Genomic DNA, 72,089 nt, shown 5'->3' on the forward strand with positions numbered 1-72,089 from the left:
ATATTAGGCATCTATGATGTAGTGTAAGAGTTCTTGTTTTTGTTTTTGTTTTTTTTTAATATTAAATCACATCGTTGATTGGTTTTGAATTTTTTTAGCTTATCGACGGTTTTATAAACTAAAAAACCAACTGTGAATGACTGTATTTCAGTCATGCTGCTTTTTGAAATTCTTGTGTTATTATGATATGACTCATTAAAAAACTATTTGCTAATTAACTAACATAAACAGTTTTCTAAACTTATCCAAGTAAATTATTAATATAAATCGAGTATACAAATTTGAACTTATATAATTAAGAGTCTATGCTCAATAGATGGTTCATTTAATTAATATTTCACAAGCACACAATCACATAACGTTCTTAAAAGTTAATTTCACAAAACGAGCACCAAAACTTTTCATAAGAAGAAAAAAACCACAAATATTATTGTTTTCATAAAAATTAAATTAAATATAAGATTATTTTCGAATATAGAAAAAAGAAAGCAAAATATTTATAAATATACTAAAAACTTTTCGGTTAGCAAAAATTTGAAAACGGACCCAGGAATTCAGAATGATGAGAAAAAGTCGTGTGTTTTGTGAACGGCTCCAAACGAGCTCTCGGAGGCCAAATTTTTGTGGACAAACTTTTAGGCAAACGAAAATTTGATTTGAAAACGGACCTAGAACGATAAAAAAGAGCATAGACGGTTTTGAGAACGGAACTCTTTACTGTTTGTATACAGAATGGACTTTGATATCTTGTTATAGTTTATAAATATATTGACCGGTTTTATCATTTAAAATAAATTTTCTTAAATATAATTAATCAAAATACGCATTGCAACAATGAAACGGAGTGCTTGAGACGGCGGGTCGTGTCCCTTGGGCTGGACGGTGGAGTCCAAATCCCGGCAAATTAGTAAATTATTCTTTTTCTTGGTTACGATGGAAGCGGGAATTTTCTTCCCCGTCACTCCAATTCTATGGAGTTCCAATTTCAAGCGCACTCACTGTCCCGTTCGTCGATCTTTCCCGCGTATCATAAGGGTTTCTTCTTCGACTTCACAGGGAAGTTACAGAGGCCCGAAGCCTTCAAGGGATTGGGTGGCCGATTGGGTCTCCAAGAACGACGATGCCGTTCGGAGTTTGCCCATTTATGTCGGAGGAATTTCTCTCTTGCTCGTCCTCTTTAATCGCACCGTTTCTGGCATTGCTCCCGTCGCCGATGCCAGCAGGTTCGTTCATGTTAAATTAATCTATCGAATGCTGTTTATTTCGACTAGTTAATTTGTACTGCTTATTCGGGAATATTATAAACGCATCACTATAATTAGTAGTGAATTAAGAGAAGAAATCATTAATTCGTTGAGGCAAGGATGAAAATTCCAATCTTCGATAACTTAGTTCATAATTGGTGCTTTCCTATTTTGATGGCATTATTCTGCAACCAACATTCGCTTTCAGCTCGCTCTTTACGTAATTAGTTGTTCTATTTGTATCAATTTCGGCAGTTCACAGTCAAGAGCTGATCTATTAACTCTAGGATTAGCCGTTACGAATGTCTTGGCTGGTTTAGTGTGGCTGTCAATCAAGCCGAAATCTATAACACCGGTGAGGGGTTTACGATAAGATTTTCATACTCAATAACCTGTCCTCTCTCACTGTAACAATCAGCTCAGGAGCTGCCTGTTCTACTTCTTTTCTCATTTGTTTCTCCTACTTTCATTTTCCATGTCAGGTAAATCCACAAGGAGTAGCATGTGAGAGGATATGCTCCAGTCTCCCTGATATTGTAAAATCCGAGTTGTTATGGTAAATACTCTATAGAATTTTCTTCTATGACATTGTAAAACTGTGCAGTTAGGATCATTGAAAATCACTTTTTGATAGGATGCTTCGGTTGGCTTGGTTAATGGAGATTGATGAGTGAAACTTGATAATGTGCTTGAGGATTGACTTTTTATCTATTAGTTTCCCTATTATCTTTTGGAATTGTATTAGCCATATGTAATTTTGTTTCCCCTCGTTGTCCCACGATCATGAAAATGTCCAGTGACAGAAAGCTATCTTCATATGCCATGTATCAAATAAATTACTTTTGGTATTTGACGCTAAGGATTCTTACAGGAAAAAGGAAAAATCCTGGAGTAGGTGGTTAATGGTTACTTCTTGCTGCCATTTCTTAGGGTATGGACGTCTCTGTCAGAAGTGACATGCTGCAGGTCTCTGGTTGTTGTCTACGATGGTAAGTGTATATTTCAAGTTGGTTTTGCTGCGGAATCAGCTGAGGGTGATGGTGAAGCCGAACATGTTGAAGCTGGTAAATTGATGCAGGGATCACTCTATACGGGAAATCTCAAATCTCAAGCTCGTGAGTAGTCAATGACCTATGCACAGAGACCATCACACAATGTACTACTTGCTTCGTGCAGTAAATATCTGCAACTATTCGTTTTTGAGAAACTGTCCTTCCTATTTTTGCAGAGAGCTACTTGGCCAATCTCTCTCTTTATCCAGGGAAGTCGGAGCTGCCATTTCTTCCCTCAAATACTCAGGTACTTTGCTTAATACTGTTCAGGTTGTTGTTAGACTTCTTCCTTTTTCCTTTTCTTTTTTATCTTTCCAGAACGAATAACTGGTAGACAGTTTTCTGCAGTACTTCATTCTTTGGTTTTCGTCACTCTTACACAAATAATATATCTAGTAGACATATAAACTAATAAACCCATCTTCGTTACTCTATGCATGACTTAATATGGTGTATTGTAAATGAACGCTTGTGTTTGAAGCATCATTTGGTGCACTTGAAGAATAATTTGGTTGTTAATATATGAAATTAGCAACTGTCTATTGCATTTCAACATAATCTCTTCCAGAAATTTGGAAGATCTTTTCCCTGCCTACTGGCTAAATAAAGCCTCTTCTCTTGTTCACTGAAACCAGACTCTGCTACTTGGCAAAGTAAGGAGGAATGTGATAAAATTTTCACTTTGATTTGTAATTTTTAAGGTTATATCAGTTAAATATGATTTAATTCTTAACTTGTTTATTTATGGGCTTCCTTATTTGGAAGGCAAACTTGGAATTTTGTCAAGAGTCTTAAAAGACTGCTGCTGGTCTGCAGAACTGTTTCTAAAAACTAATCTTGTTATTGAACTCCCCTTGCTCAGTAGCCTGTGTTGGTGAAGGTGGAATTTTTTTATTTTTTATTTTTTATTTCCTTTTTAGAAGTGGAAGAGATCAACTAAAGATAATAAATCATGAAAACAGAGTGGAAAAATAGCTTTATAAAAATGGTTGCGTAATTGTATTTTACTACCTTTTCTTTTTCAAAAAGAAGGAAAACATGTATTAGACTCGACTTGTATGCCTCCAGCATCTCTCTCTCTCTCATATCCTTAGATGGTCTTTGCTATTGTAAGAATTCCAACGAGCTACTTTTTCGCCTTCAACTTCATCAGCACACTTCACATCACTGCTGATTTGGGGGGTATTTAAAATAATCCATTTTGACTCAGTTTATAATACTACATATATGGTATACATACAAATGAATAGAGAAGAAGGTGAACTTGTTACCGTGTGTTTGTGCACACTACATCTTACTCATGTACAGGCACATTCAAAGTAAATTGAAACCACTGCTTTCTAAGACAAACCTGCTATTCTAGGCTGTAATCTTGCAACCACTTGGGGAGAAGGGTATTGCTATAATTGGTGGCAACACTATTAGGGGTTTCACGACCTCTGATCAGGTACTCGTTCTGAAGCCTATTGGCTCTTTTTTAATGACTTGTCAATATTCGTGGATTTTGTATCTCTCAACGGGGCACAAACATTGCACATATTAGCTGTATATTGTCTTTCTTTCTGTGGCATAATTACAATTTGCTGCTTGAAAATTGAAATGTTGACAGGCATGGATTTCATTGGTTGGGGAGAAGCTGGATGCTACTCTGTTGAAATATTCAAATAATTTCCAACCAACGGCAAAATTGAGCTCAAAGGGGAACTGAAACAAACACAATATGGTTATTAGATTGTACATTGTATTGATTTCCACTATTATTTAAACCATAGGGTTGGAGAAGAAATAACATTGATGCTCGGAAAGGCAGGGGAAGTAACCCAACTCAACTAAGTAGTTGACTCATCTGTATATTCGATACATCATTAATGCAAAAGGTTCTTTTTCAATTGTTGACTCTAGATGAATTCACTAATTGAAGGTAATTTAATGCATTTTCTTTGTCTGTGGTAATGCTGAGTGCATTTTTCATAAGATGTGTGACATAGCAGACAGATGATTTATTCAAATTTGAAGTATGAATCATAAAGAATTTCATTCCAACATCTGAAAAGTGTGAGTTAAAAACCTGTAACTAAACCAATATCATGGCCATGGAGTAAAAAAAATTAATCAGATAAACATTCTTTTTGTAGCAAAAAAATTCAGTTGCTTGCTGTATGATTACTGTGTACAGTTCACTAAGCTGCAGGTTGCCAAGAGTTGTTAACCAGAAGCTTTCTCCCACGGTAGGTACCCTGTCAAAGGATCAGAGAACAAAGTCTGGACAAAATCTCTCAGTCCAGTGTCCCAAACTTCACAGAACTGTAACCTCCAATTAGGTGGTTCAATTGCCTCTGTTCCAAGCCCTGGTGCTCTATCCTTCGACCCTTCATTCTGTGCCTCCTGCCAATCAACAACATAGGTAGCTACTCTTCTGAAAAATTTAGCTCGAAAAGTTTCCCACACTTGATACTTGTAATGGTTTATGACAGCATTGCTTTTTGGAACGTCAAAGAACCCAAATCCTCGTTTCAACCTAAAGTGGTGAACGATATTGAGAAGTGTTATGTCAAGCATGTCTGGCCGGACAAACGATTTATGTCTCTCAGGACTCTGGAGCCGGCAAGTGTACCCCATTGTTACTCCCTGTGGTGGATGTGAAGTTAAACCCGATGGTCCAAAGCTATGGCAGGCCGTTCTAATTTCTGCAATGGATGTTGAATTGGAAGTTGAAGCAGATGACTCGGCAATGAGAGAATGAAGAGCATTGCGGCCGGCAGTATGGTATTCTCGCTGATGGCGATACTTTGAGGGGAAGTAGAAAAACTCATCAACATCAAAGAAACCGACCCACTTGCATTCGTCTCTAGCTCTCAAAGCACAGTGTGAGAAACCTGCTTCCTGGGTTTTAAGCCATGGCCAGGTTAGCCTACTGATATTATAATCTTCCAGGTTGAGCTCTCTAATGACTTCTTCAATGTTATCATCACTATTGTTGTCATAGATGAACCAGCGCCCCACTCCAAGCCAGGCGTGGTACATAATCCACTCACGAAGTGCTGCTGCTTGGTTCCACACCATTGTGCACACACAAAGCTCATGTTTTTCCTGATTTCTTTGCAGGTCATTCAGCTTGGAGTTGAAGAGTCTGGCCACTGAGGGCAGAGTCACCTGAAGATGGCTTTTAGTATTGACACTGCCACGGCTCACTGTAACTCGAATTCCCTTTTCCTTGTCTAAACTGCTAAGAACACCAGCCGGCAAGGAGCACCTGATAATTTCTTGAGCTGCAGTTACTGCTTTTGTGGTAAGCACATATTCTCCGTTATTGTTGGAATTCCCCAGTCTAAAGTGGCAGCTGAATTCAGCCGGATTTGATTCCTTGTGTGGTCGGAGATTTAGTCCCTTGGCAAACACCACAACCGTATCACCGTCAATTGCTGCCTCATAAACTACCCTCTCCCATGAGGCAGCTGGGTGCCTATTTTTAACCAACCAATGGTCATCAGCTTCCCCACCGCCCCTCCTCAAGTCCACGGCGGAGGCTGAGTAATTCAGTGGCGGTAGTGGACATCTAGCAATCGATCGAAACGCATCGTACTTATCCGTGGACAGAACTGACTGTTTGAGAGTCTCATGGTTCAAACCTCTAGCAACAGATTTGTGGTATAAACAATCCAATCTCTCATCTCGGCCGAATTCGCCGGTGACCATCAAAAGCAAATGGTCTGGAAACAGAACACGGCTTTCGATTCTCAACGGCGAATACTTGCTGCTCAAAGAATTATCAAGTGTGGACTTGCTAGCAGAGGTGGACAACCGGGAAAGAGTGGTGGAAGAGGCATCGAGAACTGGCCGGAAAGACGCCGCCGCAATCGAGAACCACTTACTTGATGAAAGAAACAAGAGAAAAGCAAAAAAGGAGAGGCAAAGAAACAGAGATCTTCGAGTAAAGAAGTGTACATGCGAGCTCGACCTCCCAAAACGCTTCCTTTTCCGCCGCTGCTGTTCCCAATCCATTAATCCCAACCAGAATCCAAAATTGACTCCGAACCCAAATCAGAAAAAGGCTCAGATCCGGTCAGATGTAAGCAGAATCTGAGTTCGTCGATGAAGCTTTTCCGATAACGTGTATCTTTCTGTTTGTCGGAGGTGCCTGTAATTACTGGGAAACGGAGTTTATTAGCTAAAACTAAAAGATAGAAGCTGCTTGATTGCTTACTGCTGGTAGATGATACTTTATTCACAAAGAGGAAGCGTGAACATCACTCTCTCTCTCTCTCTCTCTCTCTCTCTCTCTCTTGTCTTCTCCTGCTCCCGGACCAGACCAGACCATCGAATTTTCTTTTTTCTTTTTCCAAAGAAATTTTATGTTTTTGAAGCTTTTAAAAAAATACCCCTTTTGCTATTTTAATTCTCGTTTTGGCCCATACCATTACCACCACCTCACATGCCGGCTTTTATGCTTTTTTTTTTCCCACTCTCTCTCTCTCTCTCTCACAATCCCTTTTGTCAAACAAGCCGTGTTTTTGTTCAGAAGAGTAAATGGTTAGCTGGAAAATAGACTTTAGCCTCCTACTCACTTCTTAATGAGGTTTTAACTCCTTAATTATGTTTTCAATTACTTAGCCTCTATTGGGTAGAAATTCTGTATTCTGTTTTGTCTTTTCAGATTTACTTGAGTTTGACAAATGTGTATAAATGTATAGTATCAAATAAATTTTAAACCATGGTTTAAATTCGAATCTGATTTTTGAATTTATTACCAAATATATATTTGAAAAACATGAAATACAACTCTGTTTCATCGAATCTCTTGTTATTAAATTTATGTTTTTTAAATTCTTTTATCAAACAGATCCTTAATTCTTATCATTTGCATAGAAATCCTTGGGTATAGACGCATTTCTCGGAAACTTCGAATGAAATAAACAAAACAGATTCTCTGGTTGGGTCGATTTTATTGAATACATTAGTGGTATTTTGTTTGAGATTGTAATTACTGTTTAAGGAATCTTTAATTCAGTATTATTGAGCCGTCTGCCAAGTTTGCGTCATTAATGCATTAAATGGGAAAGAAAATACACGTGGAAGGGGGCGAGTTGGCTGACGGAGTCACCGCTTCCTATTATTTATGAACTCTATTCTAAAACTAATGTCTAAGGTTTTGTATTCATATTATTTTCACATGCCGACCATTTACTATGAAAAAAAAAAATGTTTCCTGAATTTGTACTAAAACAATTAATAATAATTCTCGGATTCAAAATCTTTCAATAATTGTTGTTTTTAATGGTCTGTATTATTTTTTATGTCGTGCCCATATGTCCTTTTAGGGTATTGGTAATTAAGTAAAGAATACGCCTTTAATTCCTGCAAGTAGAGGGAGACATTGTGGGAGTGAGAGGTTATTAAATTTTGGTTAAATTATAAATTTTGTTTTCAGAAACTTTTTTTTTAATATAATACAAGGAAGGCGGATGTAAAAAATAAAGATAAAAACAAATTTGTAAGATGCAGAATCCACCCATGAATGATGATCTTCAATTCAGATTTCTGAGAATCCAAATCAACGAGTGTGAAAAGTTAAATAATGAAGTGATGGAGTTATTCCTACGAATTACTAGAAGGAGGCCTATCTAGATGGAACCACCGTGATGAAAATCAAGAATGAAGTCATGAAAACTTAAACCTCATTTGCACATATAGCTTTTTCAACCAAGAGATTCTAAAGGATTACAAATCAGTTTTGAACCAAATAAGATAAATGTCAACTTTGAGAGTTCTAGAAATTCTCTCAAACATGACAATAGTTTCGACGAACTGAACGAAATCTGACAAAAGAAAATGGTTCTCCAAAACAAGTAGAACCTCACCATTTGAATCGCAATAGCCCTAACATCCATCTCCTTCATAACTATCACATCATAATTTAGGTGAAGAGAGCTAAGAGGAAGCCTGACTAATGCCAAACTTTCTTGGTAATTCGAGGAGGAGCCCGCATCATACTATCTTCAGTCTCAAATAAAATTACTATAATTTTGAAGTGTCTTTGTTATTTAATGCTTGAAGACATATTTTGGTTTAGTGACTAATGGATTGAGTTAGTGTCAATTCATTGATAGTAAGATAGATTATGATTGAAGTATGTGTAACCAAATATTTAGGCTAGACAAATCAAATGAATGTTGATGTATTAAGCCTAGAATAGACTAAAACGTTATCTAGTCTTCTACTATATATCACATCCACACCAACTTAATTAAGATTTTGTTTATGAGCATACTATGCTAGCCTTTCATTATTGATGCTAAAAATATGGATTAAATATAAACAAACATCACTTTCTTCGGTAGGATTGGTATGACAACATTGGAGGAAGGCGAGTAGGATTTATTTAAATTAATAAAAAAAAATTCTATTGTCGGTCCAATTAAGCAAATTAATGCACTTTTTGCTAGTAAGGTTAAACAATACTTTCAAACAAATAAATTTACTTTGAGTTAAATAAGAAATTAAAAAATTAACAAAAATACTTTAAAACATCCTATCCTATTTGATTTTGATAACAAGATTGGTAATGAATATATAAAGTTAAGAGTTGTTAATCAAAATAAACCAAAATGAACAATTAATTTTAAGAATGAAAAATTACGATTAATTTTAAGCAATTAAATCTAGTAGCAAATTAATTTCAAAATTAAAGTAGTATGGGAATAGAGAAATTGACACTGGAGATTTTATAATGGTTCGTCACAATCAGGCCCACATCCACTTTCCAAGCTCTTCTTGGATATGTTACTACAAACTTGACCACATTGCTAAAGTCAAACTGCTACAATGTTCTTTTTCCGGGAGCAAGAATGAACTCAATCGTTTCCATGATTGAGGATCAAACCGTTATAACAATTTTTTTTTTTTTTTTTTGGATCAAGAGCAACCCTTACAAAAGTTTGGAAAAATTAAAGAACACTCTTACAACTCTCTTAATAGAATGGATTTACAAATGTTAAACTCACACCAAATCAATCCTTATAATACATAAATCTCTCTCAAGAATAAGATGAAAAAAAATAAAATTGAAACTTGGAGAAAACAACAATCGAGGCTTAATGAATTGTGGATGATTATAGAAAGATGTGAAATCGTTGTTGAAAATTGGAGAAGAATGTGTTTGATGGAAGTTGGTGAAAATCAAATTTAATTTAGGCCATTAGATCTTGGAAATGAAAAATCGATGGTAGAGGTTTTTTTCCTTAAAACAACCAGTAGACACAAACAAAAAATAATATTATAATATATATCTTTTTTTTTAAAAATCACTTCTTTCAAAACCCAAAAAAAAGTAGAAGCCGACCATGTATCAAAAACTAGCGGTTAGACAGAAACATAAAATAATATTAAATTCATTTTCCTTTTAAAATCAATCTAAAAATCAAAAGTCCATCATGTGTCATTTCTCATATGTTCCAAGTAGCACCTTTTTTGTTAAATTTATTTCGGTCGTATCTTCTTCGTTTGAGATTCGATTTAAGTGATTCATATTGAGTTGGAATTGCTAATTCGAGCTCTACACAATGAATACTTTAAAGTACTTAAATTGTTAGTAAATTAGTTCATATTTCTTATCATCAAAATATTAGTTAATTAATTAATTTGAGATTAAGAGCCAAAAAGCCAGCAATCTCTGTCTTTTTTATGATGACAAACTACTAAAAAAAATGAAATCAAAAGTAGATAAACACATAATTTGCATTTCTTATCCTATCAACATGCCTTCTAAAACAACCAACAACATTTTAGATTAAAGACACATCACATAGAATCGATCAAGTTTAAGCAAATAATTTAAATGCTAATTTCACAAATTTCTCTCCCTTTTGAAATTAATTAAACTCTTCCTTAATAAGGGACAAAAAGACATTTAACACAAAATTCAACTTGAAGGTAGAAATATCAAATAAAATTTCAAATGAACCATAATTTTACTTCAAAGATAATTACTCTCCCTAAAAGGATAAATAATAATATGCATAAGAAGGATACAATATAGCAATATGGGAAACAATTTCATTCAAACATGAAATTCGTATACAGAAGTATATAACTTTCCCTAAAATCAAACATTGTCCTTTAAATTTAAAAAAAAAAAAAAAAAAAAAATCAATAAATAGCAAAGAGAAATTTAAGTAATTGAGATACCAACATATAAATTATTATAAAATAAACATAAATGGTTGAAAAATAAATTATATCAAATAACAACAAATCAACTTTATCACCTATTATGCCATATAAAAATAAAATTATAATAATTATAGGCAAGATAGCATACACAAGAAGAATTACTCTAGTTTTGAGCAAAAATTTCAAGGGATTTAAGGAACCAATTCTATAAATACCCCTATGAGAAAGGATTTAACCACTCTTTAAAACATCCTCGAAACACATTCTTTTCAACATAGGACATATAACATACTCATAATTTATTTTCATTCAACCATGTAAACTATAGAATATGCATAACTCATGCTCAAAAAATATTTAATAAAATTTTAATCTATTCCATCCAAAAGCATAAACATGATATATCAATCATCAAAATAACGACGATCTTTTGCAAGACTATTTTTTGCTCAAAACTTTCTAAAAAAAATACAAGGATAGAGCAAACATCTAATTGGCCGGAAAGCTAAATATTAAGCAATAAAGACAAATGTCAAATAAATGGATATATATAGATTTCTCGTGGCATTAAATCTAAATATCAATATAATTCGCAATATCTCAATTCCAGTCTTTCAAAACCAATAATAAATATCTCAATATACGATTCAAAAAATAAAAGTTACCAAATAAGTCATTTTCTTTCTTGGATTCAAACAAGCCATAAAAGTTGCTCCAATTTAAATAATTTCTCATTTGAAAACTGAGCATCAATTGCTTCTTGAATCATTCCTACAAGAAAAGCTCAACCAAAAGATTTTGATACTCATTTTTTGGGTCATTCATTGTTAGCAAGCAAAGACTTTTGAACTCATCTAAAATTAGCTCTAAAATTACTAGCATTCATCTCTCTCAAATAACAAGCATGATATTTATGACCAATTGTACCACAAGAATAACAATTCACATTAGGCAAGAATTTCTTTCTAACACAAAGATATTGCATTTTATTTCTATTCAATAAATTTTTTTAAGAGGATTTTTCAATTTAAAATAATTTGGTCTAATATGACCTTTTAATTCCACAATAAATGACATGTAGGCACAAACTTTGATTTCACATGCATAGTTTTATAAGTCTACTATTTTAGGAATTTGTCTGATTGGAGATTTAGGAACATAGCTACACAAGATGGAATTCATGTCTTCCCTGATGTCGGGGTAAATAGATAAATTGTCCCCTTAAAGGTTGATTTTAGGGCTTGAACAATGTGGTGTCATACCATTTCTTGGCCTGAGAGGGGTTTCGTCATAGTTGGACTATGACTTATTATTCATTAGAGAGATTAGTGATACTTAAGAAGTTAGATGTAACTACAGGGGCAAAACGGTAATTTTGGCCCAGTTGTACTTACGAACAATTTGTGAAGGGTCATACATTGTTGACTGGTTATATTTAATAAACACAAAAATATATCTGTAGTGCGAAGAGTGCAGTTGTTGTTCTTTAATGGAATGGCCGATAGTTAATGGATATTGAATACTTTAATTAAAGGAGTTTAATTAATTATTCAAGTACTATTGGAGCTTCAATTTATAGATTCATAAGGTCCCTCTATAGCTCAATAAGGATTATTGAGAATCAATTTTGGATTAATTTGAATTGTTCAAATTAATTAAGGGAATTTATTATTTGTGATATAATTAATTTAACTCAATTATATGTTATATAATCAATATAACGTATTTGATACATATAATATAAAGTTTATTTTGAGAGGAATTAAATATTTGAATATGATTCAAATATTAATTATATGGATGCGATTCAGATAATTAATTTTAATATAAATATGATTTATATTAAATACTACAAATGATTGAGAGAATTCAAACCATAGGTTATATTGTATTTGATACAATGTAAACTATAGGTTATATGTTAGATTGAATATAACATATATATATATATATATATATATATATATAAGTAGTTATTGTATAATTATATATATATTAAATAAATGGAAATATGTTTTATTTTATTTTATTTTAAATTTTTTAAATTTAAAATGGAGGGAGTTATTATAACTCTCTCCCCTAAATCTCTAAAACTCTCTCATATGTGTGGAGAGTCGTTTTAGTTTCTCACTTTTTTTCTTCTTCAACATAGAAGGTTTGTGTAAGTGGAACAATTACAAAAGATCTATCATAATTCTTCACAGAAATTTTTTCTCTGAGAAATTTCTCCTTTCAAATTTTTTGAATTCCTCTTCCCAAAATTTTCAGAGCCCACACACTCCTGATATTCTCACCCTACTCTATGGAGAATATAGAGGAAATAATTGTGGTGGTGTCCTCTTTATCATTTGTTTGTTCGAGGGTTTGAGATTGTTTGTGACTGAAGAGAAGGAAATTCGTGAAGGCAGTAAATTCTTCAAGGGTGAGATTTTTTAACCCTAAATTTCTTTTTTCTTCTCTCAGCATGCTGTAAATTTTTGTGTTAATACATAATTTTTTTTTTGTTCTGTAAAATTCTTTATTTTGTGAAATCTAAAAAATTGAGATGATTTCTGCTTCCGCAATGGAACTTCGTCATTCCTTCACTATCAAATAGTTTTGGAATATAATATCTAAATACTCTCTACCTCGTTCAGATCAAAATGTTTTAATTGTTTTATTTAATGCATTTTCAACTTCAACCTTAAATTCTCTAAACTTTTTAAAAGCTTCAGACTCATGTTGCATTAAATAAAATATTCATACCTAGAATAATCATCAATAAAAGTGATGAAATATTCAAACTCTTCTCTTGTCTTAACATATATTAGACCACAAAGGTCTGAATGTACAAAATCTAAGGGTTCTTTGGCCTTGTGATATTTTTCAGTAAAAGATCATTTAGTCATTTTGCCTTCAATGCATGACTCACATACAGGTAAAAAATTCTTTTCTAACTCACTTAGAAGTTTATTCTTGACTAATCTCTCAATTCTATTGAGATTTATGTGTCTAGGTGCCAAAGATTGATATTGTCATTAGGATAAATTTTAAGTTTTTTATTCTAAGTTATCACAGTTTTAAACAATTTGATATTTATGAGGGCTTTAGTTGCTAACGATCTTAACATATAAAGATTATCTTCGAGATTTGTAGAACAAATATATACATCATTTTTGTAAACAATCACTTTATTTACATCAAAGATTCTAATAGACATTTTATAGAAATAAGGTTCATTTTTAAACTTGGAACCATATATACCTTATCTAGTATAATATATGATTTCTGTAAACGAAGTCGAAGACCTCCCATTGTCGTAGCTGAGACGACATGCCCAGTTTCTACACGCATTGTCATCTCCCCAGCCTTCAGTTGCCACTAGGAACTAATTCCCTGAAATGAAAAACAAACATGGTTAGTGACGGCCTGAATCTATTATCCAGGTTGAATCATCATTCTCCACTAAACAAATCTACAAAACAAGTAAATCATACTTACCTTGCTTGACATTCTTCTTTTCTGCCAAGTATTTGGGATAATTTATTTTCCAGTGTCCCTCCTGGTTGCAATGGAAACGAATTCCTTTTGAAGCCTTAGCCTTCTTGCCCTTCTGGGTAGCAGGTGGTGGGTTAGCTTTTCTCTTTTCACCTTTATTCTTCTTCTACTTTTTGGTGCCAAAAGAAGAAGGCACATACTTAGTTCCAGAGGACAATCCCCTATAGAACTTCTTAGAGGGCAAGGCAACATTTATCTCACCCTTATGTTCCTTAGATTTCATTAAGGATTGGAAAATTTGTAGCTCATTGAGTAAGGTAGTCATGTTATAGTCAATCATGTTCATAACAACATTGCTATGGAACTGCAAGAAACTTTCAGTAAAGATTCCAGGATGAAGTTAACCTGATTGACTTCATCAATGACAGACTCATTCATCCCCGCCAACCTGACTGAATTCATCGATGACAGACTCTTTCATCTCTGCCACGTTGAAGTGGACCATCATGTTGAGAACGTGTTTTTTAACAGATGCCCCCTCTTACATACGGGCATTAAAGATGTTTTTCAAGCATCATGTCTGAGTTGTATGAACGGTTGTCCGAACATCCCTCGTAGGGATTCCACGATCTCATGGGCAGTGATCATGGGCGCATGCTTCTTGGCTAAGACTTCAGAAAGGCTTGCCAAGATATACGTTTGGGCCTTTTCATTTACCCATACCCAATGCTCATATGCCTCTCGAACGTTTCAAGTGGTGTTTTGAGTTGGTACAGGAGGACAACATTCCATAGGATAAATCTCACATCATCAATGATTAATATTGTGTTAATTGTGTTTTCCCATGTAGCGTAGTTTTCGCCGGTAAGTTTATCGGTGGTAAGTAAATTTAGTGTTGCGGAAGTCATTATTGAATTTTGCTTAAACATACAATCTATTTATATTAGTATTCAAGCATTATCCATTAGAAAAAACCAATCAAATTTAGCAAAATAATTTAATGTACCCTATGTGACATATATTTTGCAATGATGTTTCAGTGAGGTAGGGTAAAAGCCATCGTGGGATGATCAAATACCTCTTCACTGAAATGAGACAATCTCAACCAATATAAAGAACAACTCCTTGTTATTGTAAATATCAGTCACCATTGTTCGTCTAGAAACTATTAACTAGCTTAACATTTTCTTGTAAGTGTAACACTCATTTTAGATTCTAGAGTTCCACCCTAATGAGCCAATCGTAGAAAAAAAACCAATTAAGGCAAAAACTAAAGTAATCCTATCCATTTATGGAGTTTGAGTAAAAAATCATGCAAATGTTATCCATGGGGGACACAAGCAAAGATGCCTTGAGGTCGAGTATGAAAATTTACTATAAACTAATGAGAAAAACCGTGGGATGTGTTGACACACGTCCCACTCCCACTTACTATAAGCACTCTCTCCATCCACATTGATATTGACCTATACAAACACCACCTATAGGGCAACACAAATAGATGTGCCTCGAGACCGAGTATAGATCTTACGGTGTGAACTTTGAAAAAGAAACGTGAAAAAGAAAAATGAAGTATCATATACCCTATTTTCCTCCCACCAAGTGTTTTACTTGAGGTTGTTTAACTTAAGAAAATATGACTACTTATTTTTACTAAGTGATTGTTTTAAATTTGCCCAAAAGTAACACTTACTTTGGATAGTTAAACAACTTTGATTAATATTTATTAAACACTTTAACAAACTTTAATCAACAATTGCATGCTTGTAACAAATCTATCTAATTCATTTTTCCAGGTTAGTTCCCAGGTAGAGATGTTCCATTTCCATCAACTTAAATATCTAAACCTAGACAGAATTAGTCTTAGGTAAAAGGTTCCTTATAGACATGTTTGCTACAAATTTAATCTTTTAATTAAAATCAATTTAATCCTATTAAATTGATTAAAAAATTGAACTTATTTCTAATCTCATTAGAAATATGATCTTAGGTCTATGTGAATCAAGTTTTAAAACTATTTAAAAAAATGATTTTAACCTAAGTTTGCATGTAATTTTGAATTATTGATTTTAATTTCTAATTTCATTTAATTATAATAATTATAAAACGAAATGAAATAAACTAAAACCAATCATTGCATGTGAAAGCATACTTAGGTAAATTATAACAATTATAAAATAATCTAAGGTAATTTCATGCTTCATGCAATCCCATTTCATTACTAAACATACATAACACTTATATGCTAAAGTAATAAAATAATTAATGGTATATATCCATCCATACATTCAAACTATATATTATAACGCTTATAATATAAATAATGTTTGGCTACGTTATTAATACATGCAAACATCTATTGTAACACTTATATTATATGATGCGAGCATGCTATAAAATTAAATCATGTAACTATATATTATAACATTTATAATATAAATGATGCATGAATAATGCATAACTTATGGTGGGATTTTGCTATATGGCATACATTATGACATATATAAATAAAATTAAACCATACATCAAATGAATTATTTAAATAACAATTATTGGACCGGGATTGGACTTCTAAGCAATTAATTAAATTAAGATAACACTTATATTATTTTAATCAATTAAAAATAACTAACTATTACATAAAAAAAAGAGCCAAATTGATTCAAAACAGGTGAACCGCGCCCTAAACAGCACGAATCGGACTGTCCAACACTCGAATCGCCCATGAACCGCTTGAACCAAGCGAACTGGGTTCGAACCAGATGAATCTCGAACCAAACCGCATATGAGCCGGAAAAAAATTTCCGTCTCAGAGCGTTGTAACGTTACATGAAATTTTTCCGTTCATCGTTCGCAGTGTTGCAACGCTACTGTACAGTAGCCACTGTACAGTTACGAATTTTGTCGATCCTTCTCCGAATTGAGCCTCGTTTTCTTCAGAAAATCACTGGAATGATCACGAATGACTCAAAATTTCAAATTATAGACTCTATCGTAATTTATGCCAAAAAAATAAATGACCCTTACAAACCAATTTGTAAAATAAAGCGATAAATCTAAAAGGTCTAATCCCCCAAATATCCAAAAATTGCCAACCATTCACATTCAATACAAATTCATCAATATGAACAATATTATAGAATGCAATCCACCAAATCTGTAAAAGCAATTCTGAAAAATTAAAAATTGGGACAAAAAACCACCATATGGTACCAATTGAAGGAATAGTAAAGTTCCACTACGGAAATAGGAATTGTTCCTAATTTCAATTTTTTACAGAATCAAGAATTTTATAGAACCAGAATATAATTATGCATTAACACAAAATTTTATAGCATGCATGAAAGAGGAGGAATAAAGGATTAGGAAAGGTTAGAAATTATATAAACCTTGAAGAATAATTTTTTGCATGATTCCTCTTCTCCAAATTGAACACGAACAAGAAATCACAGTAATTGTTAGTGAAAATTGAGTTTTAAAAAGAAAAATGGCTTATGAGAATCCCATATTGGTTAAGTTGAGAAGTGAATTTTCCTTCATATACTCCTATTTTAGACCTTAGGTTTGAGCTCCAGGGGTATCTATATCTTAGAGGAAGTGAGGAGATAGATCAATGTGAGTACGATAGAAATCCCATGTGTTGAGTTTTTCGTTGGTGATGGTGCATTTTCGATCAAGACCTTTTTTTTTTTTGTTGTTTTATCATGGGGACGACATGATAATACCGTTGACCTGCTTGCACATATGGGCAGAGCCACGAAACGTCTTAAAGAGAGTGAGATCCCTGACTCAACCTATAACGAGTTTTCTTTTTGCAGGTTCCGTATTTCTAACGACTGTCGATTCCTGACTGTTTACTGCTATCGAGTTTCATCGTCAGAGGGTAGCCGGTTCCAACAATTACCAAATCAATATTTGGTTGGACACCATCATAAAGGGGATGAGAAATACGTGATGTTTGGGCTATGTGATTTTGGAAGAGATAGAGATTTTGAGAGAAAAAGTTTTCTTTGAGTTTTTGTGGAATCCAGAGAGAGCATAATTCACTTTTGTGAATGTCTGTGAAGAAGATGATGACCACACAAAAACCACCCACCACATGATTAAAAAGTTGAAGAAAATAAGGGGAGAGAGTTATAATTTCTCCCAAATTAATATTTTAAAAAAATGATTTAACAAAACAAAAATAAAAATTTAATACATATTTTATATGATAACTAGCTTATCATATAATATACATTAAACCATATGTTATATCGTATATAACACAACCTATACTTTTAATATTGTATCAAATACAATATAATCTATAATTTTATTTCTCTCAATAATGCATGTTATTTAATATAAATCACATTTATACTAAACTCAATTATATGAATCTCATCCATATAATTAGTATTTGAATCATATTCAAATATTTAATTTCTTTCAAAATAAACTTTATATCATAATTTATCAAATACATTATATTAATTATTATATCACATATAATTAATTTTCTCAATTAATTTGAACAATTCAAATTAATCCAAAATTAATTCTCAATAATCCTAGTTGAGCTACAGAGGGGACCTTATGGATTTGTAGATTGAAGCTTCAATGGTAATTGAATAATTAGTTAAACTCATTTAATTAAATTAAATTAAATTATTCGATATCCATCAACTGCTGGTCACTCCACTGACAGTTGCACTTTCGCATTACAGATATATTTATGTGTTCATTGGATATAACCAGTTAACAATGTGACGACCCTTCACAAATCGTTCGTAAGTACAGTTGGTCCAAAATTACCGTTTTGCCACATTGTTCAAGCCCTAAAATCAACCCTTAATTGAGCAATTTATCTACTTACCTCGACATTATGGAATGAGTGAATTCTGTCTTGTGTAGTTGTGTTCTCAACTCCCCAATCAAATGAATCCTCAAAACAGTAGATTTTTTGAGTCGACGATTTGGTCACTCTCATTCATACAAATCAAATGACCACCTTCATAGGCAGGAATTCATATCTCTTTAGAATTAAGGTCACGTCACCTATGGTCATCTTGGTGAAATGTAAGTCTCTATTATCGACATTGTTATATAATAAGAATAATCATTTCGTGGTCCGGTCTTATACAAACTCTTTTATATAAAACACCACCGCTCATATATCTCTATATGAATGATCAACATCAGATCATTTGTAGCACTTTACAACAATTGTAACATCTACAAAATGGGTTGTGTTTGTAGTATCAAATCACCACAAGCACACCATTGTGGTCGTCCATTGAAGAAGCAACTACCAATTGTTTCTCAGTGAGGACCATATTGACAGGTTTTTAGATTTTGGGAATCGTTTCTAAGATTTTGACAATGCTATTTGTTTTTTAGTTTTTTGTTGAGAATATAATTATTTTTTTTATTATTATTATTATTTTTTTTTTGCTTTTAGAAGTTTAGATAGAGTGTATTTGCACTTCTGAGTTGTTTTTGAAACATTGTCTATTTGTACTCAATTTGTTAGTCTTTGGGGTAGTTTGGTCATCTATCAATTTTTATTTTCTATTATCTAAATTCATTTTGCTATTTACAATTTTGAAACCTTCTTGTCATTTTTTTTAAAAGAAAATTTAAAATTTTCAACCTCTCTTGTCAACCCTAAAGTTTTTGTCATTATTTAGAATTCAAATCGAATAGATTAGTGGGTTAGGCTGTAACAATCCCTAAGGCAATTGGAAAACAAAACCAAAGTCCAAATAATTACAGTGCTAATCTCAGTTTCTTTTGAAACTTCTGCCATATTCAATCTTGGGTTTACATTTTTTTTTAATCAAAATGTTTACTTTCCCAAAAAGAAAATAAAACAAATAATGAGTAATTTTGCCAAATCTGGATGGAACAAGAGGATTAAAAATCTCACAACTATTTGACAATAATTTCACAACTATTTGTCAATAAAAATAGTAACCCGTGTAAGATCAAGAAAACAACTTTCCTAGCATGTTACCTACCCGCAACTATTTAGATATGTTTAGGTTAAGAAATGTTTATTTGTATTCTATAGACTTAAAAACTTTGTGTTAGTTAAATACGAGATTATCTCAAAATTAATTGACAATTGAGTTTTCAATGTGAGTAATAATTTTCATGAAAAGGTGGAAAAACAAGGAGATAAACTTAAAAATAGAAAAAAAATAGTCTTCAAATTTATTATTTTTTTGCTTTAAAACTCTCTTATTGGGAATGGCTTGAAATCATCTTCCACCTAACTCCATGAATGGGAAAGTTGATAAACTCCCAAAGATGCAGACAAGAACAATAATTCTTAACAAACAGCGAGAAGAAGAGGAAAGGAAAAAAAAAATAGAGAGAGAGAGAGAGAGCTTTGTTTCGAGTGTGATGGAGAATTAGGTCATTGAAAAAGTTTTTTTTTTTAATGAATATAATTTCTTGTTTGAATGATTAAATGGATATCAATTACTTAAGTTGAAATTTAATAAAGATATTTGGGTATATTCTTTAGGCTTAATCAACTTGTCGTCTTCACACAACCACCATTAAATTAGCTTTGTTTTACATAATGATATTAACCAGCAAATCTGGACAAATTAAACAGCTCAGATTTTGTAACAGTAACCTTTAAATTGCTTTCAACTTGGAAAAGTTCAATTAGAATTTCAAAGACCAACAAAACTGATCATTATACCATGTGGTATTGGTCTTATTGGTCTATATTATAATGTAAGTTAATTCTGTGGTATTTATCTACAAGATTATCCGCAACCACCGAGCCCATACAGGTCCAATATATTGGGCCGAATTTGGGTTACAATGACCCATCACAAACGTTATTTGGGTCCACCTCTAAAACCCAAATTTTAAGAGATAATTACAGAGCCTAGTTAAAAATATAGCAAAATTTACGTTAAGTTCTTCGATATTATAAAAAATAGATTATAAGGGTGTGTTTGGTGTGTGATAAAAGTAGAGAGTTGAGTTGAGTTGGTAATTATTATCTAGAGTTAAATTATCTTGGGAGTTAAATTGTCTGTATTTATTTGCAGAGTTGAGTTGAGTAAGTAATTATTTTTTGTGTTTGTTATGTAAAGTTGAGTTGGGAATCTGATACAGTTTTTTTTGTGAATGAGATTAGTTCTATTTTTTTCTGTTTGTTTTTTATTTCATTCTTTTATTTTTTTTAGTTTTATGTTTTGCTATTCTTGATTAATTTTCAAATATACACGTATTTTCTCAAATCATTTATGACATAAATTGGACAATCTCAATTTTTTTCTCAATTTGTAAAACATGATAGATTATTTTTCATATATTCGTTTAAAAACGGTAATAATTCTAATTATCTTCGATCTGTAAAACATACCAACAAAATACATTTCATATTGTTGCTCAATTAATTGGTATATTGTATATTATATGTATATATTGAAGGTAATTATCCCAATTACTAATTGGTATATTGTATGTATATATATTGAACTTGCTAACTTAATATTATTATTTCACATTATGGATAATATATTTGGAATTGAAATTGTACATAGCATAATTACTTTTCATTTGATTATGATGGTGAAAATGTGATGTAGTACAGTAATATTTTTCATAAGATTACAAAAATAATATGAAACGACCGAACATATGGCCGTTTCCAAAAAAAAAATCACAAAACATATGTCCGATACTTATAATATAACACAGTAAGGGCCTCAGATAGAACATAACATAAGATAAGATCGGTCTTTGAAAGAAATCCAACAAAAACAATAAACCAAATCATCATATTAAATTTTTGTAAAGTGGCGTTCCAAATATTTGACGATGAAAAAAAATAAAAATAAAAAATCAGATATGGGGAGAATTCAAATGGCTAAGATGAGGGAAGAGAGAAGAAAATGAAAATATGTTTTTAGGGTTAGTTTTGAGTGGGTTAAAAAGTAGCTTTAATAACCCACAGTTTATGGGCTTAACAAACATAGGTAATAAATACCCACCCAACCCAACAACTTATACTCACTTATCAAACACCCTCTAAGTATATCAACAATATAGTGATAGAATTTACTTTATTTTTAATTTTTTAAAATGTTGTTATACTTTTAATTATTGTCCCTAAAAATGCTACCAATTATAATTGGGATAACTCATATCAACACAAAACCTTTAAACAAAATATACACTTTTTAGGTAAATGTTTACATAGATAAAAATGTCAAACTCTTTACAAAAATAGCTAAAAAAACAGTGATAGACTTCTATCCGAAATTGATAGACGCTAATAGACTTTTATCAACCTCTATTAATGATAGACTTCTATCAACCTCTATTAATGATAGACTTCTATCAGCTTCTATCACCGATAGACACATAATAGACACGGATAGACTTCAATCTCTATCAGTCTCTATAAAAAAAAATTAAAATTTTGTTATTTTAGCTAAACATTTCTCTTATTTCACTATTTTTTTTAAATCCCTCTACTTTTTAAAAATATTACTAAAAGTCATTTAAATATATAGAGAGAAAATATACTGGAAGTTTTTCGAAAATTTACTTTAAAAAATGGAAAATATATTATATTATATCGAAAATATCTTTTTTTAAAACATCTTTTGAAAAAATATATATTTCTTGATTAAAGTTAATGGCTTTCACTCTATATATAAATAAAACGTTAATTTATATGTATGTATGTATGCATGCATGCATGCAGTATTTTATTAGAGGTATTTATTCTGTGAAAAGTTGTTACAGACCTTTAAAAAAATCTATATGTTCATCCACAGTCATTAAAAGCTTTTGAAAATGCATCATTTATAATAATAAAACCTAATTTTCACCAATATTAAGAATATTTAGAGAGATTAAATTAATTTGATTTTGTATTAGTTTAATTTTTTAGCACTCCCTTTGTGTCTATGTGTACCCCGTGGGAGTGTCACCGTCTCGTGATTTTAGCCATGGTGGATTGATACACATAACTCACCTAAAGATGAGTTGTAACTTATAACAATCTGGCATATAAAGATTATTCATTTATGCTATAGGTAACGATAATTCTACCACATCGACTTCATTTAAAATTTTACGTCAAAATGGATAAACATACATCATGCCAATACAAAAAGATTTAATTGTTAATGTATGATAATTAGAATGCATGTCAGATTACGCGACGCCCCTTAAGAATAGGTACATAATACGCACTTTTGTTCTGCTTGAATTATGTAAATAGTAAATTGCATTACTCACAAGGTCAAAATGTAAATGGAATATAGATTAATAGCCTAAAAAAGTTGTATAGATTTTGATGTCTCAATCTGATGACTTGTTTAGTTCAAAACTAGCTACGTATATACTTTTTTATGAGTTTAGGTCTTTAAAGTTAATTTATTGACATATAGGATATATTTACTATCAAGAAATATGTGGTTTGAATTCTCTCACTTTTATCTATACTAGAGTTGTTCAAAAAACCCAATGATCCGAAAAAATCGACCAACCCAACCCAATCCGCGCGGTTTGGGTTGGGTTATCAATTCATTTGGGTTGGGTTGGATTCAAATAAATAAAATTCTATGGGTTGGGTTAGTTCATAGGTTTACCTAATATAACCAAAACTAACCCAAATTTATTATTAACTTTAAAATATATGTCTTTTGTTACTTATAATACAATTATTTATATATATTGATTTTAATTTTATCTAATTCCAATATTTTTTAAATAATTTATTATTTAACAACTTTTAAAAATAGTTTCTTTGCACCTTAGAAAGAAAATTTTTCACTGTATAAATTGAGTGGTTAATTTTAATTCAATATATAAAAATAATTAAATTTTGAGTTGGGTTGGGTACTCAAATAGTTCATTTTTTAATAAGAGTTATTTGGTTTGAAGAAATTTACAATTCGAACAATTGAGTTAGGTCTAAAAAGTCTACCAAACCCAACCCATGAACACAATGAGGAGAATCTTTAACTCCCCATTTTGCCCTTAATTTTTAGAAATATTTATATTTTACTCTCAACTCTTACTCAAGGGTAATTCTTAAATCAATCGAATTAAAACGCACCTTCTCACCCAAGCATCTCTTAAGAATAACTATCCGTGCATTCGAAATATGCCCTCAACTCCTATTTAAGTAGGCCAACAATCAAATTCACAAATCAATCTCTACATATTTGACAGAGAAAAAAGTAATTCACAAATCAATCTCTACACATTTGATAAACAAAGAAAAAAGTATCATCAAAGAAAACATCTCATGTATTTATATGAGATCTATATTTAAAGGGACGAGAGAATTGAAAGCTAAGAGGAATTCAAGAAGAGTTTCGAGACATACAACAATTAGAAGTTTATTTATAGAGTTGCATGACATGCAACAACGAGAGATTTGTTTATATTTTATATTGCCTTTCAAGTTTTTGTTTTAAAATTAATGCATTTAGACCCAAACAAAAATAGTTAATCAGCTGTGTGAAGAAAAGCAAAGATCGGAGAAAGAAAAGAATTGGCTGTTTTTTTTTTCCCCCTTTTTTTAGAAGTAAATGATGAACGATTCACTTTGATCATGCAAATTGAAAGACAGATTTTTAATCAGATTTTTTTTTCTAATTTAGATATTTTTTTATTATTTTTTTTAGAGAATCTTTAAAAAGATTTCATTATACAGATTATTAAATAAGGTATTTGTTTATTTTTTCTCTCCCTTTCTTTCTTTAATATTTATTTGTATAAAATCAAATTCAGGGAGATTTACTTGAATATGTTTGTTATGTTTTATATCTAAATACTTACATTTTATTTTGGTATACATTTATTTTTAATCCTTAAGTTTTTTTCATGATTGACGGTGACAAATATATTATTAATTATTAAATAAGGTATGTCATTTTTTCTGTCATCTATTTTTTCAGTATTGTTTGTCATCCACGTGTGATTAAATTTGTTTCTTAAGTCATTTTGAAATACCAAATAATAATTTTACAAATTCTTTTTATTTTGATATACATATTTGTTTGTGTTGGAAGTTGGAACACTGTTTTTCTAGGGATATTTTTCTAAGATTTGACAAATCAAATGTTTTATTTTTACTTTTAAATTCAGATTTGAAGAGATTAGTTGAATAGACAATATTCATCTTATTTTTATATACATTTTTTTTAATCATTATGTATTTATTTTCAAGATTTTGTTGTGAAAAAAATCATCACATAAGGTTTATTATTCTTTTCTATCTTTTTCTTTATAGTAAAAAAAATATTTTATTATCCCGTATGTTTACTACTTTTTTATAGTATTTTTCTCTCGAAAAAAACCGAGTATATATATAGATAGATAGACAGACAGACACACAATAGAAGGGGCTAGATGGATGATGGTGGATCTCTTGTCCACGACTATATAGTACTAAAACTAGGGTTAAAAATCTCATGCAGTTGATTCAATAACATGTCTATAGATATAGAAAATTAAGAAAATTTGATTTTGAATGAGTAGTTGGTATGATATGATTTTCATATATAATAAAAAGTGATTTTGAATTATTAATTATTGACATTAGAGAAAAAAATTTAAATGAATCATGAAAATTTGAGGAAAATTTATTTTAAGGTAAATTGATTTTGACAATGACAAAAATGATCCTAGTCTATTTCAAAAAGAACAAAAATACTTGTCAGGCCAAAATTACTCCCAAACATAGATTTAATTCATTGGGTTTGTAACATAGTTGGAGGTTGACACTCTCATCTTAATTCAGCATTTTATATTTCAAAAAGTTTGCTTAATGTCTTACTTCATTTTGCCTATTACATTACCTTCAAATTTCATGTCCAATATTTGTATTTTAAAATCGATGAGTTGAATCATTTACAAGCCATCACATTTCATATTCAATATAATCCAATAAATAATATCATTTTAGTTATTATTTCTTACATTACTTTATATTTTGCTTTTACTATAAAAATTAAATTAAAAATATTTTTATTTTATAGTTTATGTTATAAAAATTTTTAATCACGTGCATCACACGTGTTCTCTAACTAGTTATACTTAAAAGTAAAAATGTTTTGTTAGGTAATAATAAATCTACATCCAGCAAATTCTTTTTGGAAGTTGATCACAGATTTAGCACCTAATTTCAAACTCGGGTAGCTTGAGTTGGGTGATTCTGTAGGACCGATATGACAGCTTAGAGTGGGGTGAATAGAGTTTATTTAACTTAATGAAATTTTTTTACTAATGTTAGCCCAAATTAACAAACTTTTTACTAACAAGTAATTTAAGCCATAAATTCATGCAAATAAATTCAACCCAAAACAATTTAGAAGTTAATAATACTATAAAGCACCCAATTTGATTCTAATAACAAGATTGATAATGGATATAGAAATTCAAGAACAACCGATCAAAATAATCAAATATGAGAATTAATTTCAAGAATAAAAATTATAATTAATTTCAAGCAATAAAATATAATAATGAATTAATTGCAAAATTAAATAGGAAAGAGATAGAGAAATTGACGAGAAGAATTTTATAGTGGTTCGGTACAACTGACCTACATCCACTTCCCAAACTCTTCTTGGGTATGTCAATACGAACTTCTCTTTTCATGGCTTAGAGTTGAATCGTACAACGTTCTTTTTTTAGGCGCAAGAACAAACCTGATCCTTTCCACGATTGATGATCAAACCGTTACAACGACTCTTTTTCCAGGATCAATAGCAACTATTATAATAGTTTGGAGAAATAAATAGCACACTTGGCAAACTCTCTAAAATAGTGGATTTACAAACTTTGAGCTCACAACAAATCAATCTTCACCATACATAAATCTCTCTCGAAAATGAGCTGAAAAATAAGAAAATTGAAGCTCGAAGAGAACGACAGACTTAATGAATTATGGAGGATTGTAAAAAGATGTGAAATTGTTGTTTTAATTTTGGAGAAGATGAAAAGTTTAAAAAGAGATGGGATAGGTGAAAACCAAATTCAATTTGGGCCATTGGATGTTGTAAAAGAAAATTGAATGATTGAGATTTAAATTAAACTAGTCATTAGGCACAAACAAAAAATAATATAATAATATGTATATTTTAAAATCATTTCTTTTAAAACCCAACAAAAAGCAAATGCTCGCCATGGGTTCAAAACTAGCCGTTAAACACAAATATAAAATAATATTAAATTTATTTTTTTAAAACCAATAAAAAAAAAAATCAAAAGCTCATCATATATCCAAATGAGTAAAAAAATAAATAAATTATAAATTTAGTTCATGAACTTTTCTTATAGACTATTAAATCTTAATCATTTCTATTAGGTATTTAAATTTATTAAAAAAACATTTTTTTCATGATATTTTAATTCTATTAAATGGTAATTGATATAATTGTTTGATTCAAACTTGGGCTGATTATGTTAAGGATATTAAGGATGCCAACACATAAAGTCTTGCCTATCTACCAAAAGAATAGGACTTACCAAAGGAATAGGTTGGTTACAACCAAATCTCTAACCATTTGTATTTGTTGAGTTATTTTTGTATTCCCAAATTAGGGATTCCATATTATATAAATATCTCACCTATGTACATTTCAAATACAAGAAATCATAAAGGAAAACTTGGCTTGCCACTGTCGTTTGCTACCTATCGTCTACTTGATTGAGCTATCGCCATATCCTTCAACCTCTCTTTTCTAACTTGGTATCAGAGCATATAATGACCAACGTCAATTAAGGAAACCTGGGAGCCACCCTTGACACAGCCAATTTTAGCGGCCTACCTTTGAACCAACTCCTCAATCAGATAACCTCCATTAAACTTGATCGCAACAATTTCCTCCTATGGAAAAACTTAGCACTTCCAATCCTTCAGAGTTATCGACTCAAGGGACACCTGACTAGACAAAAAAGTTTGTTCCCTAATGTTTCTGCAACCTGCAATCGGTGAGAGCATATCGACTGAATCGACTGGAGCAGGAACTGCTCCACGCAACACAAAAGGAAGTTCCGGCAGTGGTGCTTCCAGCTCGTTGACAACACTTGAGGTAAATCCTCAATATGAAGCGTGGATGGCTGTAGATCAACTTCTCCTCGGCTAGCTGTATAACTCCACAACACCAGAGGTTGTCATTCAAGTGATGGGATGTGAATGTGCAAAGGATCTATGGACCATCATTCAACAACTCTTTGGTGTTCAGTCCAAGGCTGAAGAAGATTGTCTGATACATGTGTTTCAAACAACCAGAAAAATTAATTTGAAAATGGAGGAGTACCTTCGAACTATGAAAATGAATGCTGACAATCTCGAGCAAGTTGGTAGTCCTGTGCCACCAAGAGCTCTTGTTTCACAAGTACTACTAGGACTTGATGAAAAATATAATGCCATCGTGGCCATGATCCAAGGGAGAGCAGACATATCCTGGCTTGATATACAGTCAGAACTTCTCTTGTATGAAAGGAGATTAGAACATTAGTCAAACCAAAAGACGATAGTAGGCTTCAACCAAGTAAGTAATGCATCAGTGAATATGAAAAACACTAGACATGTCAACCAAAACAATAAGTCCAATAGCAGCAATCAGTCTACTGGGGGAGGACAACGAGGTGGTGGTGGCCATGGAAGAGGTCGAGGCAGGGGAAGAAACAACAACAAACATGTGTGTCAAGTCTGTGGGAATGTAGGACACATAGCCACCACCACCTCGTTATCCTCCCCTAGTAGACTGATTGCTGCTATTGGACTTGTTTTTTGGTTGACATGTCTAGTGTTTATCATATTCACTAATGCATTACTGACTTGGTTGAAGCCTACTGTCGTCTTTTGGTTTGACTGATGTTCCAATCTCCTTTCATACAAGAAAACATGACTAATGCAAATTGGTATGTTGATAGTGGTGCCTCAAATCATGTTACTTTAGACTTCAACAATCTTAGCAATTCAACTGAATACTCAAGTACTGAAGCAGTCACTGTAGCTAATGGTAATACTCTAGAAATTTCTCATGTTGGAACTGCATTTCTGTCTAGTGATGCCTACAATTTGAATTGAATGATATGTTGTGTGTACCTGCCATAGCAAAAAATTTGGTCAATATATCTAAGCTAACAAAAGACAATAACGTGTTTATTGAATTTCACACAGATTACTGTCTTATTAAGGACAAGGGTACAGGACAAACAATAATGAAAGGAATGCTTAAAGATGGACTGTATCAGTTAGAGGGTGCAGAAATCAACTCAAAGTCAGTAGGAAACGGAGTACCATCGCAACCAGTGCACAAGAATAAAGATCTGTCTGCTCTTAGCATATCTTCGAAGCATAGGGTGTCTAAGATTACATGGGATAGAAAGCTTGGCCATCCTTCGTAAAAAACACTAGAGTTTATTATCAAAAACTGTAATCTCCCTATGTTATCTAATGAACAACTTAACTTTTGTGATTCTTATAGCTATGGAAAATCGCATTCTTTAGCCTTCCCTAACTCTAACTCAAGAGCATCTACAACCTTTGAACTTATACACACCGATTTATGGGGTCCAACTCCTCTCTTGTCAAAAGATGGGTACAAATATTATGTTATATTTGATGATGATCACAACAGGTACACATGGATCTATCTTCTGAGGTTAAAAAGTGACACACTGGCAACTTTTCAACACTTTTTCACCATGGTACAAACTCAGTTCAATACACTGATAAAGTCCCTACAGTCGGATAATGGCGGAGAATTTATCAAGATACACAAAGTCTGTCATCAGCTTGGCATTGCTTCTAGATACACATGTCCATATACGTCACCACAAAATGGAAGGGCTGAGAGGAAGCATAGACACATAGTTGAGACAGGGCTAACCCTACTAGCATAAGCACATATTCCTTTACATCATTGGTGGGATGCATTCTTATACTAAACTCTATTGATTAATGACCTTCCTACCCCTATCCTAAATGGACAGTCTCCAATGGAAGTAATGTTAAAAAAGAAGCTTAGGTTCGAGAAGCTTTGAATATTTGGGTGTGCATGTTTCCCCTGCTTGAGACCGTACAATTCACATAAGTTGAGCTATCTCACAGAGAAGTGCATCTATCTCGGTCTGGCTGTGAATAAAAATGCTACAAATGCCTCAACCCCAGTGGCAGGCTATTCATCTCTCTGCATGTTGTGTTTGATGAAACAAACTTTCCTTGTCAAATGTCTCCTTCAGCTTGCAAACCAGCCAAGCAAACAGTTGCCATCCACCCGGTTTCCTGGCTCCCCCTCAGTCAAGTCACACCGCACAGTGACTCCATGCCCTCTATGTTGACAACCTCACTCTCACCAACTGTCAGAACAACCCACACCCAATCACCAGCTAACACCTCTACAGACAACCCAGCCTTCCCACATCCTTCCTCTGATCGTCTACCCACCAATTGTGTACCCAATGATCGTTTACCCTCATCGTCTAGTGACCAGTCCACTGATCGTCTACCCACCAGTTGCTTACCTAGCGATCGTTCACCCAATGATCGTTCACCTACCGATAATTTACCCAACGATCGTTTACCTACCACCCACTTACCCACCGATCATGTACCCTCTGATTGTTTACCACCTGACTCACCATCGCCTACTGCCCAACCCACCGATAGTTCACCTTCATCGTCCCTTGCCTAGTCTTCACCCGATACTGTCTCACACCCTGTGCCCATGTTTACTCATCCCATGATTACTCGAGGAAAGGAAGGCATCTTCAAACCCAAAATACTATCCTCTCAAACCCAAAAAGACTGGTCCCTAACTGAACCTACCCAAGTCAGTGATGCGCTCAAAACCACGCAGTGGAACAAAGCAATGAGTGATGAATTTCAAGCACTAGTGAACAATCAGACTTGGACTTTGGTTCCTCCGTCGCGGTCAATGAACGTTGTTGGCAATAAATGGGTATTTAGAATCAAACAGAGTTCTAATGGCTCCATTCTATGCTACAAGGCACGTCTCGTAGCAAAAGGCTTCCATCAAAACCCGGGCATTGATTTCTTTGAGACGTTTAGTCCAGTGGTCAAGGCATCTACCATCCGGATCGTCATTAGCCTTGCGGTATCCAAAGGGTGGTAGCTGAGACAGTTAGATTTCAATAACGCCTTCCTTAATGGCATCCTTGATGAAGAAGTTTACATGCGCCAACCGCAGGTATTTGTTGATCCTCAACTACCAAATCATGTATGTCGCTTACACAAGCCCATATATGGCCTCAAACAAGCACCAAGGGCCTGGAACAACACACTGAAAATAGCACTATGTAGCTGGGGCTTTCATAATACCAAATCTGATACATCTCTCTTCATATATCGGAGCACTTCTGCCTTGATACTCTTACTAGTATATGTTGATGATGTAATTATCACCGACACTGATCAGCAGGCAATCAACAAGCTTGTAACAACCTTGGACTCCAAGTTTGATCTAAAAGATCTTGGCCAACTCTATTACTTCCTTGGAGTCCAACTGCACAATGTCCCCAATGGAGTTCTACTGAATCAGGAAAAGTATGTCGATGACCTACTTCACCGCCTTGACCTTAGAGATCTAAAACCGGCACCCTCTCTAAGTGTTCTAGACAAGCAACTCTCTATCTCCGATGGCACTCCTCTTGACAATCCCTATATCTATCAGAGCACGAATGGCGCCCTACAGTACTTAACCACCATGAGACATGACATTACATATGCGGTTAATCATCTAAGCCAGTACTTGAAGCAACCTACGGACGTTTACTGGCAAGCGGTGAAGAGAGTTATAAGATATGTCAGTAGCACTCGACACTTTGGCCTCTATATTCAACATGGGTACGACCTCTCTGTTTTGATCTTTTCTGATGCCGATTGGGCAGCCAACATAGACGATCGAAAATCAGTTGCTGGTTATTGCATCTTTCTTAGAGGTAATTTTGTCTCCTGGTCCTCCAAAAAACAATCCGTTGTCGCCTGGTCTAGCACAGAGTCTGAATATAGAGTGCTCGCTCATGCCTCTGCAAAAATCATCTGGGTGCAACAATTACTGTCTGAGATTGGTGTCAAATATAAGTCAGCTCCAGTCCTGTGGTGTGACAACCTCAGTGTCGGTGATCTGGTCGTCCATCCGGTGTTTCATGCGCGGACCAAGTACATTGAGATCGACATTCACTTCGTTCGTGATCAAGTTCTCCATGGTCAGCTTGATGTTTGTTACGTACTATCCTCCGACCAAATCGTTGACTGCCTCACCAAGCCATTAACACACTCACAGTTCTTCCACATTCGTTCCAAACTCGGTGTAGTCAAACTACTCTCTCGTTTGAGAGGGGGTATTAAGGATATTAAGGATGCTAACACATAAAGTCTTGCCTATCTACCAAAAGAATAGGACTTACCAAAGGAATAGGTTGGTTACAACCAAATCTCTAACCATTTGTATTTGTTGAGTTATTTTTGCATTCTCAAATTAGGGATTCCATATTGTATAAATACCTCACCTATGTACATTTCAAATACGAGAAATCATAAAGGAAAACTTGGCTTGTCACTGTCGTTTGCTACCTATCGTCTACTTAATTGAGCTATCATTTACCTTGTCTAAGTGCTATCGTCTGTAGCGTGAGTGAAGCCATATCCTTCAACTTCTTTTTTCTAACTGATTAATGGATAAACATATAGCTATTTTGATAATTAAAATGACTTTTTTTACACTAATATAAAAATGAGCTTGAGCTATGCGTATATGATACATTCACCTTTTTTTTGTGTGTGTGTGTGTCTTCTCCTTCTCTCGCAAAGGTCACCCTCCTATTGCAATTTCATTTGGTCTTCACTCATCATCTCCCCCTATCATATAATCGTTTCATCTCAACCTCACTATGCACCTCTCTCTTCTCAAATGCTTGGCCTTTTTTTCTTTGGTCGTATCTAAGTTTATGATACGTCATTCTAACGATTTTATTTAAAAAATTATATGTGTAGTGCTTGGGATATCGTGGTAGTGTACTCCATATAGTTAGACTAACTTAAACTTAACTGAAATCCACTCAAATATTGAATTTACTCATTGATAGAGTCGAGGACAACTCCATCAAAGTTAAACAAAAAATCCTACAAACTCGCAATTCTAGATGTAGAATGATACAAATGTATAAAACACACAAATCTAAACTTACTTGGGGGGAGTAAGTTACTATTATAGGTAGTTTTGACCATAGTTGGAAAAATGAACCGGAAGAATCAAGAAACTCCGTTTTTGGCCGTTAGGAGTAAGATTTGTGGTGTTTTAGATTAATTTTATTTGGTTCTTGAAGACCTATTGAGTTTTACCGTTAAAATTGATTTACCCATACACTTGGATGCTGGATTTAAGTTTTGTTGCTTTTAGATAGTTGTGATAGACGTTATTATCAATGTCAGATGCTGATAGAAGTCTATTAGCATTTATTAGTGATAAAAACTTATACAAGCCTATCACAGATAGACGCTGATATAAGTCTATTAGTGTTTATCAGTAGTAGAAACTGATAGAAGTCTATCATTGATAAAGGCTGATAGAATACTATTAGTGTCATTGAGCGATAGAAACTGATACAAGTCTATCACTGATAGACGTTAATAGAAGTCTACAAGTGTTTATCAATTTTTTTTTTTTGTTATTTCTACAAATGATTTGACATTATTTTTATCTGTAAAAATTTCTCTTATTTTTATGATTTGAGTTTTTTTTTTCCTCTAAAAATTTAAAAAATGAATAAATAAATTAGGGAAAAAACCAACCATACAATATAAAGTAGAAATGAAATATAAAATGTTAAATCCCTTCCACCTCTGTTACGGGGGCACAGAACCCAACAAATTAGTTGGCTGTAATTGACTAAGGAGGCTTATTAAAGGAGTAATAAAAGATAAACTCGAGAAAAGCCACTTCTTTTTAACTCATTTTTGAAGGTTTATATTAATGAGATTTTTGTTTTTACCCTTTAGCCATCACTGACAACTTGGGAGAACCTCTCATTTCCAATGGTACTTTGTTCTGTGTTTCTTCTTTCATCATCTAGAAAATGTAAAATAGTGATTTCTTTAAATTAATTTTATTAACAAATGAAGAGAATAGTGATCACATTTTAGATTTATGTCAAATCGATCTTTAACTTTTAACTCCGTGTAGCATTTGAATTTTTAAAAGTACCTAATAAAATTTTAAACTTTTGAATCTGTATGTCGGATAAGACCTGAAACTTTTATTTTTGCTCTAATGGATATTTCACCAAATTGATATATTGAAACTAATTGGTACAAAATTGAAAGTATATTGTCCTATTAGAGACTCAAAATTCAAGTTTATGTCTAATAGAGTTTTTAATTTTTAAAAATATAAAGTGTACGTTTGGAAACTAATATTAGACACAAAAGTAAAAGTTTAACAATTTATTTAACTTTTTTTCTTTAAAGGTTAAGAATCTAGTATATTAGATACAAAATTGAAAGCTGAACAAGTTAGATGTTTTCTAAAGTTTAGAGATCAGGTAAAAATAGAAAGTTTATACACTAAATTTATATTTAATTATTTTTTATTTTTTGGAAGAAAGAAAAGTTTCTTTGGCATGTTTGGCACTAATTTATTTTTCTAAGATAGAAAATATAATTATCGAAGTAATCATAGATCAAAGATATTTGAATCAACTATATTTATTCAAATTTAGGTTTTAATTTAATGAAATTTAGTTTTTTAAATTAAGGTTTTAATCTCGAATACTACCTATGTAAAAGAAATGAAAAGTTATTTCTTACTTCCTTTTATAACATGAAATTTTTATTATTATTTTTTTTTTACTGTTTTGTTTTTCATTTTTCAAGTTATTTGAAATAATATTCCAAAAAACCTATTCCTACTTTGATCAAGCTTAATCATGAAATTTTTTCTCTATAATTTTATAAATGTTATAATTTGATAGAATTAAAGGACAATCCCGTTAAAGCTAAACAAAAAAATCATACCAACTCGCAAGGTAAAATGCAGAATGATACAAATGTATAAAACACACAAATCTAAACTTATAAAAATTTAGGGGGAAAATGAGAGTAAATTACCATTATACCCATTTTGGTAGTTTTGTCAATAATGGGAAAAATGAACTGAATAATCTAGAGACTCCAACTTTACTTTTGTAAGATTAGAAAACTTAATTTAATTGTTCCTTTTTCATTTATTAAAGAAGGGCCTAGAAAATCTTTATAATATATATATTATAAATTAAAGAGTGTCAATGGGAAAAAGTTAACCGTCATGGAAAATATAAACCATTGTTTTTTTTTTTTCTTTATCTCAGTTTTAGAATTTTAATTACGACAAGTGGGCAATATCGTAATTCGAAATATGATTGAAACTTCAAAAATTTTAACCATCGATAGACCTGATTTTTTTTAAGATTCGTGACACTTTTAAAAATTTTGGCTCCAAATTTGGTAGATTTATGTAGTTGACCAAATTATTAAGCAACCTAGATAAGCTCTCAGCTAGAGTGATTAATACCCACATAAGGTCAATTATAATTTTTAACAAATTGAGCATATAAAGATTACAAAATTTACCAATATTGTTGGGTAACAATAAATCCAATCATGTTGGATTCATTTCAAATTATCGAAAGTAATGTAGACATTAAAAATGGATAAACATGCACTATATCAATGCAACGTTTTTAGTTGTCAACCTTTACCAATTAAGATATATGTCACAATCATACACACGACTCTCCCTCGACGTAGATACATGGTGCACCTTTTTTGTTTCATTGAAATAATGTAAATAATACATTGTATTAAATGATAAGGTCAACCCATAATTGAAATATGGAATAATATCCTAAAGAAGTTGTATAGATTTTGTTGTCTCAATATGTTGACTCATTTAGTTTAAAACTTCATTTATTTGATTCTAGTAATGATTCACTCGTGATGCACATATTTATGAATTTTATAGTTTATTATGTTATTCTTATGTTTTAAAAGTTTAGCATGAATGTTGAAAATTCATTTACATTTATTAATTGTAAATCATGTTGATGAAGATACTGAAATAACTTCTATTATTTTATACTCATAAATATATATGATAAAATGAAATAACTTTCTATGAAAAATAAATAAAGATGCATAGATTTAAAATGTAACACCAGCTACACTTTAATAGTGATGTTCTATTGACGTAAAATACAGGTCGATGATTGAAGGTCTAGAATTGTGGACACAGGACGGAGGCAAACCTTATTCAACTTTAAAGTTAACTTTCATATATAATAAATCTATCTTGTAAAGTGAAAATATGAAGGACAATCTTTATAGTTATAACATCTCTAAGTGAACAGCTAAACTTGATAAGTCGACTTTTATATGGATCAAGTCCATACGTGAATGAACACATTCATTGGATGTCTGGCCACCTACACAAAAACAATCAACAGACACCTAAACTCGAAGAGTCGTATTTCAAATATTGAAGGATATCAATATACATCTAAACTCGAATAACCACATTTTTATACATGGATCACATTCGTATAGGATTTGATAAATTGGTCCAATATGTATAACCACTTGATCCTAAACAAGTTGTGTCATATAGACACAAGGTTGCACCTCTATTGTTCTAACATCGCTCAACGGACATCAAATAAAAAGTCATACCCTAAAAATGAAAGATCAAAGTAGTCATATAAAGGCAAAAATAGAATGTAAAAATTTGCATACTTCCCTCTCCTTTAATATAGTACAGATCAGTGTGCAAAGGATGCTAAGGTTAATTTAACTGACAAATAATGTATAGTATGTGGTTGCCCAAAAAAAAAAAAAAAATACGTGGTTCAAATTCAGGTATGATTTAATTTTTGTTTGAAGACAATAATAAATCCATATGCACGGAATAAAAAAGAAGCAATAAAATAAAATATTATTTTAATAATTATTAAATCATATTTAATAAAATATTAAAGCTCAATAAATAAAGCGTGAAAATAAAATAAACCAACCGAATATCAATTTTTTTAATATTTAGAATTAAATTAGTCAAAATCATGTGACAGATTGAAAAAGTTTTCATCAGCAGCCCAAGATGGCCTTCACAAGCCCAAACGAGTTACCAAAAAAAAAAAAGTAGCTTTTAAGCCCAATATAGCCCAATAGAAAACTTTAATTGGGCCGTCACATAAGAAAAAAGCCCATTAACATAAACCTACGACTCAAATCTTACCACTTCCGGAATTTTCCTGTTTAGGGGCTACCCGCCCATAAACGGGAGAACAAATCAGAGCCATATTTTTACGTAACCGCATAAATTAGAAAAGAATAAAATAGTAATATGTTATTATATCATTAATCAATATTTTCAAATTAAAATCTATAGTAAAGAACAAGATATCAGTAACATTTCCCATTCCCCATAGGTAAAAAAGATTAAATCTCCCTGTCCTAACTGAAATTCTTCTTCCAATTAACTTCAAAAAAAAATAAATAAAAATCAAACAATGTAACCTAACTTTTAGATTTCACCTACGAGACTTCCAAAATCCCCAAACTACAGCCGTCGATTGAAATCTCAAAGACAGAGCCCACCGTTTTTTGCCCTAACTCGACTTAACCCTAAAAGAAATTGATTTTTAGAAATGTGAATCCATTGAGACGGAATTGCCCTTATGTAGAGGTAAAAATACCGAAAATACCCTGGATTTTAATTTTTATACTGAGGCATAGCAGAAATGTAATAGAGCCCTAATTTCAGATGTAATCAACGGTCTGTAGCCGGTAAACCCATGGAGTGTGACCGGTTAAACAAATTATAGTGTCCAACTTTCCTCTTTGTTTCAGGAAGTGTATTGTATTTATATATTTCACATTTTTAAAACTTAATTTTTCCTTCTTTTAAGTTTGTAGTTTTTGATTTTAATTCTCAAATTCTCAAGCATTTTCTTCACCTTTCTGTGTGGCGCTGGGTCTGTTCGGTTTCCGGAGGAGGAAAAAAAAAAGAGGAAAAAAAGAGAAAAACCTAAAATAGGAGAAGAACATAGAAGAAGTTGAATTTTGGTTTTTCATTTGCGTATTCTGTGTGGAAGGTCGTGTAAGAGAAGAAGAGAAGAGAATCACATATTCCTTCTATACTTTCCTCCTTATTCATCTTCATTTTATCCCTTTCCTTTCTTCTTCTTCTTCCTTCTCCGACTTGTTTATGCTTCAGACTTTCTGCTAATTCAGCCACTTCACGATCTTTCACCTCACACCCTTTAATGTGTAATTTCTTTTTCATTCTCTAATCTTCATAGTTTTTTCTGAATCATCTCTGTGTTTGCGTTTGCGATAAGTAACACTGTCTTCTTTTTTATGTCTTTGTGTGTGTTTTTTTCTCAGATTTTGGATATTGGGAGGTGATCTGGGCAGAGGTTTGGATGGAAATTTTTGCTTTTGTTTTTCTATTTTCAAAGTTTTACTAAATTTTTAGTATTTTAGATCTGCTTTTCTATTGTTACTCTTGTTGAATGAGCGACTTCTTGTGTAGGAATTTCGATTCTAATCTGAGTTCGAAGCATGATTTTCTGTTGAAGACGGAGGAGTTTCTTGTTGGAGATGAAGAGGTCCAGAGACGACGTTTATATGGGCTCTCAACTTAAACGACCTGCGATTTCCACTCGTGCAGAAGCGTAAACCTCATCGTCCTTCTGTATTTTCCCTTATTATTGTTATTGTTTTTGTTTAATTCTAGTTAAGTATGTTACCTCCTAGTTCTTAATTACTCAAGTTTCTTTTTTGAACATGGAGATCAAACTTCTGAATCACTTTTTCGTTTGCTAATTTTGTTATGGTTTGGATTTTTTCTTCATGAATTCCGATGAAATATAGTTTTTTATGAAAAGAAAATTTCACGATTTTCTTTGTTTTCAAAATTTTGATGAGTATTTAGGGTTTGCGAGGAGTTTCAAAGGATTTATTTGTTCAACTCGCGAAGGAAAAGATCTCTTGTCTGCTCGTGTTTTTTTTTTCCCTTGGCTTTGTAGTTAATTGTAAAGTTCGATGCTTTTTGTGAATACAAATGGAGTGTCTTAAATGGAACCCAACTTCGGCATATCTATCCGGACGCTCAAATTTTTGCATGATGCGCTGATAATCAGTGCCGTAGAGTTTCTGATTTTGTCACTTCATCATAGAAGCACTTATTTGTATAATATGTGTTGTAAATTGAAGGTCTACACAACCCCAAATGGCGGGAGGAGGTAGTACCCAGAAATTAACCACTAATGACGCCCTAGTATATCTCAAGAGAGTGAAGGACATATTTCAAGACAAGAGACAACAGTATGAAGACTTCCTTGAAGTTATGAAAGATTTCAAGGCCCAAAGGTTCTTTCATAGTCTATGCTTCATTTGGCCCTTTCCCCCTCTCCTCTGGTTTTTGACTTCTTTCCAAGGAGCACAGTTTTCTCCTTGGGGGAAGGGCATCTGTGAGAGGGAGCTATTTGTTGATTTTTATTTTTTATTTGATTGTAGAATTGATACTGCGGGAGTCATTGCAAGAGTAAAAGATTTGTTTAAAGGCCATCGAGATCTCATTTTGGGCTTCAATACTTTCTTGCCCAAAGGATATGAGATCACTCTCCCACTGGAGGATGATCAGCCTACACAAAAGAAACCTGTTGAGTTTGAAGAAGCTATCAATTTTGTGAACAAGATAAAGGTTGAAAAGTTTGCACAACATGTAACATGTTTGCTTTTATGAATGACAACTAATTAGTTGTTTAACTTGATGCATGCAGACACGATTTCAAGGCGATGATCATGTTTATAAATCATTTCTAGACATTTTAAATATGTACAGAAAGGAAAACAAGTCCATCACTGAGGTCTACCAGGAGGTTTGTGTGTTGCTTTTATCATTGGTTGTGGCAATGCTGTTTTGTTTGTGCATTTGGTTCTGCATTGTGCATTTTTCTCAGGAACTTCTTTTGCAAATCAAAATTGTACATTTTTGGTTGTTAATGGTTTCTATTGGTGACTTTTTACAGGTTGCTGCACTTTTCCAAGAACACCCAGACTTGCTTGTTGAGTTTACTCATTTTCTTCCAGATTCTTCAGCCACGGGATCTGTTCACTACAGTTCTGGAAGGGGTTTAATGCTTCGTGATAGGCATTCTGCCATGCCCAGTATGCGGCAAATGCAAGTTGACCGGGTACAAAACTTCGCCCTCTTTATAATATTAAATACATTCTCTCTAAATTAAAATTTGGACGACTGTTGTAGTAACAGTAAATTTGCATGTTATAACTCCAGAAAGACCGAACTATTGTGTCCCATGCCGAACGTGACCTCAGTGTTGACCGTCCGGAACCAGACCATGATAGGGCCCTAATGAAAATGGACAAAGATCAACGTAGGCGTGGTGATAAGGAAAAGGAAAGAAGAGACGATAGAGATAGGAGAGAACATGATCGGGATAGGGTTGACAGAGAATACGAGCATGATGGAAGGAGGGATTTTAACATGCATCGGTTTTCCCACAAGAGGAAATCTGCACGTAGGATTGACGACTCGTCTGTAGAGCAATTGCATCCAGGTGGAGAAGGTGATGAAAATTTTGGCGTACATCCCATCTCTTCTTATGATGATAAAAATTCTGCAAAGAGTGAGTATTGTAATTATGTTGATTACATTAATCATAACTTCACTGATCATTATAGTTCCATTCTCAATAAAATCTCTGACTCTTATTTTAGTTATACACGTTCAATATGCTTAGGACATTCTTTTTTAATAATTTAATGACAATAGAATTTTATTCTGTTCCCTTCCGTTCCATTACCTTTCATTCCACCTATTTTCTTGTTTGTTTGTTAATTTATTCTACTTTGGCAGGTTTATACAGCCAGGAGTTTGCTTTCTGTGAAAGAGTCAAAGAGAAGTTGCGGAATGCTGAAGATTACCAGGAATTTTTGAAATGCCTCCATATCTATAGCAAAGAGATAATTACCAGAGCAGAACTTCAATGTTTGGTATGTATGCCTTGTTTTACATCTCTCCATATAATGTTGTATGGTTTTTGCAATCGCAGATCACCATGCAAACGATATGAAATTGCTTGATGAATAATAAAGAAATTGCTTGACTAGAGTACACTATGTAAGCAATTTAAGTGTGAGACCATGTGTTTTTCCAGTCTCCGGATAGCTCCTGAAAGAACTTAATATTCTCTCTCCACTATTATAATTGAGATTTTCATGCACTCATTTAGATGACCTTTGGCTGCTTCCTGAAAGTGCAACTGTCCAAAAAGTTATAAATGTGTTACATTACATCTTTCTTGACATTTTTATCCTAGACCCATGCTATCCTTAAGTCATGAGGCATGCAAACATCATGAGGAGCCAAACTTGCAGTGGAAGAAAAACGTGCTCCCAGTCTTCCCTATTTTGGTAGTACAGATTGGACCAATTTTGATAAAGGACAAGTTAAGGAATATTCTTTGGATCACTTCTCTTGTTATCATTCCTTTACGAGTTAATAATAACGAAAAGAAAAAAATTTCCCCTTCTTTGGACTTTACTTCTCTTGTGGTCATGCCTTAATGAGTTAATAATGAATAAATAAAAAAAAATCTCACCTTCTTTGGAATCGTGGGGTCTCTATAATGCCTTGGTAAGCTCAACTGTAATTAGTCTTCTAATTCTGCTGGTAGAGACATTTTAGGGTGATTGGGTGAAGTAACCTGTATCACTAAGGATTTATAACCTTTGGTATTTTGTAATGGTCAGGAAAAATCCCTGATTATATTAGTGGTGGTCGGCCATGAATTTGAGTATCTTCCGAGTGAACCCCCCCTGCCCCAATCTTCTATCTTGAACCTTGGATAGTTTTATATTGTTGCTAGGAATTCAAGTGCTCGGAGGTCTATTTTCATGGTTAATACCATATGGTGATCACTTTTTAGATTTCATAATTGTAGGAGCAAAATAATTATTATAAACATGGTTGAGAGGGGGATGTCTAGAAAGAGAGAATTTCATGAAGAGTGTAGCTACCCAGCTCAAGATGGGTCATAACATGTGCTAAAGCATATAAAAAGATTCCCTAACGTAACTTTTTTACTTAGCAGGTGCTTTAAATTTATGACACAATTTCTTTCTTTCACTTGTCAGATGGGTGATTTACTTGGAAGATATTCTGATCTTATGGATGGTTTCAATGAATTTTTGACACGATGCGAGAGGAATGGTAACTGTTTAGAGTTTGTTCTTTTTATGGTGGTTGTTGTACTGTTTAACATTAAATCTGATCAAGTATTGTTTTGCAGATGGATTTCTTGCTGGTGTCATGAGTAGAAGTAAGCATGCCTTTTCTTTCCTCCTTTCCATAATTTAATATTGTGAAGGCTGAATCTTTCACACTTCTTAATGATCGTGATTGTAAATTTGTTCACAAATTTTGTTAAAAACTCATTACAGAGTCATTATGGAATGAAGGAAGTTTGCCTAGAACAGTACAAGTGGAGGATAGGGACAGAGATAGAGACCGTGACCGTGAGAAAGAGGATATTTCTAAAGATAGAGATCGTGAAAATCGAGATAGAGATAGACTTGAAAAGACCACTGCATTTGGAAGTAAAGATATTGCAGGTCACAGGATGTCTGTATTTTCTAGCAAAGACAAGTATTTGGCAAAGCCAATAAATGAACTTGATCTATCCAACTGTGAACGTTGCACTCCCAGTTACCGCCTTCTGCCAAAAAATGTAATCACTTCTCACAAGAGTTCGATAAGCATTTTGTAGGATATTGTGGACTTAATATATATATATTTTTTCTGACGTCGAACGTTCTTGTTCTGACAGTATCCAATACCTTCAGCCAGCCAAAGAACAGATCTTGGTGATCAAGTGTTGAATGATCACTGGGTATCTGTCACTTCAGGAAGTGAGGATTACTCCTTTAAACATATGCGCAAAAACCAGTATGAAGAGAGCCTTTTTCGATGCGAAGACGACAGGTCAGAGATCACCTATGTTGCAATCTTTTGTTATATTTTTCGTTTGTATTCAATTTTTAAGGTGGCATTCATATCTAGTATGTACTTTTGAGCCTCATGGTATTTAATGTTTTTAACACTCCTATTAAGTCTACATTACTTACCCATGTATTGCTGGAAATGACACTATGATTTAAATATTGCACACATTTATGGTTTATATCCTTGTGTTCTGTACTGATGCTCACAGGTTTGAACTCGACATGTTGCTGGAGTCTGTCAATGTGACTACTAAGCGTGTTGAAGAACTCCTTGAAAAGATCAACAACAATGTGATCAAAACAGACTGTCCAATCACAATTGAGGACCACCTCACTGGTCAGTGGTCACTATCTGTTTAGTTTTTATTTATCTAGACTTTCTGAAGGTTCTTTATCTCATTTTTCTCCCTAGTCCCTTTCCTTCCTGGGCTTTACACTCCTGTCCTTCCTGTAGCTCTAAATCTGAGGTGCATCGAACGGTTATATGGTGACCATGGGCTTGATGTTATGGATGTGTTGAGGAAGAATGCGCCTCTTGCTCTGCCGGTTATTTTGACCCGATTGAAGCAGAAACAGGAAGAATGGGCACGGTGTCGTTACGACTTCAATAAAGTTTGGGCTGAAATATATGCTAAGAACTATCATAAGTCACTTGATCATCGTAGCTTCTACTTCAAGCAGCAAGACACAAAAAGTTTGAGCACTAAAGGTGACTTGTAACATCGATATTGCATCATTTTTTTTTGCTGCTCATTAATCTCTGTGAGTGTTGCACCTAGCTTTTGGGATCATAAATATGCAATTATATTGGCTTTCATATTTTATTCAGATATTTAGATGGCACAACATAGTCGATTGGTTAGGGCATGTCTAACATTTTACTTGCCTTTTGCTTTTTCTGTCCTCCCATGCAATGGGTCATCATTTAATTATCAGATTCACCCTTTTTTGTATAAGCAAAAACTAGATATGCCTCATTTTACTTTTACTTGAATGATTTCTGCCTCTCTATTATTTGGAGATAAAGTCCAGCCAGGTAGATAGCATTTAAAAACTCATTATATTGATTATTTATTGTTATCTGACCATAACAGCACTTTGAAGCTGTCAAATTTTATGGTGCTTTCTCATTGGCATTTTTTTTTATTATTATTTTTACAGCCTTGTTGGCAGAGATCAAAGAGATCAGTGAGAAGAAGCGGAAGGAAGATGATGTGTTGCTTGCTATTGCTGCTGGAAATAGACGACCCATAATTCCAAATTTGGAATTTGAGTATCCTGATCCAGAGCTTCATGAAGATCTATATCAGCTAATCAAATATTCCTGTGGAGAAGTTTGCTCAACAGAACAATTAGATAAGGTTATGAAGGTATGGACAACCTTCCTAGAGCCCATGCTTGGTGTTCCTTCCCGACCTCATGGTGCTGAGGACACTGAAGATGTTATTAAGGCAAAGACTCATCCTACCAAGAGTGCTACTGTGGTGGAGAGCGATGGAAGTCCTGGTGGGGGTGCCACTATGATGCACCCAAAACAATTGAATTCTTCTAGAAATGGAGATGAAAGTATTCCACCTGAACAATCTAGTTCTTGCAGGACTTGGCCTTTGAATGGGGACAATGGAGTCAAAGAAGATAGTTTCCATGATGCAGATCGTATAGCACGGAAAGGAGATCCTTTCTGCAGTATTTCCCAACACGCTAAAATTCAGGATAATGCACCAGTGACTGATGAATTGTCGGGAGTAAGTAAACAAGACAATTCTACCGAATGCTTTGTCAATTCAAATGTATCCCTTGCAACTGCAGCTGAGCAAAGTAATGGGAAAACTAATGTAGAAAACACATCAGGTTGCTAAACTTGTTCTCAAAATTGTATTTTTCACTTTCTCTTTTCTACAGTTTGATCTTTTTCCTTTCCTGCATGATTTTACATTCTGACGGGCACTTTTGTTTGTTTGTCAAGGATTGAGCACTACTCCTTCACGACTTGGAAATGGTGCCGTTGAAAATGGAGTTGAGTTACCTTCTTCAGAGGTATGACTGAGTGGGTCATAAACCTTTCCCATTGGAATCCCTTCGTTGTTGAGATTATAAAATATTCTCAAACAATCAACTGATGGCATTGGATGAAATTCTTGATTATTATTATTATTTATTATTATTATTATTTTTTGGGTGCGTGTGTGTGATATGAAACAGAAAAATTATATTCATATCAACACAACAACTTAAGGGCAAGAGATGGAGAGAACTTCTCCCCAAGCAAAAGAAGAAACTCACAAAAAAGCCTTTCAGTTTTTAATAAACAAGGGACGACTATAACACCATAAATCTTTGTGACTTGAACTCCACCAAGAAACCAAGTGTTGCATACTATAAACAAAAGAACTATCCAAACTTTTTCTACCTTTAAAGCCATCTGGTGCATCAGGTCCACAAAGATGAGTGATGTCCCTTCGAGGACAACCGTTAAAATGTATGATGAGGATGATAATGAAACCATTTGCCTCCCTATTAAAGACTTGGTTTTAGGCTTGGCTGAATTCCATTTTGTTAAAGACTTACCAATGTAGTTCTAGGCATGTTGAGCATTAGTAAAGAAGTTTATGGTGGTTTAAATTCATGGGAGAGAGAAGATGAGAAAAAACAGGGGTTGAATTCATGAGACAGAGAGAGAGAGAACGAGAGTGAAAATGTCAAATAATGAAGTTGAGGGAATCCATAAAGAAAAGACTGGAAGATGCAAAACAGTGGAGGAAGTGTCGTGGCTTAGTTTTTGTGAAGTATTGTGCCTTTTCTGTTGATCTTAATTTTTACCATCTGCGTGGGTATGCAGATTGTAAAATTGTGATCAACGTGATTTTGATTGACAGAGATGTGTAAGTGGTTTTTGGTTGGATTTTTGGCACCTTTTACATCTTGCCATTTTATTATGGAAGCTGATATTGATTTTCAAGAGATCAACAATTAGGCAATAAGAGTAAATGCTCTACCCATTTACAGTTTGGTGACCGGTCATTGCATAATCTTGGTTATATTACTGGATGTAGTTTGTGCATTATGAGTTTGAATTGAATAATGATGATATTGTCTTCTAATGGATCTGAACCTTTTACAGGTTGGTGGTTCTACAAGACAGATTCTAACTGCAAATGGCACAGTGGCAGATGGCACAAAAGGCCATAGATATGCTGAAGAGTCTGTCAGACACTTGAAGATAGAAAGGGAAGAGGGTGAATTATCTCCTAACGGAGATTTCGAAGAAGATAACTTTGCCAATTACGACGGAGAGTTGAAAGCTTTGCCAAAAGTGAAGGAAGGTGTTGCTGGCAGGCAATATCCAAGCACCCGAGGAGAGGAAGAATTATGTTGCAGAGAGGCTGGTGGAGAAAATGATGCTGATGCTGATGATGAAGGGGAGGAAAGTGCTCAAAGGTCATCAGAGGATAGCGAAAATGCCTCTGAGAATGGCGATGTTTCTGCAAGTGATTCCGGTGATGGAGAGGATTGTTCTCGTGAAGATCATGATGATGGAGAACATGATGATAATAAGGCTGAGAGTGAAGGTGAGGCAGAAGGGATGGCCGATGCCCATGATGTAGAAGGAGATGGAACATCTATACCATTCTCTGAACGCTTTCTATTAACTGTAAAGCCTCTTGCCAAGCATGTTCCTCCCTTGTTGCATGAAGATGGAAAGGAGTCTCATGTATTTTATGGAAACGACTCTTTTTATGTGCTTTTTAGGCTCCACCAAGTAAGGTTCATTATAGGAGTATACTTATTAAGATAGGAACATAAAAGAGTTCTTTTCCCCCCTTTTTTATGCACACATTTTTTCAATGAAACTAATATTTTATTTATTTCACGTTCTCAGACACTGTATGAAAGAATACAATCTGCAAAGATTAACTCTTCATCCTCAGAGAGGAAATGGAGGGCCTCAAATGATACAACCCCCACGGATCTTTATGCCAGGTATGTATGCACTTTCTAGGTTCTTGGCCTTCTTCCCTAGTAGCTATATGATGGCAGTGCAATATTAATTAAGATATACCCTTCTTTGTGAGCTAGGTTCATGAATGCACTTTATAGTCTACTGGACGGTTCCTCTGATAACACGAAATTTGAGGATGATTGCCGAGCCACTATTGGAACCCAGTCATATGTTCTATTCACATTGGACAAACTAATTTATAAACTTGTCAAACAGGTAAGATACCTGTGGCTTTCTTTCTCGGCTGATGTTGTACTTTTCTATAAAAATACCTTTGCAGTTTCTTGTTGGATGTACTGATCAATCCAAGTGTATAATGTGTCAGCTTCAAACAGTTTCCTCTGATGAGATGGATAACAAACTTCTCCAACTATATGCTTACGAAAAATCAAGAAAAATGGGAAGATTTGTTGATGCAGTTTATCATGAAAATGCTCGTGTACTTCTTCATGATGAGAATATCTATCGGATAGAACGAGTATGCTTTTTAGTGCATTTGCCTTGTTACTTTCATTATTCTGGTAGCCAAACCTGAACTTGGTATTAAATTCTTGAAACTGATCGTTAAATCTATCTTGCAGTCATCCACTCCTACTCATCTTTCTATTCAGCTTATGGACTATGGCTATGATAAGCCTGAAGTAACTGCTGTTTCCATGGACCCCATTTTCTCGTCTTATCTGCACAATGACTTCTTTTCAGTTCTCCCTGAGAAGAAGGTGAAGTCAGGGATCTTCTTGAAGAGGTATTAAGATTGTTGAAGCATAGCAATTCAATTTTCCTCAGTTAGTTTGCCTTGTCATCAAATCCCATGGTTCTTACAGAAACAAACGTAAATATGCCTGTGGCGATGAGAATTCTGCCGCATGCCATGCTTTGGAAGGACTTAAAATTGTTAATGGTCTGGAGTGTAAAATTGCTTGCAATTCGTCAAAGGTAATTGTTATTTTGAAATTCCTTTTGTTATTTGAAATTCCTTTCTGTCCCTTCTTAAAAAAACTGTATCCATGGAGGACCATACATTTGCTTGCATTGTTCATGAAAACAATATATTAGATACTACTTACTTTGCCTTTGTAACCTGATGTCAACTTTTTGCTGATCAGCTTGCTTTCATTGGTATAGGTTTCGTACGTTTTAGATACGGAGGACTTTTTATTTCGTAGAAATAGCAAAAGGAAACGTTTGCATGGAAATAGCTCATGCCACAATCAGTCAAGGTCTTCTAGTGGCGATTCAAGTAGGAGGGTACAGAAGTTCCACAAGCTACTTGAGAACTCATGATACACCAAACCATCAAGTTGAGTTTGAAGTAAATATGGTGAGCCCAAGTCCTTAGCAGCCGTAACTTTTTAACCATGTCATACCTGTATTCATACCTGCATTCATACCTGCATCTGCATTTATTCAAAAAATCGAAATCTAACCAATGCACGACAATTTGCCAAGTTGTATATGAAACAATGCTTTTGAGAGAGAACTTAACATGAACATGCATATAACGATTATCATTATATGGAAAGGAAGCAGATAATTTGTGTGTATTATGTGTTTGTTTATACAGTAACTTTTAACGGAGGCACTGGAAAACCTGAAAAATGCAAAGTTTGGGGCATAGTGAAGCGGGTATTTTGCATTACCTTTACTGTATTCTTATTTATATCTGAGCCTCACCATGAAAATAAGGCATTGGGAGGAGATATAGCTCGATGGTTATTGCATTTACTGAGTTAGTGGCTCACTGAGCCACGTTTCTGTAAATAGGGTAAATTTTTATGATGTAAAGACTCTACTTTGGGTATACGATCTCTCTTATTTTTCCTGCTTCGCAAATAGGAAAATATCTCTAAAGTTTCAAATCCCTGACCTCTCTTATGTTTTCTGCCCATCCCCTGAAAACCATTCTTTTTTCTTTTATTTATTGTAGTCATTGTAGTTAGTTCTTGTACTTCCTTTTCAATTATAAGAGTACCAAAATAAACCCATATCCTTTGTCTTCTTCCTCCATCTGAGTTTCTCTTCATGTAACCTGCAATTTTAGTTTCCATCCATGGAACCCTACCTCAAAATTCAAATAACAGACGTGCAAGAGGTGAGAAAGTGAAATCAATTATGTAGAATGTAATAGTCTCTGAATTGGTAGACTTCATTAGATACAATTCTAAGTGTTAACAAAACGATTATAATAAATGAAAGAAGTTTGGGAATGAAGATGCACTTTCTCGAACCATATGTAATTTTTTTCTCAAAGAAAAGGAAAAAAAAAAATTTATCTTTGATTTTCTTACCAAATTTGGACTTCCTTCTCCTGATTGTGTCTTCAAAGTAATAACTAATCAATCCAATTTGAATATTATCTCCTGAAAAGTACAAATTGTAATCTTCTGGTTAACTTAATTAAATATGTACTTCAAAAAAAAAAAAAAAAAAAGTAATTTAGACACAACTAAGACAATTAAGGAAATACCAACTATTTCTCTTGATTCAACTCATATGGGATCGATTCTTCCATTCTACACATTGTCAAAGAATATATTTTACACATCGTCAAGGAATAAAATAAAAATATAGGGGTTAGATACTTTTTTTTTTCAATTATCTTGTTTGGCTTTTTCATGGCGAAGATGCATTTTTAGTTTCTAAGTTTTGTATATTGTTTTTATTTGGTTTATAAATGTTAAAGTATTATATTTTCAAGTTCTGAGCATTTAATTTTCTAGGATTCATAAAGTTATATTTTTTTTCTTAAATATTAGTTTTAGTTTTCATTTGATTGTTAGATTTCTAGATTTTACACTTTTATCTATGATTAACTAACGTTTGCTTTTGGTTTTTGATGTTAACTTTCAATTAATTAATTTAAAATACTTATGATGTGAATTCTTAAAATTAATTTTAATGAAGACTAAAAGTTAATGAAAAGTAATTTAATTATTCTAAACTAATTGATAAAAAAATTAACAATAAAGAAGTAGATATTACTAAAATCTGAGTGGTAAAAATATAAAATCATGAAGCATATGTATCAAATGAAAATTAAGTTAGAAAGTCATAGATAAAAATATAATATTTAAAATTTAGGAATAAAATCTTTAAGTGTTAAAAGTGTTATATTTTAAACTCTAAAAATCAAATAGAAATTGTATACAAATTTCAAGGACCAAAAAGGTATTTTACCTTTAGGAGGGAGAGGGATTTTAACTTTCACTACAAAAATTAATCTACACTTTTTTCTTTTTTCTTTTTCTCAAAAAGAAATTCATTAATGCTCAACTCAAGGAGGCGACTAACTCGGAGTCGAACTACACCTATCTTCCAAACTTAAAAATATTAAAAAAACCAAAATAATTAACAAAATAAGCAATATTGGACTTAACCTCAGTAATCTAAGAAGCAGTCATTGACCTCCTCAACATTATATTCAACTACTTTGACAAAATCAAAAGAAGAGAAGAAAATTAAATCGTAGATGACAGATTGAGGTTCCAATAACTTGATACTTTATGATCTTTCCAAATTATTCGATCGTGTTGTTGATTCTAAAATTGTAAAATAAAATAAATTAAGAAAAGGCCAAATTAACGTTATAGGGACACATCCCGCCGACTCATCACTTCTTGAACAGCCGCTTCTTTCTTCTTCTTTCTTTTCTTTTTTTTTTTTTCCAATTTTATATTATCTTTCTCCTTCACATATTTTTAATATTCCCACCTCCCGCCGGTCACCACCATCACAGTACAGTTACCGTACTACCACCGTCGCCATGTCTCTTTCTCGTATTCCTTCTTCCTCCTTTCTCAAACCTTTCTCTTCTTCCTTTCGTCTCCTCTCATCTGCCGCCGATGTCTCTGCCGACCTCACAATCCAAACTTCTGTCCCTTTCACCGCTCACAAATGCGAGCCACCGTCGCGTTCCGTCGACACCAGTCCCAAGGAGTTACTTACTTTCTTTCGCGAAATGGCGCTTATGCGACGCATGGAGATTGCCGCCGACTCACTTTATAAAGCCAAATTGATTCGAGGATTTTGCCATCTCTACGATGGTCAGGAAGCCGTGGCTGTTGGAATGGAGGCTGCAATCACCAAGAAGGACGCCATTATCACCGCATATAGGGATCACTGCACCTTCCTCGGCCGTGGGGGAACGCTTCTGGAGGCATTCGCTGAGCTCATGGGCCGCCAAGCTGGGTGCTCCAAAGGAAAAGGGGGTTCGATGCATTTCTATAAAAAGGACGCTGGATTCTATGGCGGCCACGGAATTGTGGGAGCTCAGGTACCTTTGGGATGTGGCTTGGCTTTTGCTCAGAAGTACTCGAAGGAGGGCACCGTGACCTTTGCTCTTTACGGCGACGGTGCGGCAAATCAGGGCCAATTGTTCGAGGCGCTCAATATGTCCGCGCTTTGGGATTTGCCTGTAATTTTGGTCTGTGAGAATAATCATTGTAAGTAATTGTGAGTTTTTGTCAATATAATCAGTACCTGTGCTTCTATAATCTGCTATAAACAACTGATAATGTTTAAATGTTTGTTAGCATGACAATATGCAGTATGAATAACGAGATTAAGATAATTTATAACTATAGCTTAATGAACAGACATATTGATCAGTGAGCTAATATTGATTGTTTTTTGTTGATACAGATGGTATGGGAACTGCAGAGTGGAGAGCAGCCAAGAGTCCAGCCTATTACAAGCGTGGTGACTATGTTCCTGGACTGAAGGTAGCATTTTCATTTTAATTAGATGAGAATTGGGAGTTGTAGTTCCTAATGTTATAGCTTTTCTACTATATTTATTCTCTTTCCCTTTTCCCCTTGTTGAATTATTCAACATTAATTGAATTAGTTGATTTGCTATCGTTCTTACATCTGTTTTGTACTGTTTTTCAAGCTTAGCTTGTTTGATATCTAGATCACTTCTTTTCCCCTTCTTTAAACAGGCAACTATTTCTTACTTTTTCTATAGGTAGATGGCATGGATGCTCTAGCAGTTAAGCAAGCTTGCAAGTTTGCAAAGGATCATGCCTTAAAGAATGGACCCATTGTGAGTTTATCTTTCTTAGTTTTTAATATGATACCAGAGATGTGCATTGCATTTGTTTGAAACACATTTCTGTCTAGGAATGTGTGGTCTTTGATTCAAACGAATAAAACACGGCATTGCCTGATAGTTCCCTGTACTTGTTACTTTTTAATTCATTTTCCAATGTTAAGAGATGAATAATTGGCTTCTGCATCTTCCCTGTCCACTCTGTCAATCGTTTCAAACATTTGAGAACAGATAGATATTGGGCCAATTTTGGGAAAGTGAGGCAATAGATTAAGATTGTGTTGAACATCGTGACATGAACTTCAGGCTACTCAAAATACTAATTTGCTAGTCATTAAGATGTTAAAACCTGGTTAATTATGTAATAATTCTCTTGTACTGTGTGTTAAACTATGGCCGCCCATGAGGTAGTGCTGTGAACTTCTGAACCTGCAGTACTTCAGCGCCATGCCCAAATGGGAGAGGCTTTGTTTCACTTTATTTTAGAAACAGTTTCTTCCTGTATTGAAAGCTCACACTAGAAATAAAACATCATTACAAGTGCGAGTGTTTTGAAGTAAGCACTATCACTTTCTGTGGTGATGATGTACAAGGCTTAGTCTGTTGGACACTGCTTGCTTTGTTATCCTTCGACTTAGTTGATCTCTCTTGACATTCGATTTCAGATTCTCGAGATGGACACTTACAGGTACCACGGTCATTCCATGTCTGATCCTGGAAGTACCTACCGCACACGTGATGAGATTAGTGGTGTGAGACAGGTCTATTTTCACCTTCGCATTCATCTTCCGTAATGAATTTGTCCCGGCTTCATAACTTATTTATTCTGATTTTTGAATAAATTTTCTGATGACCTATCAGGAGCGTGATCCAATTGAAAGGATTAGAAAACTGTTATTATCTCATGAGATAGCCACTGAAAAGGATCTGAAGGTATCTTTAACTTTCAGTGATGCGTTGATTGTTTTAGATTTAGTTCCAAAGAGAAAAGAAAAGGATAGACTAAGGAAAAAGGAAAAATTGTTTTGGATCGTCAGGATATTGAGAAGGAAATGAGAAAAGAAGTAGATGAAGCCATTGCTCAAGCCAAGGTGAGATGGTGCAATTTTTATTTAGCAAGCTTTGGAATTTAGAACTATGGTTTATATCCTTGACCCATAGTGATCCTACTTTGTTCATCACTATCTCGTTTGTGTTTCCAGGGAAGTCCAATGCCAGATCCTTCGGAACTTTTCTCGAATGTGTACGTGAAAGGATTTGGAGCTGAGGTAATGTATTCCATCTCTTATCAATGAAGATAATGAAAAGGAAATCCAAATCATTAGAATGGAATTTAGATACCCAGATGGCTTTATCCTTTGTCTTTACAGTCGTTCGGAGCAGACCGAAAAGAAATCAGGGGTGTTCTTCCATAAGCAAGCAGACAAGAGTTGGCATTGTATAGACAACCTTTTCACACGAAGGCAGTATACCTATGAAACCGAAACCTTATGGGAAAAAAACCAGAATAACAAACATGTTTTCTTTTTTGACTTTGACAGAAGCAGCTCTCTTTTCCATGTTCATGGAAACCAGTCTCTGGTTGTATATGCTTGGATAATTTGAAATACAAGTTTGGTAATTTTAAGGTTTCTGAATATATGATGAAAGGAAATGTTACAATACTTGGATATAATCATAATATAGTTCTTCATGGGAGAATTGCCCATTCATTATGCATTAGAATGGTTTTAATTTGATTTCCAAAGTTTTGGTTTGGATTAGTCTTATATTCAAAACGTTGTTTGGATTTTGAAAACAATTTTAGGAAATTTTAATGTGTACAATATACATTGAATAACTCTGTTTTATAGAATAACTCTATGTTTTCGTTATATCATAGAAAAATTGATTAAATATAAAAAAATACTATTCGTGTGATTCTTGTATTGACAACACTTATTTAAAAGGGTTAAAATCTTTATTTGTTAATCAAATAGATAAATATTTGAATGTACATTGGCATTCAAGACTGATATCTACCAACTCTTTATGACTACCAATGTATTAAATATCAAATCAACCGTTATAAGTATTGATTCAATATTAATTTTATGTAATTAAATATCTCAGTTAGCAATTATGTCTAATTAATTAAAGTTGGACTTTTCAGATTATCGATACAATTAAATTAACATTCTTTGATCTTTCTCTCTCCATAACCTATCTTTATTATAAATTAAATTGCAACTATAATTTTTTTTAAAACACGGTATTGTAACTAAATTCCCTAGGCGTCGAGGTAGATCCTCAATTATATATGCTAACCAGTAATAGGATTCACTTTCTTTCTTTTTCTTTTTCTTTTTAAATATTTAGTCAAACTAGATGATGTAAGTCAAAATTTATCCAAAAACTCGTGGATTATGTTGGCGATCAAGATAAAAGAGTTCACAATCTTTATAAGATATATAAGTCGTTATTCCTCACGTGGTGGATAGCCCAATCAGAATGCAGAGATTTAATTCAGAAAAACAGGAGATGGAATCAAAGGATCATGGATACACCTTTAAATCAAAATCTGGACTCCTGTGCAAAGGCTCTTAACGAATGGGGAAAGAACTTCAATATGAAAGTCAGGAACAACATTTCCAATGGCAAAAGAATCCTTCAAGAAGAGTATAACAATTTCCCTCGAGATGGAAGAATTTTATTGGAAACAAAGGTCTAGAGAGGATGGCTTAGTTGGGGGATCAAAATACAAAATAGTTCCACAAGAAAGCCACTACGAGGAAATAAAAAAACGAAATCAAAGGAATATTAGCAAACAATGGTCAAAGAGACTGAGGATCCTGATACCATAGAGGATACCTTTATTTCCTACTTCCAAACTCTTTTCACTACATCTTCCTTCAAATAAGAAAATATTGTCAAAGTTATTAGGACTATTAAACCAAAAGTGGCCAACGAAATGAACAATATTCTTCTAGCCCCCTTCACTCATAAGGACATTGAGGATGCGATTTTACAAATGTCTCCTTCTAAAGCACCCAACCCTAACGGTTTCCCGGCCCTATTCTTCCAACGTTATTGGGACATTGTTGGCCAAACTACAATTAGAGATTGCCTGAACATCCTAAACAACAAGGCTAGTTCACTTGAATGGAATAAAACAAACATTGTTCTAATTCCTAAAATAAAAAAACCCTACAATAGTTGGTGACTACAGACTGATAAGTTTGTGCAAATGTTAAATATAAAATAGTGACTAAAGCCATTTCGTATAGACTTAAGGTTATACTTGACAAGATTATCTCAAAATAGTAGTCAACTTTCATCCCGGGACGAGGAATCACAAATAACATAATCATAGGTCACGAGTGTCTACACTTCATAAAGAGTAGAAGATCAGGAAGAACTGGATTGCAGTAGTCAAACTAGATATAAGCAAAACATATGACAGAGTTAAATGGTCATTCCTAAAAGAAATAATGAAACACTTGGGTTTCAGTCTCCAATGGATAGACCTTATTATGTATTGCATTACTTTGGTTAATTTTTTCGTTTTGATAAATGGAGAATCTAAAGGATCTATTGCCCTAAGCAGAGGCTTGAGACAAGGAGATCCTTTACCTCCTTACTTATTTTTAATAAGAATTGAAGGTCTTTCTTTTCTTTTGCAAGAAGCAAATGACATCGGGGAACTGTCTGGCCCCGACTTTAATCATTCAAATATTCGCATTTCACATCTTTTATTCGCTTATGGTAGCTTAATATTCTGTAAGGCCGATGAGAGAAATTGTGTCAATCTAAAACAGATCCTAAAGCTTTATGAAGTAGCTTCTGGGGAAAGCATCAATTTTACTAAGTCATCCATCACTTTCTCGCCAAATGTAAGAGAAGACGGGGGCAATTTCTTGAGTAATATTCTTTGAGTAAACAAAACAGAAGATCTTGGATCTTATCTGGGTCTGCCCTCGACATTTTCAAGAAACAAATCCAAGGATTTACAGTATATTACCGAGAAGGTTTGAAATGATTCAAGGTTGGACAAAATCTTTTTTCTTTGTAGTTGGCAAGGACATACTCATTAAAAGTGTAGCTCAAGCATTACCTACATATGAAATGAGTCTCTTTCACCTTCCAAAAAAAACTGTGATGAATTCACTAGGAGCTTTGCTAGATTCTGGTGGGGTTCTACAAATGATAAGAGGAAAATACATTGGATGAAATATGTGTCTTCCAACAACATTGGGTGGACTAAATTTCAGAGACCTAACAGGTTTCAATCAAATCATTAATAGCCAAGTGATAACGGGTAAAAATGCACGATATTATAGGCCTTTTATTTAGAATTATGAAGGCTGATAAGTAGAATATGCAGTGATTATACTAAGAATTCATGAGAAAAGTGAGCTTGCGTCGATCAACATCGAAAATCTCGGCTTACCCACTATTATGCGTTATTTTGCATCCAAATGTCTATTTTTGTAGCTAACGCAGGAATTGATCGCATGCGGTGAATCTCACCATCGCAGAGGCGATCACATACATTCGATGCATGGATGTTGCGGCCATTAACTGCATGCGTCCATCACATAGAGGTTGCGACTACAGAGTAATAACAATAATAGAGGGATGAACGCAACGGTGGTGGAATGCGATGATACTTCAGAAACAAGGCATGAATGCGTACCTCAGGAGTATCAAAAGATGATGTTGATATTTCACCTACCACGCCGCTAGTAGCAGAAAGTCAGAGCAGGTCCATCACGCCGTTAGCAACAGAAATTCAGAGAAGGACCATTAATGCTGTCGGCGATCGAGCTCTATAAATAGAAGATTTAGCGCCCAACTTGAAAGCATCTGAGCTTCTGCCTTAGGACAGATCCTTGTGATCCAGACGAAAGCGTGAGAAGACATTCTCTGAGAGTTCTTCATTCCTCCAACCATTCCGAGTGACGATCGGAGCTTCGCCATAGATAGATCTCGAGAGAGACTACTCCAACGCCAATCCATGGCACCACCGGCAGCCTTGACACACATCTGATGTAAGCAATGTCTTGCTTCCATCAATGCATTTCTCTATTTCCTTCGATTCCATCTCCATTTACCTATACTTTATCATCCTTTACTTTCATTGTAACGACTAAGTAAGATTGCTAGAGTATCACATACTTAATCATGCGACATAGACATATGAAGCATGTAGCAAACCACCGGGAGGTGTGCGTTACGCGAGTATTGTGAGAAAATACTCTTTGCTTAGTGTGAGGCTATAGCAACGCTTGTCTATGAGCGGTCGCAATGCTTGTCTATGAGCAGAATCAATAGTGACTAATTGCCCGAGAGGGTAAGTAGTTGAACTCACTAAGCAAAGTAAGCAGTGTTCCTAGGGATAGGAATAATCTTATGTCAACCATGCTTTATGTGATTACCTTGTCTTATGAGTGCATCATTCATCATTTGGGCATACTTGAGAGAGTATTCTTAAAATCAAATCTAGGCTTGGGAGAGTCAGATTGGATCGCATAAGTAAGAATAGAGGCTTAGGAATAAGGTCTGTTTGCTATTACACAGTGCATGCACCCTATAGATAGGATAAGATAGTATGCGGTCACATCACATGCGTCCAGAAGTAGGATACGATGGTATGCGGTCACCTTGTTTATGTGTGGGAGCGCGTGAGCAAGAATAGAGACTTAGACATAAGTCCTATCAACACTATCGCATATGCATTGCATGCGTCTTAGTCAATTTTGTATAGCATAATCATATAACTTGTGTTGGCTGGGGTTACCCTTGTGATCAAGCTTATTGATGCGGTGAAGTCATCCATTCCACCATTTTATCTATTTTTCAATACATTTTATTACGCGTTAACAGTTGTCGTGTCTCTAACTCTCATAGTTACACTTTCATTGTTTAATTTGTTTAGTTAGGAGTAGGAGTAGCGCATAGCCCTTAAACTTCAATATTCTTTTATTCTTCGTCGCAACATATTACTTCATAACATTTAGGTACAAGTCCCTGAGTTTGACCTCGGATCACCCCGAGAAACTTGTGATCTTGTTATACTTGGCGACAAAGCAAGAAAACTTGTGGCAAGAACTTATGGTCATCGCATAGATTCTTAGACGCATATTGCATATCCGTTAGTCCAACGCATGACCAGCGACGCATGGAGAATGAACGCATATCATGAGATGAACACATATTTATTCACTCCATTTTCCATACATCACCAAGCAAAGTTTGAAGGATACTGACCAATCCCAACTCTCTAGTGACAAGTATTCTTAAATGTATTTACTTCCCGAATAACTCAATTCTAGAAGCAAACTTGAGGCAAAACCCTTCTTTTTTGTGGAAAAGTTTATTATGGGGAAGAGAGTTAATATTTATGGGTTTAAGATACTGTGTAGGTAATGGTAAATCGATAAGAGTTTTCAAAGATCCATGGATACCCAGATGTTCCTCTTTTAAACCAATCACCAGAAATGCACTTAATGATGACTCTCTTGTTTCTAATTTCATAAATGAGAGAGGTTAATGGCAAGAGGAAAAGCTAAACCAGATATTTGAAGCTGAGGATGTTGAAATTGTTAGAAGAATCCCAACTAACAAATATTTACAAGATAAGTGGACATGGCATTTTGAAAAAAGAGGTAATTATATGGTTCGAAGCGGATATAAAGCTTTCATTAATGCTAAAATTAAAGAATCCTCATCAACCTACATCATGGAAGACCTATGGAGAACTCTTTGGAATTGCACAGTACCAAGAAATATTAAGTTCTTTTGTTTGAAAGTCATTCATGACATAATTCCAACAAATCTAAATCTCCATAAAAGAGGGATTAACATTATATTGATTTGCCCTGGATGCAATATGAATATTGAATTGACAGAATATGCTCTTATGTCTTGCTCGCGAGTGAAGCCCATTTGGAAGCTAATTTTTCCCTCTCTTATTATCCATGATGACTACAACAATAACTTTAAAGATATATGGTTTGCCCTCAATTTAAATTCCAACAATAACTATCTAAACTTAGTTGCAATTACATGTTAGGCTATATGGAGTGATAGGAACAATATGAGATTACAAAAACCAATTTCGAATCATATCGCCGAAAGAGATTGGATCCATAAATATTATGAGAAATTCTTGAAATTGTTCACAAAGAATTGAAAAATTAACATGGTGAACTAAAAAAGTATAAACTCCTAAACTTGTTTTACTAGTTAATTATGTTTAAGTCCTCTGAATTATGTGTTAAAGCCTTTGTAAGCATGTATTTATGACGTTTGTATTAGTTGAAGTAATATGGAAGCATAATGAGTATGTTTGTAAATGTTAAGAAGAGGGAAAAATTTCTAAGTGTTGAAGAAGAGTGCTCTCAGGTAGTTAAAAAGCAACCAACACTTAGTAGAATTTGAGAAATGAAGGCAAAGGAGAGTAGATGTGAAACCAAGCCAAAGGAAAGCAGAATTTTTTTCTTAGCATTGAAGTGTGACACTCTCAGGTACTTAGAGGGCATAAAAATATTTTAAGTATGGGATGTTAATCTCTCGGGCGAGATTGAGCAGAATTAACACTTGGAAGAAAAATAAAGAGTTCTATGCGATGAAGTCTTCCTAAACTATGCGGTCGGGTACTCAAGAAGGGAAATTATGGTTAAGTACAACCCATGAAGCATGCAGAAGGCTATAAGGGAGGCTAGGTTAGCTATCGAGTGAGATGAGGTGTTGGCTTAGAGGCTTAGAGGTTGGCAAGCTAGATTGCCTTGGACTGATGCGATGGAATATGTTATGAAAGTTGATGAAAGAAAGGTTAGTCGGGCAAGGCGATGTGATCATGACTGGCGAACGATGACCAGGGAAGGCTTAAGTGTTTGCAAGCCATGCGATGAAGATAAGTGAAGAGTTTAGCTTAATCACTTAGTAAGTGGGACATGTGGTAGTGTTAGAAGCACTAACTAAATATAAATATGTTTTACAAAGAAGTAATCTGTTTGGCCAAATTTTCACACGTCTAAGGGGAGGTAGTGCTGCCAGTTGAAGTTCAGTTTATTGAAGAATTTTCGGGCAAGCTCGAGAGATTAGAGGATTTCCAGCCTAATTAGAGGGATTTGATGCTCGAATTCTAAGGTAAGGAAGATAAAATGTTTATGAGCAAGTTCTTAGAAGAGATTTTAGTTAAGTAATGGCTAGATTTTAAGCTATTTAATCTGGAAGTGAATCTAGAAGTAATATTGTGAATGACTTAGTAGGCAGCTACATCTGAAGGATAAGAAAGTAGCAGACCGAATAAGGTATGCAATGACACACATAAACGAGATGTAAGCGCGAAGTGGAGCTTGAGGCTACACGGAGGAGAGTGTCAACAGGCGAAGCACACTAAGTGTGATGCACGATGAATGTTCAAGTCATAGGCACGAAAGGGTGTCTTAGAACACTCGAGAGTGAGGGTTGTTATTTTTCAGTCAAGAGTAAGGTAAATTACCTAAGTGTAAGCGGTGTGATGAGATTGATCAAGATGCGATAAAATAAAATTAGGCGATTAATGAGTTATGAGGGAAATAATTAAGTTTGATGTTAAGTTGAATCTTTATGATAAGCTCAAAGGGGAACTAATGGTATTAACCAAGGAATGTTCTTGTTACAAGACAAACGTAAATAGGAGAGGCATACTGACCATTGAGGAAGTAACCTAAGACAGTGAGTGACTAGTTTTATGAATGTTTTCCAGACAATTTATCATGGTTCTCAATGCATAGTCATTTTAACATACTATTTTTATAACATAATTTCCTTAATGCATTCCTAATACAAAGGAAGTTGTGTTGATCACATGATCCGTAAAATTTTCAAAAGCTCATATTTTATATGTGAAATCGCACGTGGTTTCAATGAATTTTATGCTCATATTTTGGAATGCGATTAATCTCCACATAGAACTTTATAAGCATGTCAAAATGTTATATAATGCTATGTGATGACATGCAGATCATGATGTTTAGATAAAGTGCCATAAATATGCGATTTACTAAACATGATTTCTGAAATGTTGAAATGTTTTATGCTTGAACAAACCTACTTCGAGATGTATGGTACCAAAGGTATGGTAAGGTAGCCAACTATATTAAGTATCCCTGATGCCGAAGGTATGGTAAGATAAATAGAATCCCTTTCCAGTATCTACATGCACGTAAGATTTACATTATTAACATTGATGAGTTCGAGCAAAAGGGCTCTCTCAACTAAGGCAATGAGGTGATTGAGCAAAAAGGCCCTCCCTCTCATTCAGGCATAGGAGTATGAGTATTTTACTATGAAATTATAATGGAATATGTTTTTAAGGTTTTCATATTATGAATTTTTGTATAATCGATTTATGTTTTCTAACCCAGAACCATGAGAATGTAAAATGTTTGTGAAAGCATGCTTATTTAAATGATAGTCACTCACTGGGCATTTTAAGCTCACTTTTTCAAATGTTTTTCTCCCTAGGTAGAGGCCAAAACCCTGGAGCCTAGCCATTATGCCAGTTTCACTATACTGTTAGGGTTGATGCCCTAAAATCACGTGGGTCATGTAGTTTGTAATTGTAATGTACAAAAAAAATTATTTATTTGATAAAATATGAGATATTTTATTTGACATTTAGTAGCATTAACCCACAAAACCAATAAACTAACATTCGAGGTTATCTTTTGTAGCTTAAACATATATGTAGAGACATACAGGTGGATCATACTTAAGTGATAACCTAAATGGTCTATAGTAGATGGATATGGACTGGGTATCTTATCCTAGTAATACTATAAATACGACCCACTTTGCAGATGTTACAATTATTGTAAAGTGCTACAAATGATCTGATCTTGATCATTCATAAGGAGACATGTGAGTAGGGGTATTCTATACAAAGGGGTTTATATAAGACCAGACCATGAAATGACTAATCTTATTATATAACACCGTTAATAATAGAGACTTACATTTCACTAGGATGACCATAGGTGACATGACCTAAATCCTGAGTGAGTTGTGAACTCCTGTCTATGAAGATGGTTCTTTGATTTCTAGTGGAGAGTATATGGACTTTCAATTACAAAATTATATGACAGAACATGAGATTGTGTCCCAACTCTCGACCCCTGGTATTCCTCAGCAGAATGGTGTATTAGAAAAGAGAAACAGAACCTTGTTAGACATGGTTCGTGAAGGATTGAATCAACATCAGCGAAAGCACAAAGATCATCTAAGCACTCAAATTCACTAATTTTGGCAAAATATAAAGCATGCTTTTGCTGAAACAAGTGGGTTTCAAGATATACCTCTTGTAGAACTTCTTCAAACCTTCTTCACCAGCTGCTATCTTATCCAAATCTTGTTGCAGATCACCTCAAGATCTTTTCCATTATTTTATTGGTGCTCTAGATTGAGTTGTGGGACTCAAAACAAGCTTGAATCAAGGGATGAAGGAGAAAAACTCACTGCAGCAACCTTGTTGAAGAACCCTTTATTCAACTCGAATTTTCTCTAAAATTCTCTATAGACTGCATGCCCGATTTTCACTCCAATCTCTTCATTATATTGCAAATCAACATGCAAAGAGAAGAGTTGCATAAGTTGCAGCTCATGCTTGGAGAAGACAAGGCCAAGATATTGCTTCATGTGTGAACTACTTAGGTGATGGATAATGGAAAAACCCTTTTCTCCATTTTGTGTGTTTTTGTTTTTTAATTTTTAAATTTTATCTAAAAACAAATTGTGATTTTATAAAATCTATTTTGATTTTTAAAAAATGAAAATATTAATTAATTTCATAAATTAATTATTAAATAAAACTTAATAAATTTAATATCAAATATTAAATTAATTTTAACACACTTCCATCTTCATATATTTAAATCATATTTAAATATATAAATTCTCTTATTCCGTTTAATTCTAAAATTAAACATATAATTACTAATTTTCTTAATTCTAATTTGAACGTTCCAAATTAACTTATCACACTATTCTAGAGCTAGTCTATTACAAGCTAGTAGAGGGACCTCGTGGATCTACAGATCATGGGCTCCAACGATCTCAGATTAATTGGTTAAACTCATTAGACCAAATTAATCCCCATTCGTTAACTAATGGGTCACTCCACTAAAGCCCATAGTTGGACTCCTCTCACTGTAGATATATTATGTTCACATTATTTAACCATAATCACCAAGTCGACCCTTCACAGGTTGTTTGTAATAACAACTGGGTCAAATATCTGTTTTACCCCCGAGATTACGTCTTATTTTTCAAGTCCTTACTGATCCTCTAATGAACAACTGGTTTGTGATTCAATCACTAAACCAAACTCTCTCAGCCCATTGAGAGAGTGAGGCCCCTTGTTCAAGACCTAGATTCAGTACTTGAGAGAACAACCTTTCTCCTATCCCTAAATTGGGTAAGTGTGAACTCCGTCTTGCACTCTATGTCCCCAGCTATCTATCTGATCTTACCCCTAAAATGAGAGTCGTATTAAGTCGGCACTGTTGAGCCAACCTTCAACTATGAAAATCTAAGGGCAATATCGGATAAATAGGAGATCATAGTTAGCTCAGGATTAAGATCGAGTTATCTAGGTCATCTAGATGAAATAGTCAGTCTTAAATAGTAAACAGCGTTATAAAGTAAGAGTGACTTATTTCTTGGTCCTGATCTTATGCAAACTCATTACATAGGATACCCCCACAACTCATGTCATAACATGTACGAATTAGGATCACATCGTATGTAGCACTTTACAACTCTTTGTAACAACTACAGAGTAGGCCACATCCAATGGTGTTACCAGAATAAGGTACCCAACCTCATTCATGTACCATAGATCATTTTGACTATTTACTTGAACCTGATCCACTCTTATGTTTCCACATAAAGTTCAAGTACTCATACAATAGTCATGTGTCTTAGTTTATTGGATTTAGACTTTCAAACAATTTATGAGATCAATAACAAGTATATTGATAATAGAAAATGTTTATTATTTTACAATCTGCGAGTTTTTAGGACATAAAACCCAACAATAATTCCACTTGGACTAAAATTCCAGTGGATCAATATATAAAAATATATACAATGTTGAGTTTACATATAGAGAATAATGTACAAATACAATAAACTAAGGCATCACAATACCCATCAATTCTCCCACTTGCCCAAGTGATACAAAACTCGTAGACCTAGTCCTACTAGGTGACCCTCGAACATTTTAGCCAAGAGGGCCTTCATAAATGGATCAACTATGTTTCTTTTACTGATTCGCTTGCAGCTACATACTCAGCTTCTATTGTGGAGTCCGCAATACAACTCTGCTTCATGCTTCTCCATACAATTGCTCCTCCGTTAAGAATCAGTATATCCAGTAAGGATAAGATCCTTAAGACCATACACGAGCATATAATCTCTCGTTCTCTGAAGATACTTGAGAATGTTTTTTAGAGTAGTCCAATGGTCATGATCAGGATTGAACTGAAATCTGCTGACAATTCCTATGGCATAACATATATTAGGATGAGTACACAATATTGCATACATCAAACTCCAACCTACAGATGCATATGGAATTCGATTCATCTCTTCAACCTCTTGAGGTGTCTTAGGACTCTGTTTCTTAGACAGGTGTATTCCATGCCTGAAAGGTAAAGATCCGTTCTTGGAATTTTGCATTTTATACCTAGACAACATTTTTTTCTATATAAGCTACTAGAGATAATGATAATATTTTGTTTTTGCGATTTCGAACTATTTGGATTCCAAGAACATATTGTGCTTCTCCCAAATCTTTCATTTGGAATTGTGAAGCCAACCATCTCTTAACGTCAGCTAGATATTCTACCTCATTCTCAATGAGTAGAATATCATCAACATACAACACCAGAAAAGCAACAGTTTTGTTGACAATCTTCTTGTATACACAGGGTTTGTCAACATTCTGTTCAAAGCCATAAGATTTGATCATGACGTCAAATCTCATATTCCAGGATCTAGAAGCTTGTTTAGTCCATAAATGGATTGATTAAGCTTGCAAACTTTTTGCTCTTGACCCTACTGTATAAACCCTTTTGGTTAAGACATATAGATACTCTCTTCAAGATAGCCATTCAGAAAAGCTGTCTTGACATCCATTTACCATATTTCATAATCATAAAATGTGGCTATGAATAAGAGTATTCTAATAGACTTTATCATGGAAACTGGAGAGAAGGTTTCTTTAAAATCTAACCCATCTCTTTGGGTAAACCCTTTTGCCACTACTCTAGCTTTGTAAGTCTGTACCTTACCAGCTTGGTCTTGTTTTCTCTTGTAGATCCATTTGCAACTGATGGGTTTCACCCTTTCTGGTTAATCTACAAGATCCCAGACAGAATTGAAAAACATAGATTCCATTTTAAGGTCCATGGCTTTAATCCATTGGTCTTTATACACATCGTTCATTGCTTGATTAAAAGACAATGGATCCTATAAACCATCATCTGGTATGATGACTTAAGTTTCAGTTAAACCCATGTACCGATCAGGCTGTTACACAATCGTCCCACTACGACGAGGCATTCTTAACTCTTGAGAAGGATGTGAAGTATCAGTTTCATCAATAACTCTTGTTGACGGACCTGCTCTATCAACAACTCTAGTTGAAGGACCTGCTCGATCAACAACTCTTATTGATGCATTTGTCATTTCTCTGGACATTTCTTCTATCATTAGCTTACTGTAAGGTTGATGGTTCTTTATATAATCTTCCTTTAGGAAGGTTGCATTTGTCGATACAAACACTTTATCTTTCTAAGGATCATAAAAGAAACCACCTTTTGTTTCTTTTGGGTAGCCTACAAATAGACATACTTTTGAACGATGTTCTACCTTCTCAGGATTTTGCACCAACACATGTGCTGGACAACCTCAAATCCTGAAGTGACGTAAATTTCGTTTACGTCCCATCCAGAGCTCGTAAGGCGTTTCAGAAATGCTTTTCTAAGGAACTATGTTCAAAATATACACCGCAATCCCAACTGCATGTCCCCAAAAAGAATTTGGTAACTGAGCGTAACTCATCATGTAATGAACCATGTTCAACAAGGTTCTATTTCTCCTTTCTTCCACACCGTTCTGCTGAGGTGTGCCAGGTGCTATGAGTTGAGACTAAATTCCATGTTCTATCAAATAGTTCTGAAATTCTATGTCCATATACTCACCACCTCGATCCGATCGAAGCATGGAATTGAAGTCTATGTACTTCAATAACATCTGGGAGCTTGTTGATCCGCCTAATAGGGTAAGACCTATTGGGTGTAAGTGGATCTATAAGCGAAAGAGAATGAAAGGTGCAAACCTTTAAGGCTCGACTCGTGGTAAAGGGTTATACCGAGGTTGAAGGAGTTGACTATGAGGAAACTTTCTCACCTGTTGACTTTGAGGTAAGGCCTATCCTTACAGGATACACAAACTCTGATTTTCACACTGATAGAGATTCTCGCAGGATACACAAACTCTGTTCACTCTGAATGGAGGGGTTGTAGTGTGGCGAACCATCAAGCAAGGATGAATCGCGAACTCCACTATGGAAGCCGAATACGTAGCCACTTGTGAAGCAACTAAGGAGGCTGTTTGGCTGAGGAAATTCCTTTGAGATTTGGAAGTTGTTCCAAATATGGATTTGCCTATCACACTTTATTGTGATAATAGCGGGGCTATGAAAAATTCAAAGGAGTCTCGGAATCATCGTCGGGGTAAGCATATAGAGCGGAAATACCACTTGATCAGGGAGATTGTACATCGCGGTGATGTGATAGTCACAAAGTTTGCGTCGGAGCACAACATTGCTGATCCCTTTACAAAGACTCTCACGATTAAGGTATTCGAGGGTCACTTGGAGAGTCTGGGTCTGCGGGACATGCGATATCTTGTCTAGGGCAAGTGGGAGATGATAATGGGATATGCCCTAGTTTATTGTATATTGTACATGTTTCATATTGTATTGTACATTAGTCTCCCGAGAAATTAGGACAAGTGGAAGATTGTTGGGATTGGTGTCCTAATTCTTCCGGAGTCTCGTTGTTTGTAATCATATACATTGTTTTATGAATAAAATAACTATTATTCCATTCTAGCATTTACTCATATCCAATAAGCAAAGCTCCATGGTTATCTTATATAAACTTAAGCATGTATATATGATATATAAGTGGATCATGCCTTAATTGATAACCTAAATAGATCTGTAGTATAATGATTAAGGTGGGATACCTGATCTTGGTGACACTACGGATACGACCCGCTTTGTAGAGGTTTGCAAGTGTTGTAAATTACTACAGATGGTCGATCCTAACCATTCATGTGGAGACATGCGAGTGGGAGTGTCCTATACAAAGAGTTTGTAGAAGACTGGACCACGAGATGACTAGACTTTGTATATAATGCTATTGATACTGGAGACTTAAATCTCACCTAAACGACCATAGATGACACGACCTCAATCCTGAGTGTTTTGGGAACTCTTACCTTTGAGGGCGGTCCTTTGATTAGTATTGGAGAGAGTGGCCAGATTGCCAACTTAACATGCCTACCTTTTTAGGGACTTATCTGATTTGGGAGCTGGAAACTTAATACACAAAATGGAATTCACTCCTTCCCCGAAACAGGGGTAAGTAGAGAGATTGCTCCCTTAAGGGTTGGTTTCGGGGCTTGAACATAGTGGCCACAACTTCTCTTTGGAAGAGAGGACTCAATCATAGTAGGACTATGACTTATGTTAATTAGAGGATTCAGTGGTACTTAAGGAGTTAGATGTAACTACAGGGGCATAATGGTTATTGGCCGAGTTGTACTTACAATCGATCTGTGAAGGGTTGTTTATTGGTTAATATGGACACATAAAATATTTGTGGTAAGGAGAGTTTAGCTGTCGGTATTTTGTAGAGTGTCTGGAAGTTAATGGATGATGGATTCCGTGACTAAAGAGTTCAGTCAATTATTCACGTACCGTTGGAGCTTCGAGCTACAGGTCCATAAGGTTCCCTTAATAGCTTAATGGATTCAAGTTGAGGATCAATTCTTGGTGTTAATTTGAAATGTTCAAATTGACAAGAGGTAATTCGATTGTATGTGATATGATTGGTATGATGTATGAGATACATCTAGTGGAGGATTGATGTAAAAGAGTTTTACATTAAGAACCATGGAATAGAAAAAGTGCTATGGTTTATATGTTTCATGAGATGAAATATTACAACTATAGGTTATAAATATAAATGATAACCAATTGAATGGGAGGTTATTGGTGGTTTCATGGTAACCGTGAGATAAAAGGAAAAATGTTTTCCTGATTTTAGTAAGATTTATAAAAATGTTGATTTGTTGATTTGAGATTTCCAATCTCGAAAAAAATTCTCACGAGAAGTTTTCAAGTAAATTAGATTTGCTAAGAGGCAGCTTGGAGTTAGCCAAACGATTGTGGAGTGTTCTCAGATGATAGACACCCAGCTAAGCGATGAGCTAAACGATCGCATAGCTTTTGCTAGACGATCGCTTAGCTTTTCATAAACGATTAGGCATCGACCTATACGATAGGTTCCTCCATCTCCCACTTGCTCAATCACTTACACGATTGTGTTTCCTCCTGCTTTCTGTCTCAAACCAAGTCCACACAGAGCCTACCCTCTGGATTCTCACACCAAGAATACCAAGGTAGCCTTCTTGGTGGTGTCATACTCAACTCGACACTGTCAAGGTTCTATGGAGGCCGTTCGTGGTGTTCGGGGTGTTTATGACCTTGGCGATCACTTAGTTCGAGTGTGCAGTGTTCGTGCAGTGTAGTGATCGTGTTAGACGAGCATTCGTGTGTTGCTGTGATCAAGCGTTTCTGATCAAGGAGATTGAAGATGAGTCTACAAAAGTGTGTTGCTCTTGTCCTTGATCCTTTGTATAGCATGCTGTAATTTATGTATTTCGCATAACCGTTTATTTCCGTTTGTGATTGTAATTGTAATGTTCATACTATTGTAATTTGGAATGATCCTTCCGTTGCCCATGGAAATCCTTGTGTTTGATATCCTTCAATTGATATCAGAGCTCGGTTGTTCTGATATTTCAAATTTCAATTCGGTTTTGAACTTTTTTTACAGACCTTGTGGGTTTTCTGTATTTGTGGTTAATTGTTAAATGCATTTGTGGATGGAGTTGATGAATATTTACGGGTTCAATTGCCTTTGTTCAAAGCTTCTTTAATTACAGAGTGTTAATTTGCAAGGACCCCTGTGTTTTTAGGTGTAATTAACATGCAATCGAGTCTGTAATTCAAAGAGTTTGAGTTAGTCAAGTCGTTCGTGATGAAGTTTTGAAGCATAGAGATGTGGTTCTCAACAAGAAAGAAGACCAAGAATTGGTCGTTGGGATTTATTTAAGCGACCATGTAGATTTTTCTATACGATCGTATAGTATTTACTAAACGATCATTTAGCTAAGGCTAAAGATGGGGTAAGTCATTTACTCTTTCGCGTCGTTGTTGCCTAATCCCGTAGGAGTTGGAGGTAGACGATCGTAGTGGGAGCATTTGATGCTCATCGTTTAGTAAAAGGCATGCGCTAAACGATCATGTAGTTAGCTTGCTTTAGGAATCAAATTGGCAGCTTCCCATTCATACTCAAAGCTGATTGATGAATCAGATTGTCTACAGGCTATCACCCTAATCTCTGATAAAAACGTCTAGTCGAGCTCAGAGATTTCTAGATAGAGGATATCAACCACCTTGCATAAGTTTTTTAGTCAATTTCTTTCAAATTTTGTCATCGTGCTTGTAATGAAAGTGCAGATAGAATAGCTAAAATTGGCAATGCATGTAAGTGAAATATTGGGTCGGATCATAATATCCCGTTATGGGTTGTTAACCAAGTCCATAAGGATACTTGTTCAAGTTTACCCCAATGGCTTTTTTTTTATTAAGAGTAAGTTTATTTTAAAAAAATCGTTATTCCTCTAATTGTTAATTGTTTCTATTTTTTTTAAAATATAGTATAAGAGTTCATGAAATCCAACAAGTATTAGGTTAAAGAAAAGTTGGGACCTAACCCAATAATTGTGAAGCTAAAGGAGATGACTATCTTGAGGAGCATATCGAGGATCTCACATTGAAAAAAAAAAAAAAAAAAAAAAGAAAAGAAGGAGAACTCACCCATCTATTACACAAGTTACTTCTTTCATTGTCAATTAATTTTAAGAAGTAAAAAAGTTGTAGGTCCTAGAAATCGGTAAAGGCTTTAAGGTAATTGATGGGAAAAAATTAAATAAAAGTCGACTATTGTAAACATAGAAATTACAGTATTCATTGCACTCTTAACATCTAACTTAATAGTCAATTTAAGTATGGATTAATGGACCCAATTGATGGTTTAATCTCCACCTATTTTTTTCCCTTTAGAAATGATTTTAATAAAAAAAAAAATTGATAACTATTTTTTAAAATTTTATTCTAGGAAAATTAAGTTTCTAAAACACTACTTTCTTATATATATATATATATGGCTAATTTTTTGAAAACTAAATCATATATATGTGTGTATTTATATATACCAATAAGGTTTTATTTTTGTACTTTAAATTAATTCTTAACCGATGTAATAAAGTTAAAAGAAAAACGTTGAAGAAACCCAGGTAATTTTATAAAGGGTAAATATCAATTTACATCCCTAAACCTGGTAATTGTATCAATTTAAACTCTAAACTAATAATTACATCAATTTAAGTCCCGAGCTTTCATAGTGTATCGATTTAAACCCCAAATAATAATTGTATCAATTTAAACTTTGAACTTTCATAAGTGTATCAATTTAAACTTTGAAGTTTCACAAGTGTATCAATCTAAACCCTCCATTATCTTTTATTTGAACACACTTATAAAAGCTTAGGGTTTAAATTGATATACTTATGAAAGTTTAGGGATTTCATTAATATAATTATGAAAGTTTAGGGTTCAAATTGACATAAGTGTTAGTTTGGGGTTGTTAAGTTAATTTTTTATTAAGTTGTTTTTATTGCGTTGGAATAAAATCCCTTTGGATTAGCAACATAGTTATTTAGATTTCTTTTTTTGGTTTGCACCATTTCTTTTAGTGGGTTAGTATTTTTTTGTTAAATTGATTCCTTTGTATTGGCTATATAAGCTTCATTTTACTCTTCAATAAAATACAGAACATTCATCCAATTTGCTCATAATTCTACATTTATATTTTGCACAAGTTGGTACCAGAGCCTCTATTACGGTCTAAGAATAAAAAGTGTAGCTTTTTTTTAGTGATTTCTAGTGTGGATGAGTGAGGATAAGCATTTTATGCAACCAGCTATTCCAGTTTTTTATGGTCACTATGACCATTGGAGCATGCTTATGGAAAACCTACTGAAATCCAAAGGGTATTGGCACCTAATTGAAATTGGTTACAAACAACTAGAAAAAGGAGAGACGTTGTTTGAGGTGCAACAAAAGGAATATGAAGATTTGATGTTGAAGGATCTCAAAGCTAAGAATTATCTTTTTCAAGCTATATATAGAACCACTCTTGAGCAAATTTTGGAGAAACAAACAGCAAAACAAATATGGGATTCCATGAGGAAAAGTATGAAGGAAATGCCAAGGTTAAATGCTCAATTCTCCAAGCATTGAAACATGTTTTTGAGATTCTAAAAATGAAATCAAGTGAAACTATCACAGAATATTTTGCTCGTGTTATGTTTGTTGCAAACAAAATGAGGACCAATGGAGAACATGTAAATGACATCATGGTTGTTGCAAAAATTTTTAGAACTTTAATTGAGAAATTCAACTATGTGGAAGCTCTCAAAGTGACCATTGATTATCAAAATAGAAATGAAGGTCGAGGTCGAGAACGAGAAGGCTATAGAGGCAAGGTAGAGGTCGAGGACGATAACCTTTCAATAAGGCAACCATTGGATGTTACAAATGTCATAAGCTTGGTCATTTTCAGTATGAATGCCCA

General features: G+C 34.1%; 4 protein-coding genes across 6 annotated transcripts; 3 read left to right on the top strand and 1 right to left on the bottom strand.

Annotated features, from left to right (window-relative positions):
* Positions 1-774: 774 nt before the first annotated feature.
* CCB4 (cofactor assembly of complex C) lies at positions 775-4,185 on the top strand. Of its 2 annotated transcripts, none has more exons than XM_039036150.2 (7): positions 775-1,223; positions 1,500-1,599; positions 1,727-1,800; positions 2,175-2,359; positions 2,473-2,543; positions 3,660-3,743; positions 3,906-4,185. In XM_039036150.2, the coding sequence occupies exons 1-7, from the start codon at positions 934-936 to the stop codon at positions 4,002-4,004; spliced, it is 903 nt and encodes a 300-aa protein (XP_038892078.1). In that variant the 5' UTR covers positions 775-933; the 3' UTR covers positions 4,005-4,185. The 2 variants fall into 2 exon arrangements, 1 of the variants encoding a protein (XP_038892078.1); XR_016530734.1 differs by having other exon boundaries at positions 815-1,223; positions 3,605-3,743.
* Positions 4,186-4,295: 110 nt separating this feature from the next.
* LOC120081357 (glycosyltransferase family protein (DUF23)) lies at positions 4,296-6,782 on the bottom strand. The gene has a single exon (XM_039036149.2). The coding sequence runs from the start codon at positions 6,296-6,298 to the stop codon at positions 4,502-4,504; it is 1,797 nt and encodes a 598-aa protein (XP_038892077.2). The 5' UTR covers positions 6,299-6,782; the 3' UTR covers positions 4,296-4,501.
* A 30,948-nt stretch (positions 6,783-37,730) lies between these two features.
* On the top strand, positions 37,731-48,872 carry LOC120081162 (paired amphipathic helix protein Sin3-like 4). 2 transcript variants are annotated; one of them, XM_039035844.2, is made up of 25 exons: positions 37,731-38,252; positions 38,370-38,401; positions 38,518-38,659; positions 39,201-39,356; positions 39,504-39,690; positions 39,770-39,868; positions 40,019-40,183; positions 40,285-40,636; positions 40,867-41,003; positions 42,147-42,222; positions 42,302-42,331; positions 42,453-42,739; positions 42,839-42,993; positions 43,223-43,350; positions 43,468-43,722; positions 44,175-44,864; positions 44,980-45,050; positions 46,135-46,773; positions 46,894-46,994; positions 47,091-47,229; positions 47,339-47,491; positions 47,595-47,758; positions 47,838-47,949; positions 48,139-48,334; positions 48,578-48,872. In XM_039035844.2, exons 3-24 carry the CDS (start codon positions 38,586-38,588, stop codon positions 48,295-48,297), a joined length of 4,329 nt encoding a protein of 1,442 aa, XP_038891772.1. In that variant the 5' UTR covers positions 37,731-38,252; positions 38,370-38,401; positions 38,518-38,585; the 3' UTR covers positions 48,298-48,334; positions 48,578-48,872. The 2 variants fall into 2 exon arrangements, with proteins under 2 accessions (XP_038891772.1, XP_038891773.1); XM_039035845.2 differs by having other exon boundaries at positions 37,889-38,250; positions 38,518-38,679.
* A 1,373-nt stretch (positions 48,873-50,245) lies between these two features.
* LOC120080781 (pyruvate dehydrogenase complex E1 alpha subunit) lies at positions 50,246-53,784 on the top strand. The gene is made up of 8 exons (XM_039035408.2): positions 50,246-51,455; positions 51,655-51,734; positions 51,979-52,056; positions 52,728-52,823; positions 52,924-52,995; positions 53,100-53,153; positions 53,265-53,330; positions 53,433-53,784. The coding sequence occupies exons 1-8, from the start codon at positions 50,777-50,779 to the stop codon at positions 53,475-53,477; spliced, it is 1,170 nt and encodes a 389-aa protein (XP_038891336.1). The 5' UTR covers positions 50,246-50,776; the 3' UTR covers positions 53,478-53,784.
* Positions 53,785-72,089: the final 18,305 nt, after the last annotated feature.

The sequence above is a fragment of the Benincasa hispida genome, chromosome 7, assembly GCF_027475165.1.
Source record: "Benincasa hispida cultivar pf3 chromosome 7, pf3_genome.v1.1, whole genome shotgun sequence".
Classification (NCBI taxonomy): domain Eukaryota; kingdom Viridiplantae; phylum Streptophyta; class Magnoliopsida; order Cucurbitales; family Cucurbitaceae; genus Benincasa; species Benincasa hispida.

Excerpts from the sequence above, each read along its gene's own strand:
- CCB4 (XM_039036150.2), top strand. The coding sequence starts at position 934 with ATGGAAGCGGGAATTTTCTTCCCCGTCACTCCAATTCTATGGAGTTCC. Across the intron at positions 1,224-1,499 it reads CCCGTCGCCGATGCCAGCAG|TTCACAGTCAAGAGCTGATC; the intron begins GTTCGTTCATGT and ends CAATTTCGGCAG. Across the intron at positions 2,360-2,472 it reads AAATCTCAAATCTCAAGCTC|AGAGCTACTTGGCCAATCTC; the intron begins GTGAGTAGTCAA and ends CTATTTTTGCAG.
- LOC120081162 (XM_039035844.2), top strand. The coding sequence starts at position 38,586 with ATGAAGAGGTCCAGAGACGACGTTTATATGGGCTCTCAACTTAAACGA. Across the intron at positions 44,865-44,979 it reads TAATGTAGAAAACACATCAG|GATTGAGCACTACTCCTTCA; the intron begins GTTGCTAAACTT and ends TTGTTTGTCAAG. Across the intron at positions 47,950-48,138 it reads TTGCTTGCAATTCGTCAAAG|GTTTCGTACGTTTTAGATAC; the intron begins GTAATTGTTATT and ends TCATTGGTATAG.
- LOC120080781 (XM_039035408.2), top strand. The coding sequence starts at position 50,777 with ATGTCTCTTTCTCGTATTCCTTCTTCCTCCTTTCTCAAACCTTTCTCT. Across the intron at positions 51,735-51,978 it reads ACTATGTTCCTGGACTGAAG|GTAGATGGCATGGATGCTCT; the intron begins GTAGCATTTTCA and ends CTTTTTCTATAG. Across the intron at positions 52,996-53,099 it reads CCACTGAAAAGGATCTGAAG|GATATTGAGAAGGAAATGAG; the intron begins GTATCTTTAACT and ends TTGGATCGTCAG.
- LOC120081357 (XM_039036149.2), bottom strand. The coding sequence starts at position 6,298 with ATGGATTGGGAACAGCAGCGGCGGAAAAGGAAGCGTTTTGGGAGGTCG.